The sequence below is a fragment of the Rhipicephalus microplus genome, unplaced genomic scaffold (genome assembly GCF_043290135.1).
Source record: "Rhipicephalus microplus isolate Deutch F79 unplaced genomic scaffold, USDA_Rmic scaffold_18, whole genome shotgun sequence".
Taxonomy (NCBI): domain Eukaryota; kingdom Metazoa; phylum Arthropoda; class Arachnida; order Ixodida; family Ixodidae; genus Rhipicephalus; species Rhipicephalus microplus.
Window position 1 is genome coordinate 11,126,609 of NW_027464591.1, and position 72,089 is coordinate 11,198,697.

General features: G+C 46.5%; 1 protein-coding gene across 2 annotated transcripts; it reads right to left on the bottom strand.

Moving 5' to 3' along the window:
- Nucleotides 1-16,302: 16,302 nt before the first annotated feature.
- On the bottom strand, nucleotides 16,303-54,599 carry LOC119185302 (uncharacterized). 2 transcript variants are annotated; one of them, XM_075883550.1, is made up of 5 exons: nucleotides 54,431-54,594; nucleotides 35,226-35,377; nucleotides 20,423-20,490; nucleotides 17,752-17,838; nucleotides 16,303-16,467 (listed from the first exon to the last, which is right to left on the bottom strand). In XM_075883550.1, the coding sequence occupies exons 1-5, from the start codon at nucleotides 54,539-54,541 to the stop codon at nucleotides 16,331-16,333; spliced, it is 555 nt and encodes a 184-aa protein (XP_075739665.1). In that variant the 5' UTR covers nucleotides 54,542-54,594; the 3' UTR covers nucleotides 16,303-16,330. The 2 variants fall into 2 exon arrangements, 1 of the variants encoding a protein (XP_075739665.1); XR_012888858.1 differs by lacking the exon at nucleotides 16,303-16,467 and adding an exon at nucleotides 18,275-18,478 and having other exon boundaries at nucleotides 54,431-54,599.
- Between the last annotated feature and the right edge of the window lie 17,490 nt (nucleotides 54,600-72,089).

Below are 72,089 nucleotides of genomic sequence, written 5' to 3' on the forward strand. Positions count from 1 at the left end.
GTTGTTGAACAATAAAAGATAGTGCTCAATGTACATGCCAATGGCTGCTGAGGGGGAATGAGAGACAGGAGAATTCGGCTTTAGTTAACGCGCACGCTGCGATTTTTTTATTGTTCAACAACGCACAGAAGACAAGAAAGGGTTGCTACGTTATACTCGCTAGGCGTAACCTCCTAGGTTCTAGAAATGCTTAGCGAGCGTTGGGCCGCAGTGCCATGAATACAGTGAACTAGTATATACCATGAACTCGAGGTGTTTAAAGGTGGAAAGTAGACACGAAGCACAAGCCGTAAGAAAGTGTGCGTTTGCCTCCTCTCGTTCAGCCCTTGGAATGTCCACTGGATGGTGGTGCTTCTATATGAGGAATATATGATGAAAACAAGCGAGATGGTGTTACTTCGAGTGTTGAATAGGTGGACGAACGGACACACAGACAGATGCATGGACAAACGCACGGATGGCTGCACGTATGGATGGACGCATGGACGGACGCAGGGGCGGATGCATGGACGAAAGCAGGGACGGACGCACGAACAGACGCACGGACGGATGGGCGGATGGACGCATGGGCGGCCACACAGACGCACGCATGGATGGACGGAAGCAAGAACGAATGGACGGACGGATGCTCCGCCACACTATGCATCATTCAGTCCGCGGATATGCTGCCATTTTTTTCGGACGCACGACTGTGTGCAGCATCACTTATGCTAGCCAAGTTTTTAAATGCGAAGCTTTTTTGGCAAATTTCGGTGACTGATGGCGTATCTATCTATCTATCTATCTATCTATCTATCTATCTATCTATCTATCTGTTTATCTATCTATCCATCTATCTATCTATCTATCTATTTATCTATCTGTCTATATATCTTTTTATCTATCTGTCTATCTATGTATCTATCTATCTATCTATCTATCTATCTAGCCGCCTACGACTTTTAGCTCTCGTGGCCGTTTCGATAATGGTATCGATATCAAACTTGGTAAGGCATCACATGATTGTAAGAAGAACATATTTGACGAGTTATAACATGAAAATCATGATATGTACGTCATGAATGTCATGATTTACATTTCATGGTCATGCAGCTCTTGCAGTGGTATCGTTCGCATGGCATGTTGACAAACTGGTATGGTATGACAAGATTGCATGGCGAACACAAGTGAAAGAGCATAACATGAAAATCATGACATGCGTGTCATGTTCTGGCTCGGTAGTCGTCTACTTGACGGGAAACGCAGACAATAATGTTGACGAATGTTGTTGCTCCCACCTGTTGTGAGGTACACAATATAGTTACAGTTTTGCATGCAAAATAATGATTGATATTTCGGGTTTAACGTCCCAAAATCACTATATGATTATGAGAGACGCTGTAGTGGAGGGCTCCGGAAATTTCTACCACCTGGGGTTCTTTAACGTGCACCAAAATCTGAGCACTCGAGCCTAAAACATTTCTGCCTCCATCGGAAATGCAGCCACCACAGCCGGGATTTGATCCCGCTACCTGTGGGTCAGCAGCCGAGTACCTTAGCCACTAGACAACCGCGGCGGGGCTGCGAAAAAATCACTAGCCTTTCTAATTTACGGGGAGTTGTGCATAGCTCATGTGCCAACTGTGAGAAGTGAAACAAGTGTCAGAACACGGTATTAAGACCTCCTAAATGGCTGCACAGTTGTGTAGGACGAAGTGTGAAGTGCCACGCCAAGCATCCAGATTAACCAAGCTATTCAATAGAACTGGATATTGCAATAAGATTCACGACTAACAGTTAGTGATCTGTAAGACAAAGTTCCCCTAGTTGACCGCACTAGAATTTGCGAAATTATATATCGTATGTCCAGATATCCCAAAGCTTGTTGAAGATGGGTTCCAAAAATGCTTACTGACCAATTCAACCTCCAAGTGGATGGACGTTTTTGCACTGCTACCGATAAGTCAGGGATGATTTGTTTTCGCACACTGTTTCACATGTGACGACGCTTGATAGTGTACACAATCACACAAACAACACAGTGGTGACACTACTCCTTTTCACATTGATTGATTGATTGATTGATTGATTGATTGATAGGTTGAGTTTAACGTCCCAAAGCCACTATATGATTATGAGAGACGCCGTAGGGGAGGGCTCCTAAAATTTGGACCACCTGTGGTTCTTTAACATGCACCCAAATCTAAGCACATGGCCCTGCAACATTCCTTTTCACAAATACCGAAAAAGTCAAGCAACTAATTAAGCGAACTGCAGTTAGATAATGATGGCCACCAATTTCCAAGTCCAAAAGGGCATTTTTAGTGTTTAATTTCATAAAATGTGGGCCATAGTTACAGCTGAAATATACTGTGAAACACTCAACAATGTGAAAAGTGGGATAAACAATGATCACGTCACAAATTTTCATCCAGAATCGTCCTCCTACATGACAGCAGACATCCTTGCACCCAAGTCAGAACCAATGGGAAGATAAAAATTTTGGTTAATAATACAAATTGCACGCCCTACTGGCCTAAACCAACAGCATGTTATTATTTCCCCTTCTTTCACTTGAAACAGGAGCTCGGGGTACGAATTGAAGAAAGCGAAAAATTCAAGATCACCGTTAGCAACAGGTTCAATTACCAGGCGGCACTTTTATATGCAGATTGACAAAAAAAATAGTGCGATGGTGCGAAAAGTGCTAAAAAGTTACCGGTGATTCTGTAGAAAAGTGAAGTAAGTTTTCGCTAATCTAATCCCACCAATAAAAATTTTTGTTAATGAATAGTTAGTTCTTGGGAACCAAACGGCCCTTACTCTTTGAATGACCCTCAAAATTTTTCTGCTTTGCATTGACAGATGAATAAATGAGCTTTCTTTTTGTGTCAATGGTGCATAGTCATCAAAGACACTGCTCAAACCATAGATGACGGCACAAGCTGAAATCACATTTTCATTCTTCACTACTTACTAACTGTATACCTCACTCTAAACATAGGTATCATACAAAACTAGTTCTTTTGGCTTCATATTCTAAAGCATTATCAAGGAAATAGCTGTTAGTACACCTTCAAATCATCATGTGCAAACACTGCCAACGCTGTTAAAAATAAACATCCTTTGACATGTGTAAGAATTTCTTATTTTGTGTGAGGTCTTTTACATAGAACAAATCTTAGTTCAGTAGAACGTCGTTATTTTAAATCGGTTAAGTAAAAGCGCATAGCCCTGCGTATTTCTATGGGGAAAATGTCTCGATAATTTGAACACATTAGTATCCACTTCGGTTAATTGAAACTGGGAGCCCCATATTTTTGTTGCTGCTCGCACAAGTCTTTCCCGTGGGATCACAATAGTTTGCAAAATCAAACCAAACAAAATTTGCTAGAGGTGGAAAACTACTGAACAGCAGCAATTCTCAGCAGATGAGATTTCAGATGCTGAACTGAAGCCCTTGTGCAAGGTATACGAAGGATGGTCCAAAGAGTCACAGTCGAAGAAATGCAAACGAATGCAAATACTGATTATTTCTCATTTCAATTGCGTTAACTCTGTCATGTAAACAAACATGTTTCGATGCACAAATATTTCCAGACGTTTCAACATTAGGGCTCACTGCTTGCGTGCATGTCGGTGCTTGGTTTTGGCGTATCATCAGCCTGATTAAACCCACTGCAGGACAAAGGCCTCTCCCATGATCGGCCAAACAACTTGGTCCTGTGCTTTCTGCTGACATGTTATACGTACAAACTTTTTAATATTATTGGCCCCGCTAACCTTCAGTCTTACTTCATGTGTTTTCCTTCTTTGTGAATACAGTCAGTTCCCCTAATGACGAGCGGTTATTCTGCCTGCGTACTACGTGCCCATTTCATGTCAATTTGTTCTTCTTGCTTTCAACTATGATATCCTTTACACCGGTTTGTTCCCTGACCTACTCTATTTTTTTTTTTGGCTCTTAAGGTTACACCTATCATTTCCTTTTCTATTGCTCGCTTCGTCGTCCTCAATTTAAGCTGAACCCTGTTTGTAAGCCTCCGAGTTTCTGCTCCATAGGTAAGGAACTGCAAGATGCAGCTGTTATATACTTTTCTCTTGAAGGTTGGTAAAAAATTAACATTCATGATTGGAGAATGCTTGCCGAATAACATCCACCTTATCCTGGTTCTTTTAGATAATTCACTCTCATGGTTCAGCTTTACGGTTGCCACCTCTGCAAGACATGTCTCGCTTAAAGAAGGGACGAGTTCTTGCACAGTTTCTTCTTTTAGAACTTTGACAGTGTCACTTTGAACATGCACGTGGTATTAGTAACTTTGTTTCAGCACTACTGTACCTCTACCTACTACTGCCTTCTAACAGTGTTCACATTCACAAAAATCTATACCTAATGTCAAAAAAGGCTGCTAAATATGCACTACTTAAGGCCCATTTGTTACCAAGTTTTATGCGATAGATACTCTACGCAATGTTTGACACGTAGAGTGAAGTACAGTATGTGCACCCCATCACATGCATTGTCCAAGAAATTTGAAGCCTGCACGTTTCCTGTTAACTGAGTAATTTATAAAGCAAGCACCTACAATCTGTGCACCCGATTTCGAACAGCCTAAACATACCGCACACCATCACTGATTTTCAGTATAAGGCTTCCATTTGTTCTTCTGCTATATTGGTGGCGCCTGGGGTTGTCACTATGGCAATTTTTGAGCTTCTTATGAATTGATGTTGGTAGCATGAAAATCAATGGTCTCTTTTTTGTCCAGTTTTCTGAGAAGAAAAAAACAGTCATGAAGAGGGTAATACAAATGATGAAACGAAAATAGGTTCAATAAATAAAGTGTCTTCAACCATACCTTGCGAGTATTTCGGCCCATGAGCTTGCTTTCAGTAACGACACATTCCCCGCTTACTTGAGGTAAGTTCAGCAATGAAGCATCCAAGCGTGCACTGATTTGACCAGTTCCTTGGAGGCTGGGGTTGGGTTGTAAGAGAAAAAAACAGTCCTGGTTACTTTGGTAGAAGCGTGAACGGATTTGTGATTCATGACTGAGAAGAATGTATTCGGGAACACTGCATATAAGAAAGGTATCGTGGACATAACACAGCTATTTTTTGTGCAATTGTCACAAAGCTAAAAAATTGCCCAACTGGATGGGCTATATGGCTCATGCAAATGTAATATCCCTGATCGTAAACTTACGAATAGTGTACAAACGCGTATACGTACTAAAGGTTCACTTGACTCTACCATGCGTTGAACTTATGAGCCTATATTGCCGCAGACTCATTTTGATCATAAACAGGCAAAACTTATGCTGTGATAATGTGATCTGTGTTAAAAAATATAGCAGCAAAGATAATTTCGGCGAATCTGGCAATGAAGTAAACAATCTCAAGCATTCACAACGTGTGCATCTCATTAGCTGTACAAGTCGAAAAGCCTTATGGAATGACAAAGACAGTACTACATGCAAAACAAAGGAGCCATGTTTAGACGCAAAGCAATGAATTCTCACTCACCGGCAAACAAGCTCACCTTTCGCATGACTATTCCTTTTACGTATGCAGTCTCCGAGTGATTTGCCGGCGTTGAATTCTCACGCTGGGGGCTGCGCAGCCGGGCGTCGATGAAGCACAGCAGCTGACATGTTTCACTACCTTTAGAGGCGTTCGCTTCGTCGTAGCGGTGCGTAAAGTCTCACACACAAACTTCCATTGATGTATCAAATCTGAATCAAAACGGAACTTCGTAATGCCGATCGATAAAAAAAGCAACACAGCTAACCGTGGTACAATTTGAACAAATTAACCGACAGAAACGCTATCCATGCCAATGGGTTGCAGCTTTTCGAGCATCAGGGTAGCCCCGCAGTAGTTGTCTAGTAGCTAAGGTACTCGGATACTGACCCACAGGTTGCGGGATCAAATCCCGGCTGCGGCGGCTGCATTTCCGATGAAGGCGGAAATGCTGTAGACCCGTGTGCTAAGATTTGGGTGCACGTTAAAGAACCCCGGGTAGTCGAAATTTCCGGAGTCCTCCACTATGGTGCCTCTTATACTCATATGGAGGTTTCGGGATGCTAACCCTCACATATCAATGAATCAATCGAGCATCGGGATAATCTTAATACATAAATTCGAACAGTCACCGCTCTTTTGATAATAATAAAAGAAAAACAAAAACATTTTCTTCAATTTTTATGAAAGACTACGTGGTAACTACTCTTTTAACAGTATTTTGATACATTCTGAAATGAAAATTTTTGCCGCGTTGAGCGCCCCTAACAGGGAAAATGCACACTAACTTATCCGACCGGTAAAAGAGGAGTTAGTAGTTCCACTATACGCGCACATCATGAAATCGCTGTGGTCAATTTTCTCGCCATCTACAGCCATCGCTAGAACTTGAGAGTTTTCGGGCACGTCTGTGGGTGACCAGCACTGGATAGGAGGCGCGTCAAAAAGAGCACCTGGCGGAAAGTCACAACAGAACTGAGCTGCTCGCGCCCAGACGATCGGCCACAGCGTACCGCTCGGAGAGCACGCGCATGCGCTGCTGCCGTGCTTAATTTTGGAACCAGCAGTCGAAATCCATTGCGCCAGTAATACTGCGCCGTGGTTTAGAAAAACAACTTTATCCGAAGGCTACTTTCACATAAAAAGCACTAAATAACGAAGAAAAACCTGGCAAAGCGGACGCCACCTATAATTATGGTATCGAAGGGACAGTGCTGTGCCGTGATACAACTCCCTCGTCCTCATTTTCTGGTTGCGTGCCGGGTTTTGCGCTAATATTAGCTTGTGCTGGCTGACATACCCCCATTGATAGGTCCGTGCTACGACGATACCAAGCTGCCAATATCTGCAGTAAAACAGCGCAAAAACAAAAGCATAGTAAATGGTAGAAGCGTCAATTTTTTTTTCGCATCGTTTGTAAGCCCTGTCCGCAGTATCAGTCCGCAGGGGGACGTACATCAGGCAAACCACTATGGCAGCCTAGCACGTGTGGTGTCTCACTGCTATTCTTAACGGCGCGGGATTGAATAGCGACCACGGCGGCCGCACATTGATAGGGGTGGAATATAGAAAGAACACCCGTGAACCAAAATATATATTTGAAGAACCCCAAGCAGTCAACATCCTGATACGCACACTACAGCGTTCCTCTAAATGATATCTTTTTTTTTTTGGCACATGAAAGCCTAGCAGTTAACGATGTTGAACAGACACCTTTGTTTTAAGCCGAGACAGGCAAGCGGAAAAACTGAAGCTGTGGCTTAGGCGAACTAAACGACGAGTGAAAATTGAATGCATTTGATCCTTCTCTGGCAAGGCCTAAATTTCGATGTTACATAGCCCGTGAGAAAAATGCTTACCGCACTGCCAGACTCCAGAAATCTAAGCTTCGAGTAGTCCGCTGCTTCGCTCGTCACTAGAATCTTGTCTTTTGCATAAATTAATTTAAACAGAGGCATCTCGGCACCGAATGTTCACCGCGAGAGTATTTTTTATAAAAGTTCAGGGGCGTTGGTGAACGTTGCCCCGCACAAGGTTTGGGGACAAGGCAGCTTTCCTTTACACGCAACTTTTTACAAAAAAAATTATTTCCTCGTTTCTCGAGCCCAGTGGGCTGTCCAAGCCGGAGGGTTCCTGGAATAAGGGATTCTCTCACATTCACTCAAAAGCTTCATTCAATAAATGTTTTTCTATCTCTCTCCCTACCTGCCTATCGTATCATTCCCTTCGCGCGGGGCATCACGTGAAGTTCGATGGTGGTGGTCAGATGAATGGATGCATAGAAACTTTGTTAGTTCTGAAGTGCACGACTCAACGCTTAGCGACCAGATCAAAAAAAAGTTTACATATGCCGCATGTTGCACAATACGCTCGTTCTGTTTCCGGAAAAACGCCGTTTAAACTCGACTGTTTTTTCCTGGTTTTCCTTGGTGGCTGTCTTCTCTACCGAATAAATATAGCAGACACGTGCCAGTCAGTTTAGAAACGAGCCCGGCAGCACTGAGGAGGAGAGCGAGAGCAGAATTTCGCTCGTTTTTTTTGCTTGGATGCAACACCGCCTCCTCTTTCTACGTCTTCCCTTTACTCTATACGCCCCCCCCCCCACCCTCTCTATTTCTCTATTGTTGCACTTGAATACGCAGTAGTACCGCAAACGCCCTTTTGTTTTGTTACGGCGATGCGCGCCAGCACCGCCTCTACCTGCTGCTACTCTTCCCTGCGGGAGCCACTGAGAAGTGCGTGTTCTGACCGCTAGGGTGGTCGTAGAAACTCCAGCGCTGGTTCCCTACTCCTGGGACGTGCGCGCGAAACATCCTGAGAGACTCCGCGCACGGCGCCACAGTCGACATCCGCTACCGGATGAGAAGAGTTAAACATCATTCCCCGCTCGCCAGCGCGGCAGACTGCGGAGGAGGGGAGTCATGTCGGGACATGAGAACGCAGAAAGTAGCGGCAAAGCCTGCGCAAAGGCGGCGGGCTAGCCTCAATTCCCACAACATACAAGATCAATGATGATAAAAAAGACTATTTCTCAAGAACGTTTAGGAAAAGTGTTTAATGACTCAGTCTACTTGGTACTCTAGTATGGGAGATCAGAAAGCCGTTTCAGAAAGACTTGCCATGTGTTGTGTTGTGTTGTGTTTAGAAAAAGTTGACGATTTAGATTACGAGGCACACTACTGTGGGTCAGCATAATGCCACCCCGTGGGCCTCACACTTTATGAGGTCGTGGCGACAAAAGTTCAGTTGCTCCACACAGTGTAGTAGCGGTAGAATAAATGTGTGTTTAGAAAAAGTGGTAACAATTTAGAGTACTTAGTACTGTACTAGGGTTGAGCATAAAGCCATCCCGTGTGCCTCACACTTGATTAGGCCCTGTTGGCAAAAATTACGCCTTGAACGAGTTCACAGCATTCTGATTTAACAGGATGTGTTAGAGAAAATCGTTAACGATTTCGAGTACTTGTTAGTCTATTATGGGAGAGCATAAAGCCGTCCCCTGGGCCTCGCACATGGTGAGGCCCTGTCGACAAAAATTTCGGCGTGAATAGGCACGGACACCGAAGCCTCCACGCCACTTGCTGCACCTACTGTCTGACGTCAATCAAATGCATTAACTTTTTACAGCTCCATCCATCCATCTGTGTGTCTGTCCGTTCATCCGCCCGTCCGTCCAACCGTCTGTCCATCTAGTGACCATTCTATGTACCGCCCTCTCGCATCTTTTCACCACATATTCATTATATACAAGTACCGGCATCTATCAGACATTCTAAGAATTAAACGATAGGTGGCTACTTACAACTACATACTTCGATGACGCACGAACCACGGCTTAAGATGCTTCTCCCTTAAAAGCACAAAAAAAATGAAATATTGCATCCTCGAGTATATATCGCGGGTAGTCACTGATACTGAAAGACTGGTCTCGCAGAAACGCAAGTTGTTCCCCATGATCTATTTTTGGGTTCCCTCCTTATGATGTTACGGTGTTTCTTACGGTTGAAAACGTGCACTCGCTGGGCACTCTGGGCACATCCATTCCTCCATCCGTGCATTCATCAATTCGTCTGTGCATCCATCTGTGCGTCCATTTATTGGTCCATCCGTCCGTCCATGCGACCATCCGTCCATGCATCTGTCTGTCTGAGTGTCCGTCTATCTAGTGAACACTCCAAGAATCGCCATCTCACATCTTTTCATCATATATGGATGGATGGATGAATACGGCTGTACCCTTTAGATCAGGCGGTGGCTAGCGCCACCATGCCGTAATACTTAATGAACCTAAACTAGATTTATTTTATTCCTATAAAAAGTGAGTTTGAGGATTCGTACTTTGCAGTGAAGGGTTTAGTTTTCACTCGTGCCTTGATTTTATCCACTAATCAGATACCCTCCTCCTAGTTAAGTCTACCCGCTTAAAGTCTATTTTGCCCTCCCGGTCCCTAAACCCCAGTGCTTTGAAAAACTCAGCGCCATCATCCTGAACTATAGGGTGAAGCCCTTTACAGAACATTATCAAGTGTTCGGCAGTTTCTTCTTCCTCTCTACACGCACTGCATACTGTGTCCTACCCCTTCGTATTTAGCCCGATATGTCTTGGTTCACAGTACTCACTTCCTGGCATCAAACAGTAGAGAACTACCCCGAGTATTATCATAGATCCTTTCCTTGGCAATTTCCTGCCTAAAGGTTCGATAGATCTCTAGTGCGGACTTCTTAATCATGTCAATTCTTCACATGTCAGTCACCGTTTCCTTCACTTTCTTCTTAACAGATAGTTCTTTTTGGTTTGGCCACATGCTGTTTTCTAAGTATTTACCAGTCAACTTCCTGGTTCGCTTCCTTCATTTTGTATCGACATTCTTCATGTACAAGTAGCTGAAAACCTTCCTAGCCCAACGCTCTTCACCCATTTCTCTCAATCGCTTCTGAAATTTTATCTTGCTGCTCGCTTCCCTGCCCTCAAATGATGTCCATCCCATATCACCTTGCACTTCCTGATTTGGTGTATTCGCGTGAACTCCTAAATCAAGCCTACATATTCCACATTGCTTAATTTCTAATCTTGCTTGAACTTCTGACCTCATGCACAACACCGCATTGCCGAACGTCGGCCCAGAAACCATGACCCCTTTCCATATTCCTCTCACAACATCATACCTATTGTAATTCCACAGTGCCCTGTTTTTCATTACCACTGCATTCCTGTTGCCTTTAGTCGACTCAAATATTTCGTGTTCCCTTAGGTACTCGGCCCCATTGCTTATCCATACGCCCAGATATTTGTATTTATCGGTTATCTCTAGCGTGACCTCTTGTATTCTGAGCTCACTACCTTCGTTATCATTAAAAATCATGAGTGCTGATTTTTCCTTACTGAATCTAAAATCTAGCCTATCTCCCTCATTACCGCATATGTCCAACAATCTCTGCAAATCTTCCTTGTTGTTGGCCATTAGCACTATGTCATATGCGTACATTAATGCTGGTAGTGCCTGGTCAATGAGTTTTCCTTGTTTGACTAAAGAGAGGTTGAAGCCTGGGCCACTTTCCTCTAATTTCGCTTCTAATCTTTGTAGGTACATCATGAATAATAAGGGTGACAGGGGACATCCCTGCCTAAGCCCCCGTTTTACCTCTGCAGTCTTTACCTCTGCAGATATCTTTTAAAAGATTAGTGACATGTTCCACGCCTTGTGCGTCCAGTATTCCCCACAATTTCTCTTGAAACACGCTATCGTACGCTCCCTTGATCTCCAAAAATGCTAGCCACAGGGGCCTGTGTTCCTTTTCTGCTATTTCTATGCACTGGGTCAGTGAGAACAGATTGTCTTCCAGCCTCCTGTGTTTCCGAAACCCATTCTGCAGTCCCCCCAGCACCCCCTCATCCTCTATTCATGCCTGCAGTCTTTCCTTTATAATCTGCATCGTCAGCCTGTAGACCACTGATGTAACTGTTATGGGACGGTAGTTGTTTATGTCAGCTTTGTCCCCCTTTCCTTTATTTATCATGCTCATCCTGCTAAGTTTCCATCCATCGTAAACTTCACCATCGATTATTAGTTTGCTCACAGCCTCTCTCAAAGCCTGTTTAGACTTCGGACCTAATGTTTTTATCAGCCTAATTGGAATGCCATCTGCGCCTGTTGATGTACTACTAGGAACCCTTTTCTCAGCCCTTTCCCACTCTTGTTGTGAAAATGGAGCCATTGCTCCACTTGATTCATCCTCGTCTATAGTGGTGCATAAAGCACTTCTTTGTTGAAATTTTCTGTCACCCCTGTTCTTATATATTCAATCGCTTCGTCCTCTTCTAGCCTAGCACCTTGGGCTGTAGTTATAAACCTCTGCTCTAGGCTAGTCTCATTTCGGAGGGAGTTTAGATGGTTCCGAAATTTTACAGCTGCCTTTCTATCTTTTTATGTACTTCTGCCAGCCACTGAGCTCCTTTTCGTCTAATCTTTTCATTAATGTGAAGGGATGCATCCCTTCTACAGCTCATAAAGGTTTCCAATTTTCTTTCAACATCATCTGTCGGTTCACCCCGCTGCTTAGCATGTCTGTGTTCCCTAGAAGCTTCCCGACGTTTTGCTATGGCTCTCTCAACTTCCTCATCCCACCAACTTTTGGGTTTGTGTCTTGTTTTCCGGGGTGACTTGTAACGCGTCTTAGCAAGCTCCAGCTCAAACAGTCTAATTAGATTCGTGTATGTCCACACTGTCTTATTATCCTCCGTGATTACTTTCTCAATTTGTTTAGTGGCTATTTCAATTAGCCTTTCTGAATTAAAATTTTGCTGTAGTTGCTCATCTTGTCTTCTTCCCACTTTCACTGCTCTTCCAAAACTTAGCTCGATACAATTGTGATCACTACCCAGACTTCTGGAGCCACCTTTATTTATGTGTATTCCCCAGAGCTTATCATACATCCTATGAGACATCAGTGCATAATCTATCGTCGACTGCAGCCTTCCTACCTCCCATGTTATTTGCCCTTCACACTTCTCGGTACTGTTGCAAATGATCAAATCAAGCCTTTCACACATATCCATGATCATTTTGCCTGTCGAGTTGGTATACCCATCTATATCTTCTATGTGCGCATTCATGTCTCCTAGTATAATTATCTCGCACTCTCTTCCTAACTCCTGAATGTCCTTTGATATACACTCTACCATTGCCTGGTTTTCCTCTATGGCCTTTGCTTCCGTCCACAAGTACACCAAACCAAGGAGTGTCATTTGTCCTGCCACTTTTTCTTTTAGCCATAAATGTTCCTTGCTCTCCTGCTTGACCCTTTGCCAGTCTGTACTTTTATGAATGAATGCCCCAATACTACCCCCCCTTTCTGCTGCCTTCTGTTCTATTACAATTGCACGCGTAGTCTAGATTGTTCGGAGGTTGTTCCATGTCCCTGAGATGTGTTTCTACAAAACCGTATACCATCGGCCTCTTTTCCCTTAGCTATTCTTCTATCTCTTCCCACTTCAGCCTGTTTCTACCACCCTGCATGTTAATATACCCTATGCCTGAATTGGATCGGCGCTCGTGGCTACGTCTATTTATGCCCCGGACTCTACCTATCTTAGATACTGGTGCCACTTTGGAATCGTATCTGTCCATACCACCTGTCGAAGAGTCTCCCTGGTTGTTTTCCTCGTTACTAGCTATCCTGCACCCCGAAGGGCTCGCTTGCCCCCCAAAAAAAGCTACTGCGCGTCCTGCAAGTCGCCAACCCACCTCATGACCTAGCCGCCCATCGAAGTGAATTCTGTCTCGTTGAAAACCCCCCCACCTATGCACCTCTCTGTTTATTTCCACCACCTCAAAACCTTTCTCTCGACTCATCCGCCATATCTCTTGGTTTGCGTTGACAACCGCTCTTTGCAGGTGGCTATCACGCACCAGTACCTCTGGTATCGTGCATATCACTACCTGTACCTTAATAGAAGTGGCGTGCATGTCATCGACGCGAAAAAGTAGAGCGAAAATGCTGTTGGCCCGCGTGATTTGATTTAGGTGCACATTAAATAACCCCAGGTGGTCGAAATTCTCAGAGCCCTCCCCTACGGCGTCTCTCATATTGAAATGATGGTTTTGGGATGTTCAACACAACATATCAATCAATTGTGTGTCCGCCTAAAGACAGCTACAGCGGACACTCAAAAGACGGCTCCGCTGAAACTGCGATGTGTGTTGCACGCAAGCCAGGCATTTTTTCATATTGATTTTGTCCCTACGGCTTCAGCCACTGGGGAGTACATTCGAGCGATACCTTGGCATATTGCTTTAGTGGATATGACTGTAAGCTTTACAACACAGTGCGTGGCGTAGATTTTGTTACAATGTGTGAAATTGCAATGTATGACAATGTCTAAAATAGTTATTATTAACAGCAGTGCCTTACTTATGATAAAATTAAGCTAAACGTATCACACGATGTGCGCCACAGGTGGGACAATTGCGAAATGATCTCGATAACGCGAAAGTGTCCAACTACAATTAATCACTGATAGCCAAACTAGCTGCAATCAAAAAGTAACTTTCCCTGCATCAATAAATGTGATGAAATGCTGTTTCTCCACTTCTGTTAGATATATAGAATGAAGAAGCACCAAGCGTTGCTATGGAAAATGACGCGAGTGATTCTGAAGTTCAGTTTTTTCGGTTGGTAAGGCTGGATAGGTAGTGCCATCTAGCGGGGCTCAGTAGAACCAAGCAAGCAGAATAATGGTTGTAGAGATTGCAGAAAATTGTTTAGTTAGAGTGTACTACACCTCTAGTACACTGAAGTTCAATGGCCATTGTTGCTACGGTGGCTCCAGCTACTTTCGCTCTGCTGCTACTGGTGTCGGTGGCCCCGTAGTGGAAGCGGCCAACGCTGGGCGTGCTTACAGTGGTACGTACGAAAAACCGCTTGCAGGAGCTGGTGATTTGAAGTGCACTAACACGGTGTGGACCAATAAAACGAGATTTTATTTCAAAATAATCACTTGCTTGGCACAAAACAAGCATAACGATATTTCTGGAGCGCTAATTCAACAATAATAGTCGGCACATTATTTGTCTTTAGTGTCCCTTTGAGCGGCCTAGCGAGAACCCAGGTGGTCGAAATTTTCGAACTCCTCCACTACGGTTTCCATCATAGTCACGTCGTGATTTTGGGATGTTAAACTTCACATATCGAATGAAAGAGGCCTAACGAGAAGGCAAGTTCCATCGTAAGAACCGACATACTACCTCCACGATTCGGCTGCCTGTGCCATTGGACGCTCTATAACATTACCACCCTTCACGTGTGAGAATCCCTGTACCTCTCTCACTGTGTTGCAGGGTGGCGGCGCACACATGCTTAGCGGAAACAAATATTTTTTTCCCACTCGGAAACACGTCGTCTCCTTCCCGACAAGAAATAAAATTATATTCGCGTGTCCGGCACACTAATACGATGTAACGCACACATCTTGAAACTGTTTCGCTACAAATGTGCCAATACCTTTTCCAAATGCATCTTAATAGTGAAATACAAGCATTCATAGCAATATTTATAGTACTATTGTATTACAGCGCCACTTTGTGGGAAGGAAATGCAGCAAAGGCTGTTAATGATCGTTACTGCGTGCCATAAAACTGCTTCAGTACACCGTTATTCTTTTGGAATATAAGATTTGGATTACCGGAAGCTGTAGCAAGTGGGTAGGGTTCATTGAGGCAGGAACTCTGGCGGGTGCACGCTAATGTAACAAAACACGCGCAGTAGAAATAGCAAACAGGATATATGCTATAGGTTGCAGTATCTCCGTGGTATACGCGCTAACACAATCAGGTCTGTAAAAAGTCATCAGAATTGTTGTCTGCTCGGAGACACTATGAAAAATTTGCTTTGTTGTGTGATTTCTGTTCTAAGAGGTCTCAGTACTACTTTGCAGTGAGCACACGTTGGCTGCTTCGATACAGATATGAACGAATTAGTTTGACCTCTTCAGCTTCATTAGAGTGTCTGTGAAGTTCAAACATGTTTTTTGGCATGGATTACACAGTGTGTAGGCGTTCGGCGATCAAAATATTTAAAATTCACACATTGTGGTGTCTCGTAGTTTGGATACGTAAAAAGGGAGCTCGTGTTCACGAGCACCTCTCCAGGAGACGCCAAAAGGTATAGAATGCGGGCGCACACTGTCCCAGTAAACGAAGAAAGACGGCTGTTCTTGTTTCAGCGGAATCAGTTAAGCGTAGCTTAAGTGCGTGTTCGTTGACTTCCTTAAATTTGTTCCCATATCCGGAAACCTGCCACTTTTTTATGGGAATAGGTATGTCCGCGTAAGCCTTAGTTCGTATAGCAGCGTGATGTGCAGCTATCGCATTCATTGCTTCGGCCTTGACCTGGAACTGTCACATACTTTCTTATCGCACGTCTCTCCTCTTTTTCAAATCATTGCGATCTTTTCAATTGTTAAATAAACTATTTCGTGTTGCAGCCATTCAGTCAGTATCTGCTGCGTCTACAGAGCTTCTCCACCTTTTTGCGGTTACTGAGAAAGACTTGCTGTTGGTCTAACCAAATAGTTCTGTGCGGGATTCATAAAGCTATGACCACGTACCATAATATCGGCAAAAAAAAATAATAAGGGGTCGCAAAAGTCGAGTCACCTTGCACTTTTATTTTTACTTTTTCAGCCATTTTGCGCTCACTATATAGTCCTAAAGACAGTGCACATTCATATGGGTTACGTCTGGGCATTTCTCCAGAAAAACATCGACGGTAGAAACTGACGGAAAGAAGGCAACAATCTTAGTTGCGGCAAGTATGGCAGATTTATTTAGTTAAAATTTTCGAAGGCACCACAGGACTCTTTGTCATAAGCCAGCTTTGCATCGTCGCAGTTGTCTTCGTATTGATCTTGGCAATCTTGTGGGATGTCGTTGACGACATTCCAGGTGACCCACAGGACGCATTCTGCGCCAGGAGAGATGTTGTCAGTGCACGTGAACAAACAAAGGAGCGAGAAGAGCCTTAGCTCAGTTACAACAAATCTAACACTTCAAAACCATGAGTTTTGTACAACACTTTGTATGGTCAATTTAAATGCATAACACAGCTAACACTTGCCCCTACTCCGAAACCGTATACTTCCTACTTTCAAAAAAAAAAAAAACACGCTTTGCGCAGAGCTTGCACCACGGCTGTCTTTGCTCGTTTGCGTCGGCTTTCCGAGAAGTGACCTGCTTTTATGTGCCCTAAAAATTGTTTACCTCTTTTCAAATAAAGTTTGAACTTCATTGTAACGTGTTATAGTATATTCAGGTTGGAAATACGTCTTCATTTATTTCAACGATTCCGTAATTCTGCTGTGCTATTACCGCGGAAGACCGCAATATCGGAATGAAACATGTCATGCTAATTCGGAAGTCCTTCCGGGGGAGTCAGGATGTCCAAAGTAAATTCATGGGACAAAAGGTCTACTAACAGATATCAAAGCACTGCTAATCTTGATAGTTGCTGCATTCTTAGATGAAGATGTCCCGGAGAACTCGTGCGTTAGATGTGTTGGATGAGAATGTGAATTTCGAATAATTTTACAACTACGTTCCTATTCATAAAGACTCCCCACTGAATGGGCACCCGGGTTTGGTCAAGTAGCATTTATTATTTGTCTTCTCTTCTTGCTGCACTTATCAATTATGAGGCAAAGAAGTACTTCGCTTCTGACTCTACATAGTGAGATGGCTGTCGGGTGCGACTGCCACGTATTAACTGATATATATACACCTGCAAAGTTTGCATAGTTAAATTAGTCTACATAAAAACATCATTTTGTTCTGCTAAGACACTCTGACTGGCATTCTGGAGATAAAAAAGGTTAATTGAGTACAACCAGAACAAGGGTATAAGGAAGAGAGGTGCAGGCAGGCCCCAATTCGTCATTGTGCATGTATTTCAAGTTTTTAAATCGTCTGTGGATAGACAAGTTATCCATCAGCTCTATCCAGAAACTTCATTCAGGGAATACCGGGAGAGCTATTGAAACAATTTTTATCTTAAAATGTTGCTGAGTGCAAGAACGTGGTTCTCAGTAGTGATAATCGAGTCACTGCATTACACTTGCATTATCTTTACACTCAGGGGTTTTTCTGTTATACGGTGTTATTTTAATGATTCCTAAATGAAGCTTTGTTACTATTAATTGGTGGAAACGTGGACGTAAGCTGTTCGTTCTCTAAAGGCCTCGCTCTTTTTTACCTTCACTGTCATGGTAAGGCATTTCCATGACGACGCAGCTCTTGTAGTCTGTGTAGTCGTAAGTGCCCTCTTGAACAGGTTCATCGGCTGAAAAGTAAGAGAAAAAGTTTCTACTAAATCTGGCAGGAGAAATATTGATGACAGCTTGAATATGCGTTGACGAAAGCAGCAGTTGGCGTGTACATCACGAAACTTTTTTTGCTTGGGCTTAACCGTGCCCGGAGAGTGGAAGGTTCGAGTCGTAAGCACTTCAAGCTGTACATTGATAGCGGCGAGAACAGTGCCGGCCACCTTGTGCTCTGATCTGCTACTAAGAGCATCGGCATTTACACACTAAGCATCGAATATTGGAGCCTTATATACCGCTGGTACTCTCGTAAGCACTCGAATAAACACTACTACTCTCGTCCAGCGCGTACACTTAATAGCATTATTTTTAAAATGTCCAAGCTCCTCAAACATAGTGGGACCATTAGTACCTATAGCATTCCCGACAGTCTTTGCAGATGAAACCTAAACTCACCTGCCATGCCAGCAAGAAGAACGGAAGCTTTTATATGTCTTTCATGAGGAGCCTGAAGTCACTTCTATTATTGAACGTACTTTCTTGAAGAAGTTCCATTTGAGCCGACGTCTCCTCCCACAATACGCTTGGACCGTTGCTCTCTCTTTATTAAAGCTTCCTTCCTCAACAAGCCATGGAGGTCATGCTTCCTGTGACCAGGCGCTGTCAGAGAGTGCTAGAAAATGTATCACTTAGTTGCCTAATATATCATAACCACGTGATTGAACACAACCGCAAGAGCTGCTTATGTAACAAAGGAACGCCGCGGGAGGTACTGGCTGCTGTACCGATAACTAAAAGAGAACTGGTGAGGGACGGGCCATACGTTCGAGGCTCACGTTTGAGGCGTTGAATTGTATAATGCCTTGCTTCCGACATCCGTATCCAGTTTATTAAAGGCCCATGCATTAAAGCGGAAATAATGCCCTGAACGTTCCATGAAGTTATCTGTATTTGGTGTTTATGTCACTCAATAATCACCACCTTGCGCCAAAAGCTCAATAGATGATTCAGGAGACACCATACTGCTACCAACTTTGCCCGGCTTATGAATTTGTTTTAGTGGGTGTATTTTACTGAGACATTGAAAAATTCTCCGCTTTACCGTAAAGACGAAGCAATGAACGCGATAGCAACAAACTGACGTGCAGAATGGAAAGCAGATCGAAACGTGCCCTGCGTTTCTGACGCACAAATAGCGCACGAAACGTACTCACAGGTACGTATGCACGCGAATAAGCGTATCATGAGTTACTTTGCTTTGTGTGAAAAACGCACGCTTTTCGCAAATGGAGACTGCAATGATTGCAGTGACCTTTTTGCGCCCGATAATTACAACAGATTCGTTCCTGGTACATGCAGAGGCCAGCAAAGACGTACGATCCTCCCCTCCTCGCCACCCCGATATAAGAACGCGCGAGGGAGCGTCGGTTTCCTTCTCTTAGCCAAGCAATGTACGCGTAGAAGATTAAAGTGGGCGTCACCACGCAATGTGGCGACGCACACTCATTGCGCCATCGGGCTGGTAATGCTGAAAAACGTAATTATCCCCGAGATGCTCGTGAGCAGCGGCAAGTGGTATATATATATATAAAACAATGGCACCGTATCTACATGTTTCACTGCAAATGTCGTCGAAAGACAATAGTCTTGCGTGGGGAGAGAGTGAACAAAACGTTTATTTACTGTTCTGGGTGACGAAATCGGTGAATCGTATTCTGAAAGCGCTGCGTTAGAGACTCTCTCGATCCGTGCAGCGAAGGCAAACGAGCGCATCGAGGCACGTTAGGCACAAGCGTCATCTGACAGTTATCTTCCAAAACGAAGGAAAGTGTGAGCGCCCGCGGAGAAAGATGCGCGCCTGTCTCGGAGGCGATAAGGAGTAGAACGCGAAGCGACGGGCAGGTGCCACCACCCTGTCGTCTTAGCAAAGCGTTGGAAACGCTTGCCTATTTGAGCATCGCGTTGCATTGTCAGCGCAGCGTGCTAAATGCTACGGTCCTTAGAATTACTTGTGTGTGCCTTCTCCAGTATAAAGGCACACATACAAAACATCGATGTGTTGTTATGGTACCTCATATATGCGCAGTAAGTGTTTTAATTTAACATCACACATGTATGAACGCTGAAACTTGAGCAATATTGGTGGACGCTGCGGATGGGATTGACCGTTAAAGGGACCGTTTGGTGCCTTTAAGCGGATCCAAGATTTAAGCGGATCCAAGACAAACAGACAAATGTACAGACAGGAACATACAGGATGGACATAGAGGCAGAAAGACCGACCATAACTTTGGCGTCGAAGGTCCCCAAGAAAGATATCGTCTTTAATAGCTTCCCGTATTGGTGGTGAAGGACGTGCTCTGGGGTGGCTGAGTGGTTAAAGCCTCGCTTTGACGACGCAGAGGTCTCACGTGCGATTCCGCACGTCGGAGTGAATTTCTGGGTTTTTGTTTTTCTTTCTTGCATTTTCATATATACAGATACGGTTTTATATACGGTAAGTGACTGCGACACCAAAGCCGGCGGCAAAATCTAGCTCAGAGTGTCCTTCTAATTGCTATCACAATAACATTGATCCTTTGAAGTGAGTGAACAAGTACTTACTGTCTTGATTTTTGACGAGAAACTGGTTAGGTTTACGTCCTGGACGAACTTCATACGAGATGTTTTGACTGAAATTCGAATAAAACATTCATAATAAGTATAATGACGTGCCTTATTGTTTTATAGGCTACCTTAGATCATTTAGTGCAGTCCTATATGACAAAATAGTTCTTAAACTTGAAAATACGACCCGCCGTGGTGGTCTAGTGGTTGACGCACTCGGTTGCTGATCCGCAGATTGTGGTATCGAATCCCGGCCGGGGCGGCTGTATTTTCGAGGGAGGCAAAAGTGATCTAGGCCTGTGAGCTGATATTTGGATGCGCGTTAAAGAACTCCAGGTTGCCTAAATTCACAGAGCCCTCCACTACAGCGTCCCTCATAATCATATCGTGGTTTTGGGACGTTAATCTCCAGCGATTATTATTATAACTATAAATACAGTAAAGTTTGTGATATCCACTTTTTGTATATCTCTATGGTTTTCTGGCCTGAAAGAATTCATGGAGATGCCTGGTTAAAAAACAGTCTGCCCTCCAGCCGCAGGGCAGAATCCTCAGCTATCTTCCTATTTTAGTATATATAAAAAATATCTATTCTTTTCTTGGGCTCCTAACAACTGGTTTTTACTGAAGGTCGGTATCAAGACCCACCAACACTTGTTTCCAGAGTCCTCTATTTGTACCGCGATAGCCCGGAATCTAGAGGACACGATGGATTTTGGCACACCTACAATAAATTGGTCAAGAGATTTACATGGCCTCACATGAAGAAAGACGTCAGTCAGTACGTTCGTTCCTGCCATGTGTGTCAAGTACACAAAGATAAACAGCCTACGGATGCTTTTTACTACCTCGCCACTCGAACGTACCTTTAGAAGTAGTTCATCTGAATTTCGCCGAACTAAATGAGAAATGGGAACGAGTAAAGAAAACGAAAGCTTTTTTTTTGGCCATAGATGAATGCACGAGGATGGTTGCCACACCGGCAGGAAATAAGATGCAAATAGCGTCATAACCCTCCTCGAAAGAGACATGTTTAAGACTACGTGGTCAATCGTATGCGATAACAGGCCTGCGTTCAAGAGCGAAAAGTTGGCAAGATGGGTTCGGGATCACAATATATCGATCGATTTCTGTTTCCATACTATTTCGCAGCGAGTGGGCTGGCAGAACGTGCCATACGGGCCCTGAAACAGTACATCAAGATGTACAATAGTTTTCCTGGAGGATGGAAATGTTCTTTAAATGCCACCGTGAAACATCATAATCGATCCTATACAAGTAGCTTGGCGTGCAGTCCACAATACGCTTTTTCAGGAGAAACCCCTATTCTGCAGGCAGACCGTGAGTTGGGACTCCTAGAAAACGTCAAGATCGTCAAGGAGAAGCAAGAAAAATTACAGGAGGAGAGACACTGAAAACGAATGAAAAAGAATTTCGACCAGAGGCACCGAGCAGACATGTCAGATATTCTGGTCACTGACCTCGTACTAGTGAGAAAAGGAATCAAAGTTGAAAGCACCAATTTTACGGTCTCTACTATGTGACCAAGTGAGCCCAAAGAACCTAATTTTGAAAACTGTCTGGTACACTGGTGAACGTGGATCAGTTGGATGTGCTTCAATTGGAAATGTCTTCAAATATTTCCCCAGGAGAGTATAAAATAAAGAAACCGGGAAAGATGAAAGCTGTATGAGCCTTGGGACAGGAGAAGAAGCACGAGAGCCGGGGGTCAGGAAAGAAGAGAAGGGTGAAGTTAATGAAGTTAGGGATAAAGCCAAGGTGGACGCTAGTTCCATACTGAGGCTATAATGCTTTTCCGTTCTTTAAGTAGGAACACTACATTATATATATATATATATATATATATATATATATATATATATATATATATATATATATATATATATATATATATATATATATATATATATATATATATATATATATATATATATATATGTATATATAAATATATATATATTTATATATATATATATATATATACATATATATAAATTTTAAGAATTCATTGGACGTCATCTTCTTTATCTGTCAATAACCATCATCAGTCTTCGCTCCGTTCCTCTTCATCATCGGCGCCATCTTGCTGTTGCTTGAATAAAGCGTCAGCTGAACCGTTGTATTTCAAGTTATGGAAGGTGCTTCCCGATCTCTTCGACCTCTCTCAATCCAAAGCCAACTCCTGCAGCTCCGTTCGGGACGTCGCTTACGCCAGCAGAGCACCATGGCACAAGAGCAAGCTCAACCGAACCACCCACTGGCGCAACCACCAGCCGCCAACCCTAGCCCGGTCAACAACCCCCCTAGGGAGCCTCCAATCTTCTCCGGTCTGCCTGGTGAAGATGTCGAAGACTGGCTCGACAACTGTGACCTTGTAGGTGTCTACAACAACTGGAACGAGGCATCAAAATTAGCTCGCGTCCAGTTTTACGTCTCTCAGGTTGCCAAGACAGGGTTCCTGAATCATGAGAGCAACTTCCGCGATTGGTCTTCCTTAAAAGACCAGCTCCAACGAATTTTCGGCACACCAACCGTCCGTTCAGAGGTTGCTCGCAAGAAACTGCCAGAACGCGTTAAACATTGCGGTAAGTCCTACACTTCCTGTATTGAGGATGTGCTTGCACTTTGCCACCGTATCGACGACACCATGCCAGAAGGTGACCGTGTCCGCCACCTTCTGAAGGGTATCGGACCTATCGCTTTCAACGCCCTCGTCGCGCACAACTCTTCGACGGTTTCCGACGTCGTCTCTGTATGCCAGCGACTTGATACCTTGCAGTCAATCCACCTGCAACCGGACTTCTCTGAGAACCCCCTGGCAAACAGTATGGAGCTCTGATCCATCATTCGAGCCATAGTTCGTGAGGAATTTCAAGCCTACAGTTTACCTCCTTCTAAGAACGTTCCCGCTCAACCCGCCTCTAGCAATCTGCGTGTCATTATTAGGGTAAAAATGTCAGCGTTTGAAAGCACCCACCGTGCTCCACCATGCCCCCAACCCGTTTCGTATGCACAGATCGCTTCAATGCAACCCTCGCCGTCTCAAGTACAACCAGCTGTGCCTGATCATGAACATCTCGCACCTCTAGTTTCCCGTCCATCAAACCCAACCAACCATTCTTCCTGGCGGGCCCCATGGCCTATTTGCTACTGCTGTGGAATTCGAGGACAAATTTCCCGGGTATGTCAACGTCGGCAGCAAGATGAACGTCGTGGTTATGCCACTTTTGAACGAGACGACACATGTGCTCGAGGTTACTACCGTTATGCCGACAGTCGTTCCAACCACCGATCACCGTCTCCTGTGCGCATTTCCAACACGACCAACAATACACGTGCATCCAGACCACGCTCCACTTCACCACTCCGACGCTCTGTTTCACCACTTCGCCCTGTTTCTCAACTGGCTGCCCAGCGATCGGAAAACTAAACAGTGCAGTTTTTGGAGGGAAAACTGCATCGCGGCGAAATGACCCAAGTCCTCCTAAACGACCGTCAAACACGTTATTGGAAACTGTGCAAGGTGTGTGCGTGTTGGCTTTGGTGGACACAAAGCAACTACTTCAGTTATGCGTGCCGACTTGTGTTCTCGATTGCGGAAAGTGAAGACACCCTACCTTGGATCATCTTTGATTGGGGCCAATGGAGCAATAATTACACCATCGGCCCAATGTACAGCACGTGTCTTCATTGATGGTATTCATCATCACATCACCTTCGTCGTCTTATTTTATGTGCTCATGAACTAATTTTAGGTTGGGACTTTCTCTCATCAGCATCTGCATTAATTTTTTGCCTTCAACGTGTAGTCTAAATGACCGAGACCGATCACTGCAGCGAACGCGTCGACGAAAAACCATTGCGTTTCTTCACAGCTTCCGAATCCATACTGCTCCCGGGTCAGGAGCAACTCTTCACCATCACTTCTTCGAGAATTGCGAATGGTGACGTCCTTATCACCCTTTCCAGCATCTGTCTAGATCGTGGCGTTGTAGTCCCCTCCAGCCCGGTGCTGTTCAAAGACAGTGCTGCGATAATCCTTGGCCTGAACCCTACCCCAGAGCCTGGCCTCCTACCCCAAGGTTCTGCAGTGTCATGTTATGTGGATACCCAACCGGTATCTTTGGTCTCTCTTGACGCCTTGACAGCTCAGCCACAACAGGCCCAGTCTGTTACTTCCTCCTCCTTTGCTCCCGGGAAAAATCCTGACCTTTCTGCTTCTCAACGTGAGGCGTTGCAAAATTTGCTAACGAAACACCAGGCGTCTTTCGACGCCAATGCTTCGGCACTAGGACAGACCACAGTTGCGCATCATCGCATCGACACTGACGGTCAGACTGTTGTACGCCGTCGTCCCTACCGAATCTCCTCAGCCGAGCGCAAAATCATCGAGAAGAATGTGACCGATATGCTAAAAAGAAACATCATACGACCCTCTACCAGTTCTTAGTCATCACCCGTTGTGCTGGTACAAAGGAAGGATGAATCAGTACGATTTTGTGTTGAGATTACCGCGCGCTCAACAAGATTACCCGAAAGGATGTATATCGGATACCCCGTATAGATGATGCACTTGACTCATTGCAAGGCGCCCAATACATCTCCACCCTTGACCTTCAGTGCGGGTATTGGCAAATACCAATGGACGAAGCAGACAAAGAAAAGACCGCCTTTTCTACGCTGGACGGTCTTTGCGAGTTTAACGTAATGCCATTCGGCCTATGTAATGCTCCCGCGACATTTGAAAGGATGATTGACATTGTTCTACCTGGCCTCAAGTGGAAAACTTGTCTATGTTACCTCGATAATATCGTCGTGTTTTCTTCCACTTTTGCTGATCACCTGCAACGCCTGGATGAAGTGCTCACATGTCTCTCTAATGCTAGACTTCAACTAAACACAAAGAAGTGCCATTTTGGCAACACAGCTATAAAAGTTCTAAGACATCTCGTTAGTAAAGATGGCATCCAGCCCGATCCTGACAAAATTTCCGCAGTCTTTAACTTTCCGCGACCCTTTCGCTCCAAAGAACTACTCAGTTTCCTTGGACTCGCATCGTACTTTCGCCGCTTCATTCGCAACTTTGCCACTATTGCCGCTCCTCTCCACAAGCTCCTTGCCAGTACCGGTTTCTTCGATTTGAATGATCAATGCGAAGCCTCATTTCAAGAACTCACGCAGGCACTGACATCCCCACCAGTGCTTGGTTATTTCGATGACAGGGCACCTACGATATTACACACTGACGCTAGTGGACAAGGAATCGGCGCCGTACTCCTCCAGCGCGACCTTGGCTTTCGCAATAAAGTTGTCGCGTATGCAAGCCGCACTCTGACCTCTGCAGAGAAGAGGTACTCGATAACCGAACAAGAGTGCTTGGCTGTTGTCTGGTTCATCCAAAACTTTCGTCCATACCTACATGGTCGACATTTTACTGTTGTGACAGACCACCATGCTCTTTGCTGGTTGTCCACAATCATAAACTTGGCCGCTGGATTCTTCGATTAAGACCAATGACTTTGACGTCATCTACAAGACTGGAAGACAACATCAAGATGCCTACGCTTTGTCACGATGCCCTTTGCCGCAGTTTTCGGTGCACGTCACATCCCCTTGTCAAATTGGCTATACGGAGGACGCCTCGTCGATATCAGCTATTTCTTTCCTACCTTCATCCACCCGTCCGTCAGTACTTACTACTCACGAGCGAGCCGATTCTTACTGCACTGACATCATCGGTCGGCTTACCGGCGCTTCGTTTTCCCCTAATGCCAGGCTCCGGAAACAACTCCGACTATTCAAGTTGGAGGACGATGTGCTATATCGATACATTTTCCACCCGGAAGGCCACCGATGGGTTGCCGTCGCACCACGCGCACTACGCACTGAAGTTGTTCGCGCTTCTCACGACGACCCGACGTCAGGACACTTGGGTTACTACAAAGCATACGAGCGCATCCGCAGTCGATTCTTCTGGCCAGGTCTTTTCACGACGGTAGCTAAATATATTGCCTCGTGCGCACTTTGCCAACACCGCAAGCGGCCCACAACTGCTCCAGTCGGGACCCTACAGCCACTTCCTTGTCCATCAGAGCCGTTCTCTGTCATCGGACATGACCTCTTCGGGCCCCTTCCAACTACATTAGATGGCAAGAGATGGATCGTCACCGCCGTTGATCACTTGACCCGATACGCTGAGACATCATCGATCACTTCAGGAACTGCTTCGGAAGTAGCAACTTTCTTCTTGAATGCTATTTACCTACGTCACCGAGCCCCTCGTGTTCTTTTGAGCACCGGGGCAAGGCGTTTCTTTCAAGCACGCTCAGTGAAGTTCTTCAAGCATCAAAAACAGCTCACAAAACAACATCTAACTATCACCCGCAAACCAATGGCTTAACGGAAAGATTTCATAGCACGCTGTGTGACACGCTGTCCATGTATATCCGACCAGACCATCGCAATTGGGATGCCATACTTCCCTTTGTCACGTATGCATATAATACGTCAGTTCAACGAACCACAGGCTATTCTCCATTTTTCCTAGTATACGGACGCCAACCGACATCACCACTCGACGTTTCATTCTTTTCTGTCTCCGTCAACTCTTCACCATTCGTTTGCGACCAGTTTCTGTCCCGTGTTCCTCGATGCCGTCGTCTTGCCCGTGTAAACACCGAAGCTAGCCAAGAAGATCGCAAACATCGTTACGATGCCACTCACCGCGTCGTTCTCTACCGCCCTGGCGACGATGTACTTCTGTGGACTCCTGCGCGAACGCCTGGCTTACGCGAGAAACTTGAGTCACGCTATCTTGGACCCTACAAAGTTTTAGAACAGACCTCACCGGTGAACTACCATGTCACACCTGTTCATGTTCCCACTGACCAACGCTGCCGCGGGACAGAGATTGTGCACGTTTCGCGTCTCAAGCCCTATCGTTTGCGTTCCCCAGTGTAATCCGCGGCCAGGCTGGCCGCTTCCGTCGACGGGGGAAATTAAAGTAAGAATTCATTGGACGTTATCTTCCTCATCTGTCAATAACCATCATCAGTCTTCGCTCCGTTCCTCTTCATCATCGGTGTCATCTTGCTGTTGCTTGAATAAGGCGTCAGCTGAACCGTTGTATTTCAATATATATATATATATATATATATATATATATATATATATTTCAAGCACATTTATCGTACTTCATCATTCCCACTTCTACATAACCATCATCATCGTGATTGGGCTTTTCGGAGCTAACACGAGGAAGATCCATACCTGACAGCCTTCAGTTGTCGAACTAATTTTTTTTTTATTATCGCGCTGCACCCGCCACGCGGCACTATGCCAACTTCGTCCTCCTTGACGAGCGCCGCATTCTGGGGTGCGACAGCCGCCCCCTCCCCCGTAGAGCGAGAGTCATAGGAGTCACCAGAGGAGTCGCCCAGTGGACAAGCTTGGATGTGGGCATCCTAACGGAAGATTGAAATCCCGTGGCCGCGAGAGCGGCGATATACGCAGGTTTCAGTCGATCAGCAGCCACGACGTCTGCACGGCCATTGGTGTCCAGCGTGAACGTCTTAGGTGTACGATGAAGTACGCGGAATGTGCCATCATAGGCCGGTGTGAGTGGTGACCGTATTTTGTCACGCCGAATGAAGACGTGACTGCAGTCATGCAAATCGTGGCTGACGAAGACAGAATGAGGGGGTCGGTCGGCAGGGATTATAGGAGCAAGGTCTTGAAACGTGGTGCACAGCTCTCGAATGTACGTGGAGGCATTGTGAGTGGAAGGTGGCCATAATGGCTCGAATAATTCTCCTGGAAGATGCAGGAAAACGCCATCGACTACTAGTTCAGCTGATGAGCAGCCGAGATCCACTTTCAATGCTCATCGGATGCCCAGAAGTAAGAGGGGGGGGGGGTCGAGTCAGCGTTCCCTTGGCTGTTGAGCAGTGAGGGCAGCTTTCAGTTGTCGATGAAGCCGTTCCACAATACCATTGGCGGAAGGATGATAGGCAGTTGTGTGGATTTGTCAAATGCCCAGGATATTGGCAAGTGCGGTGAAAAGGGTCGATTGAAATTGACGACCGCGATCAGTGGTGACGACAGAAGGGCCTCCAAAGCGCGAAACCCGGCCATTTGTGAAAGCCTTGGCAACTGTTGGTGCTCTAACGTCGGAAATTGGAAACGCTTCCGGTCACCTGGTGAAGCGATCCTCACATGTCAGCAGGTAACAGGCTTCTTGCAATGACGGAAGAGGGCCGACGATGTCGAGATGGACGTGGGAAGAAAACCTTGCTTCTGGAGGCCGAAAGAGGGATGTTACCGTGACTGTGTGATGGTGAACTTCGACCCGCTGACACTCAAAGCAGGTTTGCGCCCATCGTTGGCCATCAGCATTGATGCTTGGCCAAAGGAAACGAGATGTGACTAGCTTCTGGGTCGCACGAATACCAGGATGACTCAAGTTGTGCAATTGATCAAAAATTGCACGACTAAAAGCTGAAGGCACGAAGGGCTGATGGACACCATTAGACATTTCGCACGTTATTATTAATGATGTAGAAAATGGAAGCGGGTACTCAGTGAACGATAGAGACGTGGACGAAAAGCAAAGACGATGCAGCTCATGATCGTTCCTTTGGACAGCTGCTAGCTCTTCCTAGTGGTGGCTGGGACGACAAGGCATCGATGCGGGATAGTGAATCAGAAGCAGCATTTTCCTGCCCATATACGTGTCTGAGATCCACAATGAACTTGGAAATAAAGCACAGTTGACAGACCTCCCGTGCAGTATAACTGCTGTGATTTCGATGGAAGGCAAACGTCCGGTGCTTGTGGTCTGTAACGACGTAAAAGTCCCGGCCCTCCAATAAATGACGAAAATGTTTGATGGCGAGGTATACCGCGAGGAGTTTTCAGGCAAATGTACTGTATTTCGCCTCAGAAGGCTTCAGTTTTTGCGAGAAAAAACCAAGGGGCTGCACACCGGATATGTACATGCTGCTCAAGAACGGCGCCAACTGCCACACATGATTCATTGGTGATGAATTGTGGCATCAGGAACGGGATGTATGAGCATGGTGGCGTCTGCCAGAGCCTTCTTGGCAGTGTCGAAGGCAGATGCAGTGTCCTCGGTCCACTCCAGTGGCGCAGCCGGGTCTTTCTTTTTAGCCAATAGGTCGGTCAAGGGCTTTAGGAATGTTGCAAATTTTGGAAGAAAGCGGCGATGGAAGTTTAGTAAGCCCGAAAATTCTCGGAGTCTTTTTAGTGGAGTCGGAGGTGGAAAGTCTTGAATAGCTTTCACTTTGCTGGCCAGTGGTCGCATAACCTTTGGAGTAACAAGGTGGCCTAGGAGCTCTAGTGTAGCGACGCCGAAGAGGCATTTATTGGGATTATTGCGAGGCCGTGATCATCCAGGCAGTGGAACATGATGCGCAGGTGGGCTTCATGCTCAGGGCCAAATGAGCTTGCTACAAGGAGGTCATCAAGGTAGGCAAATACGAAATCAAGACCTCGCGTGACTTCGTTGATAGTGCGCTGAAAGGTCTGTGCTGAGTTGAGCAATCCAAAAAGCATCCTCACATATTCAAACAGACCGAATGGGGTAGTGATGGCCGTCTTCGGACTATCAGCTGGTTCTACAGGAATCTGATGGTAAGCCTTCACTAAGTCAATCTTATAGAAGATTGTGCACCCGGCCGAATTGGACGTGAAATTCTGTATGTGAGGAAGTGCATAGTAGTCTGGTAACGTGTGGGCATTGAGAGCGCGGTTAGCCTCACATGGTCTCCAGTCACCAAGATCTTTCTTCGGCACTATGTGGAGTGACGGCGCCCAGTTGCTGGAGGAAGGCCGCACAATGCTGAGTTCCAGCATGTGCTCAAATTCACGGCGGGCGATGGCGAGGCGTTCTCCAGGTAGTCGACGGGGTCGTGTAAAAACGGAAGGTCCAGTGGTCACAATGTGGTGAGTGATGAAATGCGCCACCGGTGACTCTCTGGCGTGCGGCTTCGTGATGCTGGGAAAATCGGAGAGTATTTTTGCATACGGCGAAGCAGGTGTGAGAGCTCGCACTCCCGTTGGCGAGGAAGTACAGAGTACACTTTGATGGAGAGGTGGGTGTTGAGATCTATGAGGCGATGAGTAGGCATGTCCACAGCAAGATTGAAAAAACTGAGGAAGTCAGCTCCAAGAACAGCTTGCGAGACGTCAGCGAGGATGAAAATTCAGCGGAACGTACGGCATAGTCCAAGATAAAGTGTAATAGAGCAATGGCCGTATGTGCGAATGGCAGAATTGTTGATCACTTGCAGTGGGCAGGTCTGTTTGTTGCGACGGCGATCTGCACACGTGGCCGGGATGATGCTAATCGGGGCTCCTGTTTCCACTAGGAAACAAGCGCCAGTGATCTTGCTAGAGACATAGAAAAGGCGGCATGATTTTCGACCAGTACCACTTGCCGCCGTTACTGGCCGGTCGTCGCATTCCCCCGACCAGGAACATGGGTGAGTGGACTTGCGAGCAGAGCCACCGAATTGGCGATGGTACCAGCCAACGGTTGAGAATGAGACGTCCCGCGGCGTGTCGGTTGGCTGAAATTCAGGAGAACGTGGGGGCGTCGGGGAGCGACCGTGTGTTTAGAACCTGGGTGACGGTCGACGATGCGCAGGTACAAAGTCATCGAGGTGCCTGACAAGGGCGTCCAAACGGTTCTCGATGCTCGCGAGTGCCGGGTCTGCAGCGGTGGCCGGTGGCGGTGTGGTAACGGCGTTGAGGATATATGTGCCCGCGAGTAGGCCGCCACTCGGTCAGCCATTTCAGCGAGTGTGTCTACTGGGACATCTGCGGCTACAAGTACCGGGACCATGCGCTAGAGGAACACTCACGTAACACCTTCTCCTCTTGGGGGGCGGAGGGGCCGCCAAGAAGCTGGCGCATGCGTCGCAGGAGCTGTGATGGGTGACGGTCACCGAGCTCTGTAGCCGTGATGAGCTGTTGGAGTCTGCTGTGTTCGGACTCAGACATGCGGGAAATGATAGCTGTCTTCAACGTGTCGTAGAGATGGCTCGGGTGTGGCGACGCTAAAATATCAGCTAAGTCGTCGACTACATCCGGAGGTAAGCAGGACACCAGATGCCAGTACCTGGCCTGTCTGCTGGTGATTTGCCGTAGACGGAAGTGTGCCTTGACCTGCAGAAATCATGTGCAGAGGCTGTTAGGCCAAAATGGTGGCAGGTTGACATGGTGAACCGCAGTGACTGCAGCACTGCTAGGTCTGGCGTCTTCTTGGGCATCAAACCGGTAGGATTGGTGGAAGAGCAGGCGAGACCCATGTGGGGTGATCGGGGTTGTGTGTTCTTTGTTGGGTCACCATTAACTGCCGGAGCTCACACGAGAAAGATCCAGCCCTGACAGCGTTCAGTTTTTGAACTGATTTTTTTATTATAATTGCGCTGCATCCGCCGCGCGGCCCAATGCCAACTTCTTCTTTTTTGACGAGCGCCGAGTTCTGGGGCGTGACAGGCTCTTTCGTTGCTGTTCTGAGCCAAGGCAATCATCCCGGAATAAACGCTTCTGCTGGTTGTGCATAGTGAAGTCTTCCTGCATCACAGAGAGTGGTGAGGGTGCCGGAAAAAGATCCCAAGGCCCTCCTTCGTTCATGCCTCACCTGGAGCAACAATCCGGTTGCCGATTGCGCTCGTCCACCCCCACAGCTATGCCGACAACGGAACCAATACCTAGCCCTAACCCTTTCACACTAATGCCTACGGCCACCCTCCCTTCGTCCACTGTCACCAGCCTTAATCGCGAACCACCTATGTTCGCAGGCCTCCACGGTGATGACGTCGAGGACTGGCTCGACCTTTACAACCGTGTGAGTTCAGCCAATTGGTGGACCGAAGCGGAGATATTGAGTTATCTCCCATTCTATCTCACCAGCGTAACCAAAACGTGGTATTTCAACGACGAAACTGAGTTTGTTGAATGGTCGACCTTTACCACGAAGCTTCGAAAGATCTTCAGATGCTCGTCAGGTCGTTCCAAAACCACACAACAGAAGCTGGCAACGCAGGTTCAACATCCACACGAGACATACGCTTCGTATATCGAGGATGTTTTGGCTCTCTGTCACCGTGCGAAGAGCAATACGACGGAAGCCGAGCGCGTTCGCCACATCCTCAAAGGAATCGGCACGATTGCATTCAACGCCTTGGCTGTAAACAGTCCCACTACAGTTTAAAGCATGAGCCAACACCTTGATCAGTTGCAGTCGCTCCGCCTTCAACAAGACAGCGATCCCCGCCTTATGCCTCCATCCACACGATCATCTGTGAAGAACTTCGAGACCTGGAATAGCTGCGGTTCACTGCCGTCTCAACTCCATCCGCACTGTTCGACTTGCGGAATCTTGTGAAGCAGGAGTTAGTGGCCAGGACAACACCGAGAGTGCTGGTCGCTCCATCAGCATGCTCGCTGCCCACATACGCTGATGTGGCCTCCATGATGACTCCGACAGCTTCGGTTGATCAACCACTGACGCCCACATATGCATATATAGCAGCTATTCTGCATTCCGCGACCACATTCGGGCCTGCTGCAATTACTTGTGGCCATTCGGCTTCTGTGCGATGCGGCGTACCTGCTCCAACTTCTTATCCTCAGTTGCGTTCGTACTGTCCTGTTTGTTTTTACTGCGGTATCCGAGGCCACATATCACGTTACTGCTGTCGCCGCCAGCAGGATGAACGACGAGGCTACGCTGAGTTCGAGTGAGACCGCTATTGACAGCCGGAATATTATGTTCCAGAGTCCTACTCCTTCACGCAGTACAAGTCTCCGTTTCCTCCAGCGTCCCCACGTCAACATCAGGACTACCGCTCCTCCATACGATGCTCTCCATCACCCTACTGACGCTCGGCATCGCCGATTCGCTCCCTTTCCCGCACTGTTGATTAACAGTCACAAAACTAAGGGTAGCAGTTTTTGGAGGGAAAACTGCGTCCAGTCGATGATCAAAACTACCTCCTGGTTTGTCGGCTAACGTGTTGTTAGTGACTACTAGAGGTGTTCCTGTGCAAGCGTTCGTTGATTCCGGTGCCGCTATTTCTGTTACACGTAGTGTCTTGTGCTCGTTGCTGCGCAAAGTAAGAACACCATTTGTAGGACCTGTGTCGCGTGGCACAAATAACGCACTCATCGAACCTGATGGACAGTGTACGGCTGGCGTTTTCATGGACGGCTTACGTGCCCACATCGAAATGATTGCGCAACGCACGTACGTTCATGAACTTATCCTGGGTTGGGGCTTCCTGCATTCCGCCTCCGCTGTCATAACAAGTAAAGAACACGTCGTTCACATCGGGGATACATCGGAAGCATCTCTGTCAGATCCGCCTTCATTGGTATTCAACTGAAGACGCTGAAGTCACTGAAGGCGCTGAAGGCTGTGTTTTGCACCCTGATCATGAACACGTGGTAGCTGTTGCATCTAGCCAAGTAGATGATGGTGACGCCCTAGTTGTCCCTGCTCCGCGCTGCACCCATTGTGGAATTCTCGACATCTCTTGTCTGCTCCGGTTGCCTCATGACCACGCTCTTCTGCCCATTTGCAACACAACTGCAGAATCAATTATGTTACCCAAGGGGATGTCTGTAGCGAAGATGGACGCCTCTCCACTGACCTCCATCGCAGCACTTTGCCCGTCTCCATCGTCACTGCCCACGTCAGGTGCGAGTTATTCCTCCTTCCCCGCACTAATCTAACACATCTGCCCTAATCTAACACTTCCACAGTCCACAGCGTTACTGGCGCTTTTAGCTAAGCATAAGGCCTGCTTCGACAGCGGTGTCATCACACTTAGCCAGACTCCCGTGGTTGTACAGCACATTGAAACGAATGGTTCTGGTGTTATACGCCGTCGGCCCTACCGTGTCTCGCAATCAGAAACGAAACTCTTTGAAGACCAAGTTGACGATATGCTATCACGCAAGATATGCTATCACGCAACAGGAGATGGCATAGGGCTAATCTAGTCGGCCAGAGATGCGCTGTCCTCGTCGTAGGGGACCGGCGGTAGGAGGTGGCGTAGGACCAACCTAGTCGGCCAGAGCAACGCTGTTGTTGGAAATCACGAGGGCACAACCGGTCAGCACGGAATCTAGCGAACCCCCGTGTTGTACTCCAACAAGAGTTCGGGACGAGTAACGGCAACAGAAACTACAGTGAATTCATGGTGTGCTCCACTTGAAAGGACGCGTTAACATCGGTCTAAGAGTACTACGCGGTAGAAAACATGGACGGGAAAAAGTCTGCACTTGTCCTTGTCTTTTTCTCATCCGTGTTTCCTACCGCGCAGTACTCTTAGATCATGTTTCACCAACTGGCCCAATCGTTCACTTTGGTTAACATCGGGCAAGGTACCTGTGATGAACGGAACTTTAAGTCGACCCATCCGCTGCTTCGCCTGCTACTCATAGTTATATTTAGTGGGATATTGCGTAGTTTTTTACCTACGTCATATATATTACACAATGTTAAATGGGTGCTGCTTAGCAGACAAGGTGCCGTTTTTGCGGTAGTTTATGCTTATTTATACAACATAGCTGAGAATCTCGTGAACTACCTTTAGACGACCTTATACGTCATTCGGAGCAGAAGGGCCAAGTATGATATAGTCACTAGCCGATATAAGATGATTTCCGATGTCATACCATCGTACTTACCCAAGCTTTTAATGCATTATTAAGCGAATCGAAGTTGCAAAATACAACAATCACTCACGCTTTGTGGCCATTTAAACCTTTAAGAAACCAGACGTAGGTAGCGGTTGACGAATGCTTGTCGTAGTATGTGCGTGCACCACTCAAACAATCGAGATCCCCGTCCTTGTCTATATCAAAGATGGCGACGATGCTGTCAAAACTATCAAACACCTGAAAAGATACACCAAGGGGTTTTGTTAAGGGCAGGGTGTCAACCTTTCACCTTCATGACGAAAAGTAGAGATTACGTTATTTCATTTTGACAGTGAAAGCAGTTTAGAGGTCACAACAACAACACATTTTGGTGGTGTAGTGGTCCGCCACCGCGGCCACTTTCCGTAACTGCCGTAGCGCACAATGAGATAAATATATCAAGAACCGAAAGGCAATCAAACTTAACCACTTTGCCAAAGCAGGCCCCAACCCTTTCGCAAAAAAGCGCTATACGGGGTTCATGTCGTGCAAGGAATCGTCTTAACAGATGCAACAAGACACGACATAAAAGAATAACACCGGGCGTCACACAATGTGAGTGGCCCAAATAATGTAATCCTCCAATGGCTCACGACTTTTGTAATAGGTGCACTGGCGTAAGCGCTTGTGCACGTACACACGCGCTAACTTTCAAGAAAGAATTATCTGGACAGACGAGATGGATTGCAACGGCGTCACTGAAGCCGGCATGTTGTAATAAAAACACAGTGGGGTGCGATGTTTGTGAGGTCATGTTACTGTTATCAGTGGAGCAGGTGCTGTTTGTACGAGTGAACTCCCCCTAACTGTTGATGTTACAAAATTTCGTCCTCTAAAATAGCCCAGAGCAGTTGTTTTTCAGAATAATTAATTCGAGAGGAACGGACTCCATTGCAAACCTACGTATTGACTTGCATTTTTGGACGTGTTTTGCTTAAAAAGTAACTGCTCAATAAGTTGGGCCTTGTGAAAAAAAGATGACAACATATAACCTTCCTTTCGTAGGTCAATGTAGCTTTCATTTCCCTGGTTCACTAAATATAAATATTAAATTACAAAGATAATTACCCTGCTGTTTCTGACTCACGTAAAAGAAGCGTTATGATATGCATGTATTTATTATTGAAAAGAGACAGGACTACACCATAAAAAGTATATGTGTATACACAGTATCAATTCAATACACCGTTTGCTTGTTTGTACGTTTGTTGTTGTTGTTGTTGTTGTCGTAGTTGTTGTTGTCGTCGTCGTCGTCGTCGTTGTTGTTGTTGTTGTTGTTGTTGTTGTTGTTGTTGTTGTTGTTTTTGTTGTGCGCGTCCGTGAGAGAAACACAGTTATGATTCTTTAGAGTTTTTTTTTTATTTCTCTGGGCAAAATTACAAAATTTATTGATCTTGGGTGCTAGGCACACATAACTTTCTTCAAGTCACATGGTTTTTTTAAGTTATCTGTTTCTTGGTTTACGCTGTCTTAACGTATAAGAAGCTGTATTTTATGTTATCGATTTCATTGTCAAGCTCTTCAAACTCGCTTCGTTATACATATCCTCCTCCACATCCTTCCCTTCACAGAGCAGATGCGGCCGCTTCGCAGCAACTGCAGACCAATTCATTTCCTTTCCTATATATGCTAAATCGCTTTCATCCAGCTCAGCAACCCTCCTACTGCCCTTTTTGTGGATCTGTACCGGCAGTGTACCACTCTACGTGGGAATGCTGTGCTCCACGGGGTATTCCTCTCATTCACAAACCTATTCCTTCCTCTTGGGAGTCTACAATGCTCCGATTACACCGGTAGGAACAGTAGCAGCTGTTCCAGCGGCCTCGCAGTGTCGCGCAAAGCAGTAGAGCTCTGGACTAGAGGCCCCACCCAACCGTGGCTTCCCCTATATGCACTCGTTATAAAAAGTTTATTCTCTCTTGGTAAATTATTCGTAATGTCATCCTAAATTATAATATGTGCACTAAGCAGTCACATACAAATATTATTGCACAAACAACCAATTATTGATGAAGATCAAATATTTTAGCGATATCTATATGGCCAATATGTACCATGTTTCAGACAGAAATTTTTAGTGGACACACTGTCTCGCTTACTCTTAGCATTTTTGTGCATTTCAACATTTTGAATATCCACCAATTATATAAATTACCCACATAAGTTTGTTTTTAACAATTTCCACGCAAATTAGCAAGCATTCGATAGATATGTCAGAGGATGGAGTAGGTGTGCTTTAATTAGAAGCCGTGAGCACAAGTCAGCGGGGTATCAAGTAAAAATGAAAAGCACTGCTTTGGAACGACTTGTAATAATAATGCCGTACAACAAAAGACGTGGCACGACACGATGTAATGCTGTAGTTTCAAATAAGGGTCAACTTCTTTGGGTGATTTTGCGTTCTTTTTTTTGCTAGAGAAGGCTATGTGGTTGAAATGAAAAGAAAAACAGTAACCTGTTTCTCTCAGCGTTGGTGACAGCTGCCGCAATGCTGAGGTGCTAGTCAATGGTAACACAAACTAAGTTCAATTTAAATTATTAAATGACCCCTGTTGTAGTCTTGAAGTTGTTAAGAGTTCAACAATATAGTAATATGGCATGGTGCTCTTTCAAGTTGCGCTCTTCATAATGGAGTTAAGAAAACTGCTGGTGACATAAAAATATCCCCGTAGGCTGATGTCTTGGCAAAGCTCGTTGTACAAGCAGGTTACGGGAAAGCATGCTTCCTTTCCTAGTACGTCCATCACGTCAGGAGCTGTGAAGGCAGATGTTAAAGAATAGGCCTGTGGCAAGAGCCAATAGCGGAAGTTACCAAGAGTCCATTTCACCTTATGAAATTCTGAGGAACATGACGAAAACTTTAAGAATAGAGCCAAACAACGAGGCGCGTTCCAGATAACTAGGAGAAACTTGAAAGGTAGCTTGGCGGCTATTTCGGAGAAATGATTCGTAGTGACAATAATGGACAAACGATGTAATGATGGGGATGACTCGCAGTTTCCACAGTAACCGGCAATATGCCAACACGGTGACATTTAAAATGGATGTGGCTATGTCCAATCTGGTTGCGTTCAGCTAAGAGTTAAAGTGCTCGTAGTGGATGCACAGTGATTTGCGACCTCGTTCCGCTAGATGGCTTGTATGCAGAGAACGTCTGCTTCTTCACAGTCATCGACGCTGAGATTCGTGGAGACACTCTAGCAGGAGCCATTGCTTGCTTCTAGCGAACACTTTTCACCAACGTAGGCGAAAGGTCATACTGAGAATGAAACCCAGCTAGTCGAAATCTCCTGAGCCCTCAACGACGTCATCTTTCATAATCATGTGCTGGTTTTGTGACGTTAAACCCCACATATCCATCAATCAAGGTCATAAGGAGGGTGTACACCGCTTGAAGGCACGGCGACGGTATTGGGAATCAATCAATCGATCATTCAATTATTCAAACAAACAACAAAAGTATATTAGGTGCGAAGCAGCTTTTTGACTAGCCTGTGTAACGCTGTCCCAGAGTCCATACCACTCCCATCGCCGCAGGTGTCGGAGTGGTGCCAAGCAGCTCACGCCCACTTAGCAGTGCGTGGTGACCTCTATCCCTCGCCTGCCACGCGCTCGCCGCGTGTCAGCTCTTTCTCGCTTCACCCTCTCCACCTCGCGCGACACTACCCTCTCCACCTCTCGCAATACAACTAGTATCAGAAGGACGCACTTTCAGCGCTATCTGACCAGAAAGGGTAGCCACGTTAAAATTGCTGAGCACAACCACCTTGGTTTTAGCAATGTTTAGCGAGGATCGAACCGCAGTGCCATGAATATAGTGAACTAGTGTAGAGCCATGAACTAGAGGCGGTGATAGGTGGGAAGTAGACACGAAGCGCAGGCCGTAAGAGAGTGTGCGAGTGCCACCTCTCGTTTACTTCTTGGAATGTCCGCTGGATGGCGGTAGTTTTGTGTGCTGAATATATCATGGAAAGATACGAGATGGTGGTACTTGGAGTTTTCACTAGATGGACGGACAGATGCACGGACGGATGCATGGATGAATGGACGCAGGATGGACGCATGGACACACATGCGAATGCACGGACGGATGGATGCACGGACAGTCACATATACGGACGCACGGAAGGATGGAAGCAAGAACGAACAGACGGATGGACGCTTCGCCCCACTCATCATCATGCACTCCGTGGATATGCTGTGATACTTTTTCCGAAACGAAAAATTTCATATGCGAGGGTTCTTTATACCAGTAGTATGAAGTAGCTATAGTGGTCGTTTCAATGCAGTATAGAATAAAATAAGTAGAGGTCCACAAAGAGAGAAGAAAAACGAAAATTAACATATAAATAGATTCATGCTCAGCTATACAATTACCCTTCTAATACATTGGTACTTATTAGTTCGCAACTTATATAGCTGAAACACATGCTCATTAAACAATAAAAAGCAGAGAATATGAATCAGCTCGAACAAGTTCTAAAGTACGCATAGGTTTACATGTGTTTAAAAGGTGATAAAAAAAGTATTGCACACTAAGTTGAAATTGCGTGCAGTTTTATTTTAAATGGAGATCACATTTCATGTTTCAGCTCCATTAAACACTGGTGGTATTTTGTCAAAAATTTTATGACATCTAAATAAATAAAAGTTACTGTTTGAAGAATCTCGCATAATGCATATGGGAATAGAAAAAAACAATGAACAAGTGGTGAGTTTCTAATAGCTGTATTACTGATTGAAGCAGCAAATTTGTAGACTGTAAACAAGGGTACTCAAGAATGTCCAGTGATTGCATACATGACAGTCGCTGGTGAGAGAGTGGACGTGGCGGGAAAGAATGCAGGCTAGTTATCGTTCATTACAGCCGTTTTCGTATTCCTCTAAACACTGACACTCCTTTATCATGGCATCACAAGCAGGAAATGTCTGCGTACCACTAAACTGAACTCGTCATCTGCCAATTTAACAATCTAGACTTACCAGTTCTTTGCCCTCAATCTCGCACTACAGTAGATGCGTTAACCACATGTGCTACGTTGGCAGTTTGACGGCAAGGGAATATTAAATCTAGATTGTTGGATAGTTATCAGACCGCGCATAATAATACACTAATTGCATTTACATCTACGAGCCCATAAGGACCGGCAATATCAGTACCGAACATAACGTCTATTAAGTGAACCAGCAGGAATTTTTCCATCAGACAGTGGCCACTATGAAACTACGACATAATATACACATCTGGTGTCTTGAAATAGCACTGGTGCGTGTTCTGGTGATGAAAAACATGACGAAGGTGCGGTGTTGTACCAGGTGGTGCTACGTAACTGTAGCTGTAAGAGGCCGTTTGCACAGTCAGTAACAAAACTCGTTTATGTATTGTCCAAACTAAAAATAATATTGATAAAACCCTTGATATGTTGCTCAAAAAGTGCAAATCGCATAGATGTTGCGCGCCGGGCTATGGTGACATGAGTAGTATACATTGCAAGGATGACGAAAAATCTGTTCCGCAACTCGAGCACTCCGGGATAGAGTACCAAAGTTTTATAAGTTTTTCGGGTGCAGCCAAGCTCGGGGCTCAAACAGGAATGTGACACCCAGTGTCGAGAAGTCTTAATATCTTATATTTTTACAGGCATCATTTGGTGTGGTGCACTCTCCCATAGTAGAGTACTAAGTATTCTAAATCGTTAACTACTTTTTCTAAACACATATCTTACATCAATCACCCTCCACGTCCAGTACACATCATCGCCTCGGTGTTATATGTCTAGAGCGTTTTGTGAATGAGTGGTGCATGTGACGTTAGTTACTTCAGCGCACTGCAGCGCCTTGATCGAGAGGTTACTGGAAGCGGTGTGAGTGCTGAATAGCTCATCCGGCCACCTCTCGTTGACAGCCTAAGCCATGGCCAAAAAATTGGCAGATCCCACGTACAGTGAAAATCAATTATATGTGAAGCACGAAAGAGAACTGTTGATATGTCACCTTCAAATCGGCGCAACGTTACGAGGTGGAGGTGAATGATGCCGTATATATGACTTCCGTGTCATGATTATTATGTTTAAGTGTCGTTTACCTTCGTAATCTATTCACGTCACGTGATACCAAATTTAGTATATTTTGAGCTAGCAAAACGGCCGCGAGCACGCTATGAGCGTGGTATGTTGTCGTGTTCTTATATGACACGTGTGTCAGGATTATCATGCTTGCCCCAGTCATGTTTCCACATCCATTGACTTCACGTAACACCAAATTTGGTATATGTGGAGCTAGCAAAACGGGCGCGATTGCATCATGAAGAGTCCAATATACTCCAATGAAGCGTTTACGCACACGCACGCTGGGCACAGCGACGCTACGTTATGAAAACGCGAGCACTCTATAGTCTGACGCCAGGCGCGACCAGCGCCCGTCGGCGTGGCCCGACAAAAACCGGCGCGAAATGCGCAAGCTGCATTTCGCGCCGATTGGTTACCCAGACAACACTGCGTCTCCCTGTTTTCGTGACGGAGGGACGCCGGACGCGCTGAAACGCACATGCGTCAAAGCAACGCAGCGCGGCGCGCGCCTGCGAGTATATTACAGCACCGGCGCCTGGCGTGGCAACGCCGCAACGAAATGAACGCCGGCGAGCACGCGCACCGCGTCCCGTCAAAATGTATTGGTGCCTTGACTGTGGCATGTAGTCATGTTCTCACATGACACGCATCTCATGATTATCTGTTTGTGTCATTTACCTATGTCGTCCGTTCACGTCGCGTAATACCGACTTTTGTACATGTGAAGCTTGCAAAACGGCTGCGAGCGCTTCATGAGTGTAGCATGCAGTCATGTTGTTTCATGACATGTGTCTTGTGTTTACCCTGTTTCCACTGGTATCACACCTTCGTCATGCATTCACGTCCCGTAATACCAGATTTGGTATAACTGAAGGTAGTGATACGGCCACAAGCGCGTCATGAGCGCGACCTGCAGTCATGTTATTACATGACACGCATCTCATGATAATCATGTTTGCACAAGTCACATACCTTCGTAATCCATTCATGTACTGTAATACCAAATGTGGTTTATGTGACGCCAGCGAAACGGCCGTGAGCGCATCATGAGTGTGGCATGTAGTCCTGTTGTTACAAAAGACACATTTCTTGATTTTCATGTTAGAGTCTGTCGCTTGTGTTCGCCATGAAATCATGTCATACCATACCAGTTTTGCAACATGCCATGTGAACGAAACCGGTGGAAGAGCTGCAGGACCACGAAATGGAAACCATGACATTCATTACATACATGTCATCATATTGTCACGGGGTCGTGACGTGGCCGAAGACAGGAGACTTCGTGTCGGGATTTAACTGTTTATTTGGGCGAACCTGTGTCCGGTAAACAGAAAGTCTAATTACAGCAGCAGTCTCGCACAGATAGCAGTCTCAGACTGATAGCGGCGAACGGAGCGTCGGCCTTCGATCAAGTACTGACAAGCGGCGAAGCGCGTCGGCATTTCTACTCCCGCCGTCGAATGTTCTAGCGCTACCGCTGGTGGCGGCGTACGTTCCAGAACAATCTGTACCATTCGCACAGTGGGCGTGATCTTATCGAAATGATCTACTACAGTCCGGAACCCTCTCGAAAACTGCAGGCGCGGTTTGCGCTGAGAATCATGTGGTGTTTTGGGCCGATATCAAAAACTTGGGAAATGGAACGTGGCATTGCCCCCTCTGAAAAAGGCATCGTCTCGATGCTTTAACTCAAAATGAAGGTACAATAATAATGCAAGAAAGTACAAGGAATAAATTACGATACAACAATAATACAAAAAGCACTGTTTCAGTTTGTTAACGCACATGAAACGGCTTGAGGCGTGCGACATGGACGACTTCAGGTCGCGATCGGCGTCGTTGAGAGTTCGTGATGCCGTCGGGGACAACCTCGTAATCAAGTGGGCCGAGACGTCGATCCACCCTGTATGGTCCGAAGTACCGTCGCAGAAGCTTTTCACTTAGTCCACGTCGGCGTATCGGCGTCCACACCCAAACACGTTCACCGGGCTGGTATTCCACGAAGCGTCGTCGAAGGTTGTAACGGTGGCTGTCGGTCGTCTGTTGATTCTTGATACGGAGCCGCGCAAGTTGTCGGGCTTCTTCGGCGCGACGAAGGTACTCGCTCACATCGAGGTTTTCTTCGTCGGTGACGTTGGGTAACATGGCATCGAGCGTCGTTGCCGGGCTCCTTCCGTAGACCAATTTGTATGGAGATATCTGCGTCGTCTCCTGCACCGCCGTGTTGTATGCGAAGGTCACATACGGAAGAATGGCGTCCCACGTCTTGTGTTCGACATCGACGTACATTGACAGCATGTCGGCGATCGTCTTGTTAAGCCGCTCGGTGAGGCCGTTGGTCTGTGGGTGGTACGCTGTCGTCCGGCGGTGGTTTGTTTGGCTGTATGCCAAGATCGCTTGAGTTAAGTCGGCAGTGAATGCCGTTCCTCTGTCGGTGATAAAGACCTCCGGGGCGCCGTGACGTAGGACGATATTTTCGACGAAGAACTTAGCTACCTCGGATGCACTGCCTTTTGGCAGGGCTTTTGTCTCGGCGTAGCGGGTGAGGTAGTCGGTAGCTACCACGATCCACTTGTTTCCGAAAGCCGACGTCGGTAAAGGCCCCAGTAGGTCCATTGCCACTATCCCTCAAGAGGAAGGTATATAACAGCTGTATCTTGCCGGTACTTAGCTACGGAGCAGAAACCTGGAGACTTACAAAGAGGGTTCAGCTTAAATTGAGGACGACGCAGCGAGCAATGGAAAGAAAAATGGTAGGTGTAACCTTAAGAGACAAGAAGAGAGCAGAGTGGATTAGGGAACAAACGGGGGATAAGGATATCATAGTTGAAATCAAGAAGAAGAAATGGACATGGGCAGGGCATGTAGCGCGTAGACAGGATAACCGCTGGTCATTAAGGGTAACTGACTGGATTCCCAGAGAAGGGAAGCGGGTTAGGGGGAGACAGAAGGTTAGGTGGGCAGATGAGATTAAGAAGTTTGCGGGTATAAATTGGAAGCAGCAAGCACAGGACCGGGTTTACTGGCGGAACATGGGAGAGGCCTTTGTCCTGCAGTGGACGTAGTCAGGCTGATGATGATGATGAGGTCCATACCAATCTGCTGGAAAGGTCGGCAAGGTGGATCAATTGGCTGCAGAAGTCCCGCTGGCCTTGTCGGCGGTGTCTTGCGTCGCTGACAGTCCCGGCATGTCCTCACATAACGAGTGACGTCGGTGGTAAGACGTGGCCAGTAGTACCTTTCTTGTATCCTCGCGAGCGTACGAGAAACACCGAGGTGCCCTGCCGTCGGATCGTCGTGCAGGGCCTGCAGGAGTTCTGGTCGCAGAGCTGAAGGCACCAAAAGGAGGTACTTAGCTCGAAGCGGTGAAAAGTTTTTCTTTTGTAGAAGACCGTTTCGTAGAAAGAACGACGCAAAGCGCGCTTGAATACCTTCGGGACTTCGGCGGTCCTGCCTTCGAGGTATTCTATTAGGACCTTAAGTTCCGGGTCAGCCCGCTGTCGTTCAGCGAAGTCGTCGGCAGTTATCGTTCCCAAGAAGTACTCGTCATCCGGGTCGTCGGGTAGCGGTTGGTCGACAGGCGCACGAGAGAGACAGTCGGCGTCAGAGTGTTTTTTGCCGGACTCGTAAATGACAGTAATGTCATACTCTTGAAGTCTCAGGCTCCATCGTGCGAAGCGACCTGAAGGGTCCTTCAAGGTGGCTAGCCAACACAAGGCGTGGCGGTCGCTCACAACTTTGAAGGGCCTGCCGTAGAGGTAGGGGCGAAATTTCGACGTAGCCCAGATGATGGCGAGGCACTCCTTTTCTGTTGTGGAATAATTTGCTTCTGCTTTGGTTAGCGATCGGCTGGCGTAACTAATAACCCTTTCAAGTCCGTCAGCCTTCTGCACAAGAACGGCGCCAAGACCTACGCTGCTTGCGTCAGTATGTATTTCTGTCTCGGCGAATTCGTCGAAATGGGCAAGTAACGGAGGCGTCTGGAGGCGATTTTTCAGCTCCTAGAAAGCGTGTTCCTGTGGCGTTTCCCACTTGAACTCCACGTCGGCCTTAGTAAGGTTGGTGAAAGGATCGGCGATGCGGGCGAAGTTTTCCACGAATCGCCTATAATATGCGCACAGGCCCAGAAATCGGCGCACGGCTTTCTTGTCAGTGGGCGGCGGGAAGTCGGCGATGGCGGCTCTTTTCCGTCTCTCGGGACGAACTCCAGACTTGTTGATAACGTGCCCCAGAAACAAGATCTCTTCATACGCAAATCTGCACTTTTCTGGCTTCAGTGTGAGTCCGGAAGTCTTGATGGCTTGAAGTACAGCTTCAAGGCGCCGAAGATGCTCGTCGAAACTCGAGGAAAACACGACGACGTCGTCCAAGTACACAAGGCAAGTCTGCCACTTCAATCCTGCCAGTACTGTATCCATAACGCGTTGAAAAGTTGCAGGCGCTGAGTAAAGGCCGAAGGGCATCACCTTAAACTTGAAGAGGCCGTCCGGTGTTATAAACGCCGTCTTCTCTCGGTCTCTTTCGTCGACTTCGATTTGCCATTAGCCAGTCTTGAAGTCCATTGACGAAAAGTACTTGGCGTTATGGAGCCGATCAAGTGCGTCGTCTATTCGTGGGAGAGGATACACGTCCTTTCTCGTGATTTTGTTCAGGCGGCGATAATCGACGCAAGAACGTAGGGTCCCATCCTTTTTCTTCACTAACACTACGGGGGATGCCCATGGGCTCTTGGACGGCTGGATAATGTCATCCCGCAGCATTTCATCAACTTGTCTCTTCATGGCCTCACGTTCTTGAGTCGTAACCCTGTACGGACTCTGACGGAGTGGTCTGGCATTTTCTTCGGTTATGATGCGATGTTTCGTGATTGGGGTCTGCCGAATTTTCGATGACGACGAAAAGCAATCTTCGTATTGCAGGAGGAGTGCCTTGAGCTGTTCTTGCTTATCGTTCGGAAGTCTGGGATTGATGTCGAAAGCTATGGCAGGGGCTTGGTTCCTCTGAGCAGGTTCCGCAGAATCGGCGAGGGCGAAAGCACTGGTGGCTTCGACAATTTCTTCGATGTATGCGACCGTTGTTCCTTTGTTCACATGTTTGTACTCATTGCTGAAATTCGTGAGCATAACCGTTGTTTTGCCTCCCCGCAGCTCTGCAATTCCTCTTGCGACGCAAATATTTCGGGTGACCAACAGATGCTGACTGCCTTCAACGACGCCTTCCAAGTCAGGAGATTTAGTAGCGCCGACTGAAATAATGACGCTTGAGCGAGGCGGAATGGTGACTTGTTCTTCCAGCACATTCAAGGCATGGTGTCCTGACGGCGTGCGCGGCGGTAGTGCTCCTTCTGTGAATAACGTTATCGACTTCGTTTTTAGGTTGATGACAGCACCATGGAGGCATAAGAAGTCCATGCCAAGGATGACATCTCTCGAGCAACGCTGTAGGACTACGAAGTCTGTAGGATAAATACGGCCGTTAATGGTGACTCTCGCTGTGCAGATTCCTGCAGGCGTTACGAGATGACCTCCGGCTGTGCGGATTTCAGGGCCTTTCCAAGCTGTCCTAACTTTCTTTAACTTCGCGGCGAACGACCCGCTGATGACAGAATAGTCGGCTCCAGTATCGACGAGAGCGGTCACACTGTGGCCGTCGATAAGAACGTCGAGGTCGCTAGTTCGCCGTCTCGCATTACAGTTAGGGCGTGGCGTCGGGTCACGGCTGCGTCGGCTTGTTCCGCTGCTTCCATGTTGCGTCGTCAGGCCACCTTCGGTAAGTGAGCTTTCGCCGTCAGGGCTTTGGCTGGTTGGCGGTGTGTTCGGAAAGCTCCGTCGCGGCAGCGTCGTCGTCGGAGGATCTTCGGTAGTTCGTCACACAGCAACCGCACCTCCACCGGTTGCTGCCCTTAGCTTCCCGGATACGGGCTAGGAGACCAGCCCCGCGTTGGGCCAGAGTACTCTCGGTGGTGCGTTGACGTGCTGCGGCTGGGCGACGGCGAACGCGAAGGGCTTGGTGGTGTCCACCGAGTTCCAGGTAGTCGGCGATGTCACGTGGTCGTTCTCCTGGCTGTGGGCGTGGTGCATTGACGGCGAAGCCGCGCAGTCCTATCTGTCAGTACTGGCAACGGCGGTATGTGTGTCCGGCCTCGCCGCAGTGGTAGCAGAGCGGGCGATGGTCAGGGGTGCGCCAGACGTCAGTCTTCCTCGGTGCACTGCGCTGGGCCGTTGGCGAACGGTATGACGTCGGTGGGGGTGGTGGCGGCGGTGGCGTCTGTCGACGGAAGTACGATGGGGTGGCGTTTTGGCGTGGACGGGGAGGAGCGTTGTGGCGCAGTGCAGCGGCGTAGCTCATAGCTTCCGGCTCGGGCAGCGGTGCGTGGGGAATTTGAAGCGATTGCCGAACTTCTTCTTGCACAATGTCGGCGATTGAATTCACTTGAGGCTGCGCCGAAGGGAACAGCTTGTGCAGCTCTTCCCGCACGATCGCTCGGATCGTTTCACGCAGGTTGTCGGAGTCACTGGCTTGAGCAGCAGCGCATTCTGGAGTCAGGCGACGATTATACTGTCTGGTGCGCATGTCCAGGGTTTTTTCGATGGTGGTCGCCTCGGATACAAATTCTTGGACCGTGTTCGGTGGATTCCTCATTAGTCCAGCGAAGATGTCTTGTTTGACCCCTCACATGAGGAAACGAACTTTCTTCTCTTCAGGCATGTCTGGGTCAGCGTGACGAAATAGGCGGGTCATCTCCTCTGTAAAAATTCCAACCTTTTCATTTGGTAGCTGAACCCGGGTCTCTAATAAAGCAGCGGCCCTCTCTTTGCGAGCGACGCTCGCGAACGTTTGCAGGAATGCACCACAGAAAACATCCCACGTTCGGAGCGTGGACTCCCGATTTTTAAGCCAGGTCCTTGCGGTGTCTTCCAAATAGAAGAACACACGACGCAGCTTTTCGTCATGGTCCCAGTGGTTGAGGGTGGCCACACGGTCGTATGTTTCTAGCCAGGACTCCGGGTCTTCGAACGATGACCCATGGAAAATTGGTGGTTCCCTGGGTTGATGCATGACCATCGTGGGCTGGAACGCTGCGGTTGTCATTGTCGCTGCAGTCGCGGTCATGGCCTTGGTCTTCCGCGCCTTGTCGTGTAGAAGCCCGTACTCCGGTGGTAGCCCTTGCTGTCGGCGGCTTGTTCCCTGCTCCTGGTTGGCGTCAGTGTCTTCTCCGCGACGTGGGCTGGTTTCGCGGCTTGATGGGGGCGTCCGGTACATGAACGAAGCAGCACCTCCACCAGATGTCACGGGGTCGTGACGTGGCCGAAGACAGGAGACTTCGTGTCGGGACTTAACTGTTTATTTGGGCGAACCTGTGCCCGGTAAACAGAAAGTCTAATTACAGCAGCAGTCTCGCACAGATAGCAGTCTCAGACTGATAGCAGCGAACGGAGCGTCGGCCTTCGATCAACTACTGACAAGCGGCGAAGCGCGTCGGCATTTATACTCCCGCCGTCGAATGTTCTAGCGCTACCGCTGGCGGCGACGTACGTTCCAGAACAATCTGTACCATTCGCACAGTGGGCGTGATCTTATCGAAATGATCTACTACAGTCCGGAACCCTCTCAAAAACTGCAGGCGCGGTTTGCGCTGAGAATCGTGTGGTGTTTTGGGCCGATAACAAAAACTTGGGAAATGGAACGTGGCAATATTATTTAGCTTTAGGGGCGAAGCTCTTTGTAGCGGCATCCATTCGTCTCTCGTAGCTGTTGTATTGCGTAACAAGTATAACATTTTGACCTCCAAGGTGGTGTCGGTGAGAGATTTCTTCTGTGCTTTGTTGAACAAGAAAAAAATGGTGCTCAATGTACATGCTAATGGCTGCTAATGGGGAATGAGAGACAGGAGCATTCGACTTTTAGTTAACGAACATGCTGCGATCCCCATTAGCAGCCATTGGCATGTACAATGAGCGCTATCTGACAAGAAAGGGTTCGTACGTTATACTCGCTGGCTGTAACCTCCTTAGTTTCAGAAAAGTTTAGCGAGCGTTGAGCCGCAGTGCCATGAATACAATGAACAAGTATATACCATGAACTCAAGGTGGTTAAAGGTGGGAAGTAGATACGAAGTGCAAGCAGTAAGGAAGTAAAAGCCGAGTTATTATGTCTCTCATTTCCCATTAGCAGCTATTGGCATGTACACTGAGCACTATCTGGCTGGAAAAGGTTCCTACGTTATATTCGCTGCGCGTAACGTCTTTCGTTTTAGAAAGGTTTAGCGAGCGTTGGGCAGCAGTGCCATGAATACAGTGAATTAGTATATACCATGAACTCGAGGTGGTTAAAGGTGGGAAGTAGACCTGAAGTGCAAGCCGTAAGAAAGTGTGCGTGTGCCACTTCTCGTTTAGTCCTTGGAATGCCCGCTGGATGGCGGTGCTTCTATATGGGGAAAATATGATGAAAAGATGCGAGATGGTGGTACTTGGAGTGTTGAATAGATGGACGGACGGACACACAGACAGATGTATGAATGGACGCATGAACGGACGCAGGGGGGGATGCATGGACGAACGCAGGGACGGACGCACGAACAGACGCACGCACGGACGGGCGGATGTACGCATGGTTGGTCACAAAGATGGACGCATGGACGAACGGAAGCAAGAACGAATGGACGGACGAAGGCTTCGCCCCACTCTCCATCATTCATTCCGTAGATATGCTGCCAATTTTTTTACGTTATGACTAGCCAAATATGTTCTTTATACAGTCATGTTATACCATACCAAGTTTGGTATCGATACCATTATCAAAACAGCCAGGAGAGCTAAATGTCGTAGGCGGATAGATAGATAGATAGATAGATAGATAGATAGATAGATAGATAGATAGATAGATAGATAGATAGATAGATAGATAGATAGATAGATAGATAGATAGATAGATAGATAGATAGATAGATAGATAGATAGATAGATAGATAGACAGACAGACAGACAGACAGACAGACAGACAGATAGATAGATAGATAGATATGTAGATAGATAGATAGATAGATAGATAGATAGATAGATAGATAGATAGATAGATAGATAGATAGATAGATAGATAGATAGATAGATAGATAGATAGATAGATAGATAGATAGATAGATAGATAGATAGATAGATAGATAGATAGATAGATAGATAGATAGATAGATAGATAGATAGATAGATAGATAGATAGATAGATAGATAGATGATAGATAGATCCGCTCAAAGTCACCAAAGTTTGCTAAAAAATGCTTCGCATTTAAATGTGAGAGCATCTGCAGTGAATGGTCATGCTGCAGATAACGGACCTCAATGGCAGGGTTCTAAGTGGTTGGATGCCACAAGATTGATTTTGGGAGAAGTTGAAAAAAATGGCAGCATATCCACGGAGTGAATGATGGAGAGTGGGGCGAAGAATTCGTCCGTCCATTCGTTCTTGCTACGATCCGTCCATGCGTCCGTCAGTGTGACCGTCCATGCGTCCATCAGCCCGTCCCTTCGTGCGTCTGTTCGTGTGTCCGTCCCTGCGTTCGTCCATGCAGCCGCCCCTGCGTCCGTTCATGCGTCCATCCACGCATCTGTCTATGTGTCCGTTCGTCCATCTATTCAACACTCCAAGTACCACCATCTCGCATCTTTTCATCATATATTCCCCATATAGAGGCACCGTCATCCAGCGGACATTCCAAGGACTAAACGAGAGGTGGCACACGCACACTTTTTTACGGCTTGCGCTTCGGGTCTACTTCCCACCTTTAACCACCTCGAGTTCATGGTATATACTAATTCACTGTATTCATGGCACTGCGGCCGAACGCTCGCTAAACCTTTCGAAAACCAAGGAAGTTACGCCCAGCGAGTATGACGTAGCAAACTTTTTCAGTCAGATAGTGCTCAATGTACATGCCAATGACTGCTAATGAGAAATGAGAGGCGGAGAATTCGGCTTTTTCTTTCTTACGGCTTGCGCTTCGCATCTACTTCCCATTTTTAACCACCTCGAGTTCATAATTGGTATATACAAGTTCCTTGTATTCATGGCACTGTGGCTCAACGCTCACTAAACCTTTCTAAAGCTAAGGAGGTCACACTTAGCGAGTATAACGTAGCAACGCTTTCTTGTCAGATAGTGCTCAGTGTACATGCCAATGGCTGCTAATGGTCATCGCAGCCTGCGCGTTAACTAAAAGCCGAATGCTCCTGTCTCTCATTCCCCATTAGTAGCCATTTACATGTACATTGAGCACTATTTTTATTGTTCAACAACGCACAGAAGAAGTCTTTCGCCGGCCCCACCTTGGAGGTCAAAATGTTATACTTGTTACATACTACGGGGGACGAACGGATGCCGCTATAAGGAGCTTCGCCCCTAAAATATTTATGGCATAATGCCCTTCATCCGACACACAACAGCTTCCGTGGTCTGACTAAAATCTGTTATCGACCCTGTTGAGTGGCCCTTTAACAACAAAGTGAACAGTGTCATGCTAGACGCATACGCATGAAGAGGATTTGGGTTCTAAGCTGTTTCACGGTCTTGTTACTTTCCATCGGAATATAAAAAAGAACAAAAGCATTGGTTCAACAGGACAAGATGGCAGCGCCCATATCCCTCAGAAGAAGCAGTCTATATATATATTGCTTCACCTAAGTCACGTCAATTTCGTGGCGCCACAACTAGAAACCCTGCAAGGCGCGCACCTATAGGTGTGCGCCTTATAGACATTATGTCAGCTGCAACTCGTCTTGCTTCTTTCGTGGGACCACATGATAAAATGGGGCGTGACCATTCCAGATGACGGCGTGATGGCGCTATTAGCATTGTGGATTGGCGGGCTTTGAGCGGTTTCAAATCGCGCTGTTTACGTGGCATACTAATAAATATTACAGATTTATCTCTCCAATATATTATCAACAGCTAATCTTCACTACTGTGTTGATAACTACGCGTTGATGCAGAAAACGCGACATGCGTAATGTGGATGTCATTTTCCGCTCTAGTAATTCTAGTAAGCAACTATTCGATCTTTTGTATGCGGTGCTGCGGAGATTTCTCGCGGCGGTAATTGCATTGATAGTTCCGGTAGGCATAACAACAATTATTTTGAGAGGTCCAATATGATTTCTCCTAGTTGATTAACTTTGGTTCAATGTTCCTCTCAGATTTTATTCAATGAGTTATTATCGAAGTCCATGTTATACGCCATCATAAGCGTGGATAACACTTGAAAACCCACCGCCTGGCATAATGCTTTACCAGGCATGGTTTCCACCTACATCATCATCATCAGCCTGACTACGTCCACTGCTGGACAAAGGCCTCTCCCATGTTCCACCAGTAAACTCGGTCCTGTGCTTGCTGCTGCCAATTCATACCCGCACACTTCTTAACCTCATCTGCCCACCTAACCTTCTGTCGCCACCTAACCCGCTTGCCTCTTCTGGGAATCCAGTTAGTTACCCTTAATTACCACCGGTTATCTTGTCTACGCGCTACATGTCACGCCCATGTCCATTTCTTATTCTTGATTTCAACTATAATATCCTTGACCCCCGCTTATTCCCTAATCCGCTCTGCTCTTTTCTTGTCTCTTAAGGTTACACCTACCAATTTCTTTCCATTGCTCACTGCATCATCCTGAATTTAAACTGAACCCTCATTGTAAGTCTCCAGGTTTCTGCTCCGTAGCTAAGTACCGGCAAGATACAGCTGTTATATACCTTCCTCTTTAGGGATAGTAGCAATCTACCTGTCATGATTTGAGAGTGTTTGCCAAATGTGCTCTACCCCATTCTTATTCTTCTATTTACTTTAATCTCGTTGTTCGGCTACACGGTTATTACCTGCCCTAAGTAGACATAGTATTTTACAACTTCCAGAGCACTATTACCTGTCTCGAAGCGCTTTTCTCTTACGAGGTTGTTGTACATTACTTTCGTCTTCTGAAGATTATTTTAAGGCCCATCTTTTGGTCTCCTTTTCTAACTCCGTAATCATTAGTTGCGATTCATTCCTGAGTTACTCAGCAATGCGATGTCTTGGGCGAAGAGCAGGTTACTAAGGTACTCTCTAATAACTCTTATTTCTAACTGCTCCCATTCTAGCCCTCTGAAAACCTCCTGTGCTCACGCAGTAAATAGCATTGGGGAGGTTGTACCCCCTGCCTTACACCCTTCTTGATTGGTAATCTGTTGCTATTTTATGAAGCACTATGGTAGCAGTTGATCCCCTGTAGATTTCTTTAGGGATGTTTATTTATGCTTCATCGACGCCCTAATTCCGCAATGTCTGCATGACTGCTGATATTTCTACCTAATCAAACGCCTTCTCGTAATCTATGAAGGCTACGTATAGTGGTTGGCTATATTCTGAGCATTTCTTCATTACCTGATTGATAGTATGAATGTGGTCGATTGTTGAGTAGCCTGTCCGAAATCCTGCTTCTGCCTTTGTTTGGTAGAATTCTAATGTTTTCTTAACTCTGTTATCAATTACCTTTGTAAATAGCTTGTATACTACAGTGAGCAAGCTGATCGGCCTGTAATTCTTCAAGTCCTTGTCATCTCCTTTCTTATGTATTAGGATGATGTTAGCATTCTTTCCAGACTCTGGCACTTTTCCCGTCAGAAGACATCTCGTAAACAGAGTGGCTAGTTTTTCTAACACAATCTGTCCTCCCTCTTTCAGCAGATCTGATGTTAGCTGATTCTCACCAGCAGCTCTGCCTCTTTGCATGCTCTCCAAGGCATTTCTGACTTCTTCTATCATTACTGGTGGAGTGTCATCTGGGTTACTGCTAGTTCGACCTACGCAGCTTCCAAACACTTCAATTTGGGGCTATGGTGAATCATACCCCTACAACACGGCTCCTCCGTTTGAAGGCATAGTTCTCCCTACATTAAACTTTATTGCTGAGTATCTTCATCTTTGAGCGACGCTACCTTCCCTTGCCATTGTAAATCCTTAAATACGCATTATAGCTAGCGAAGCCACGCAATCCTTATATGCGAAATGTATTACAATTTTTCAGAGTGACCGACCTTAACCAGCCTATAGCCTCTTAAACATACTATCCTTTATGAACCCTTAGCTTGTTCAGCACCAAATTTTGTCACGGAAAAAAATTTTATAAGAAAACCTAATGCCAGTGGTGGCTCACCTTTGCTGCATCCGGTATTTCGCGCTGAAGCTGATGCTTAGCTTTACCCACAACAAGAGGCAAAGCAAGAACTACAAGAACGACGCTCGCTACCTCCAAAACTCGCAACATGCTTAGAGCTAGATTAGTGTTCGAATTTGAAAAACTTCTGTCCTCAATAGGTGCGCAACACCCGTTACACTGTCTGCTGCGGTGCCGCACATTGCGTCTAAATAGCTTTGTGAGACACCCGAACTATTTGTCAATCACTGTTGTGTAACATACCACAAAAATCAATTTGTTCTTGTCAAAGCTGCTTCATTTCCACCTATTTGACAGCAAAAAAATGGTAAACTGCATAAGAGAACTTATTTTTTGCAAGTAATGATGAACATCAGTTTATTCTAAAGTTTTCATGACTGTCAAACCAAAACAACTGTTCACGAAGAGTCCCCTTAGAAAAACTGTGCCTCAAATGACAATTTTTCCAGGATATCGCTATATATAGCACAAGTGTCACATGACCAACTTTCATTATTGTGGTTCTCTCACTTTGAATGGGAAAGCCTACTGTCATAAACGCCTACGTACTCAATCACGTGGCTGTTTCAACAGCAGGCCTGACGGGCAACGCAAGTTTCATACTACCCACAATTGCCCGCACAGCGTGAATTTGGCTAAGCAGAAAAGCAATGCGTTTGGTTCTATGAGAATGTCTCATACACTTTAATATTTCAAGCAGCCGCGCACCATCCACTCCTAAACTTCATGACCCCAGCACCCCGAGATCCTTGTTCCCCTCAGATTCTTCACCAATCCCGTCGTCTTAAAGAATACGAAATGGGTCGAAAAAGGTACCGGAAGTAGCATGGAAGGCTATAAATGCATGACTCACTTCACGGACAGGTTGTGGCACCAATAACACGAACTGCTCTCTTGGTTACGTAACGATAGCAATTATATTTTGATTGGATATCTGGATGAGCCCGGAATAAAGGCAGCTGTGATGCGCAGGTAGATATACACAAAAAAGCAGTAGATGAAGAGAAAGAATATAAGAAAATTAAGGCAGCTTCGTGCTAGGCGTGCCAAGCCTGAGGGAGGCGTGGAACTGAGTAGACTCCTTTCTTTCTGGTTGCTTGTCTTTTTCTGCTTTTCCGTTTTTACTGTCTCTTTTTTTTCTGCCTTTATTTATTGTATTTCTTCCCGCCTGTTTCTTTTTTTCTTGCTCTTTCAGTTTGCTATTCCAATTTCATCCCTGTCTTCTTTATTTTTTTTTATTTTCTATTTTTATACGTTGTTTTGCCTGCCTATTTAATGATAATAAGTGACCACCTTTTCTTCTATCTATCTATATATCTATTCTATCTATCTATTTATCTATCTATATATCTATCTGTCTGTCTGTCTGTCTGTCTGTCTGTCTGTCTGTCTGTCTGTCTGTCTGTCTGTCTGTCTGTCTGTCTGTCTGTCTGTCTGTCTGTCTGTCTGTCTGTCTAGCCAGATACCTATACGTCTGAATGCACTCGTGATCACCTCCTTGACTTGGTGTATAGACCGAAATTGCTGTGGGACGGTAAGAGGTTTTCGCAAATACGACGCCGTAGTCATTTGAGTCAGGTGAAATCTTCAAAATGCGGGCAGATGGGCTTCTCGGCTTAGCTGCATACTTATTTCACTGCATACTAGTTATATGTATGTAAACAAACATAATATGAAGTTATGCTCACGTGCTCTGATCAAAAGTTGCTGTAACGAGTATATATTGTGCTTGTTGAATAAAGGTCAGTTGATATTCTACGCTGATCCTTGTGAACCTTTCGTTTGTTTTTTCGTGTTGTGTGTGAAACAGTTTTAGTGTGAAAATTTTGTAACATACATCGTCAAACCCTCTTCTCGAAACACATGTGGCAGATAATTGTTTAGCCTGGGCTCTGGTGTGTGGGTGATTGACAGTAATGTACTTAGGAACGGGAAAACATCAATCTGTCAAGATCAGAAAACATTGAGAAAGAACCACACCAGGAGCGCTGACCCCATGAATAGAAAAAAATGAAAATAACGATTAACAGGAATGTAAACCTAGCATTCAGCGGGGCCGGCAGCAAGATGTTCTACCAAAGAGACACGTCCCGTTTTGTTCTTATAAAGCCGTAATATCTGTGAAACATCAATAGTGGCACGATTTCAGGCGATCTCATTTTATAACAAAGCAATAAACATTACATAAGTACTCGTGCGAAACAGGATTTTGACTGGGTTGATGACAATTGTGGTTCTAGCGTGGACTCCAATTCCATATCAGTTCATAGCAAACAATACATTTGTGTTATTATTCAGCAATCTATATTCAAAGCTTGCTAGACCCCGGGGGAATATGCTAACAAAATTTCAGTACAATATTCGTGTTGCCACACTGGAAGGAACACATCGTTTGCACTTTAGTGGTGTCTTCACTTCTACCTGACTGCTGACTTTCCGTCAGGCCTTAAGTTACCCTTTAAACGCCAGTGCAGTCAAGGTTCTGCAAAGTCCACTATGGACACGCAACTCCTACACGAAGAGACGTCGATCTACCTCGTAACACTTGGCTCAAAAAAAGAAAGACAGCATAAAAAAATGCCGCCATATCCACGAAGTGAATGATGATGAGTGGGCGAAGCTCCGGAGGTAAACCTGGTAAACCATGAATCCTCCGTGCATTTTGCCCAGTCGATTTTATTGCAACGCTCCCCCTAGCGTACGTCGCCGCACTATATCGAACGATGACACGCGCCATATGTGGCATCATTCCTATTTTATAACACCTCGCATCTTTTATAATCAACTACACGTACCGCCGTCTAGTTTATAACATCTTGCATCTTTTGGACGGACGGACGGGCGGACGGACGGATAGACGGATGGACGGACGGGCGGATGGACGGACGGACGGATGGATGGACGGATGGACGGACGGACGGACGGATGGACGGACGGACGGGCGGACGGATGGACGGACGGACGGACGGACGGATGGATGGACGGATGGATGGACGGACGGACAGATGGACGGATGTATGGTTGGACGGATGGATGGATGGATGGACGGACGGACGGACGGACGGACGGACGGACGGACGGACGGACGGACGGACGGACGGATGGATGGATGGATGGATGGATGGATGGATGGATGGATGGATGGATGGATGGATGGATGGACGGACGGATGGACAGATGGACGGATGGATATGGCTGTACCCTTTAGATCGGGCGGTGGCTAGCGTAATACTTAGAACTGAACGAGAGGTGCCTACATACAGGGGACGCACAGCCCACGCCTTAAGGAGCTTCGCTCCTAAAAATTACTCGCTATCTGCTTCACAAGAAACCAATTGCCACAAGACTAACGATGAAGCTCGGAGACCGAAAGAAAAGATCTAAGCTGGAATACGAGATACCCAGATAGCTTTAGACAGCTCGTTTCATAACATTTCCGATGTCTGCGTCGGGCTCATTGATTGTGAGAGCAAAATCAGCATTGTTCGGAAGTGAGCATTATAGGTAGATGTAATTAAGTAAATTATCAAATTATGCACGCAGTTTGCACGAGTTCGGTAAGACTAGAACAATCATCAGAGCTAATGTTAGACCTAGGTTCTCGTAGGTTTTTGCAGGGATGTTTGAGTAGTGTTACAAGAGCTACCTGGTACCTAGTCACGTCAAGTTTTTGCTAGAAATGGCGCTTTTACACTAGAACTAAATATTTCTAGGCTTGACAACGACCGTATAACGTGGTTTTGGCTGGAACGTGTCACAAAACAAGCTGTTACTTGGTTTTCTCCAGACCGATTCACGTGACTATTTTTTACGTGATATTGAAGTGACCACTTACGTGTGGTTACGTCATTTTTACTTATGTTATCAGTTGTTTCATGATTATAGTCATGGTTTTTAGCAGCAAGTGACGTGACCAGTTCGCATGATGTTACAATATTTTATTCTCGTGACCTAACGTTACGTGATGTAGCGAGTTTATAAACCTGTATTGGTTTTCGCATAATGTCAGTCACGTGACAAGTTGCGTGGTTTATTATGGGAACGTGGCATGTGACCAGCTGGTGCTAGCTGTCACGTTATTTTGATCACCTTACCAGTCATTGCATGATGTCACGTGATTTTTATTCGCGCGAATAATGCAAGATATTACAATGATTTGGGTTGCAGGACTAAACCTTACGTGATGTTGCGAGTTTCTTCACGTGTATCGATTTTACAGGATTTCAGTCGCGGGACGAGTTGCGTGATTTATGATGGGAACGTAGCATGTGGCCAGCTGGGGCCAGCTGTGACGTTATATTGATCACCTTACTAGTCATTGCATGATGTTACGTTATCTTTAGTCACGTGAATAATGCGAGATACTACAATGATTTGGGTTGCAGGACTAAATGTTACGTGATTTACTGTGAATAACTGTTACGTTATAGATTGTTATCTTTAATCATGCCAGTACTTGCATCCATTTACGAAATTTTATCAAGTGACTTGGTAATTGTTCTTACGTGTTCCTTTGTCATGTGACGACATGTTACGGCATTATGGGTCACCTGACGAGTTTTTGCATAATCTTACGAGGTTTTAGTGACGTGAATAGTCGTTACTTGATTATTTGTGCGTTTAGTTTCATCACTAGTTGCTACACTACGAGATGCTGCATTGATTTTAGTCCCTTGACCAAAAAGCATTTGAATTTGATCGTGTCCCTAGACATTACATGATTTTTACTCGCGTGAGGAATATCCCGATGCTACCTGATTTTAGTAATGTGACTACTAGATGTTGTGTGGCTTTGCTTGATGTTTTGTCACATAACTAGTTGTTACGGAATGTTACGTGATTTCTCGGCACGTGAATTCTCATTGACTGATCGTTGTAGAACAAGTCATTTGTTTTTTTTACATTAGTCAGTTACTTGTTTTTCAACAATGCCTCTACCTCAACATACGGTATTCTGTCGAACTCTCGACATCGTTAACTGATGTTACATGAATGTGGTCTTGTGACTAGTTGTTGCGGGCGATTACGTAATTCGTTGTGAAGACGGGCTCGCCAGTCATAGTTATTGCATTACACGACCAGTCAAAATTACGCGTATTGTGGAAGCGAAGCTGGTGACGAAGAGAACAAAGAAAGCGCATGCCGGTGCATGGGGCTGACAGTTTCGGCTCGCACTTTTCGGTGGCGAGAAGCTTCAACAGCTCTGCGTTCGAAGCCGGTTCGAGTGGGCATTGAACACACATGGGCATTCAGCTTTCAAATTAGATGTCATGCTACAGAGCCACAGAACTGCTTGCTTCTGAAAAAAAAAAGGGGGGGGGGGGGGTGAAGCTTGCACTAAGCCGGGGAAGGTTTGAAACAGTGAAATTGAATTATTCGTAAGACTAATCTGCATGCTTCTTGGTCACTTCAAGGCCCGAGCTAGTTAATGCATATCTTTCCAAGTGGCGTCTAGGTTGTAGCTAGGCTTTAGCTAGGCTGTGATAGGTTATTTTTTCGTGGATTCCCAGCGTAGGCAGGTTCAATTAAACCACAGACAGCCACATGTATACATGCCACGAATGTCCAAACTTCAGAAGCAGAAACCCGCGCTCAAACCAAGCTTTCACCCGCCTCAAATCTACAAGCACGTCGCCGATGGCGTAGGCTTTCCAAGACTTTGAGGTTTTCGGCTTGCCGCTGCCGCTTCGCAGCCATGTGATAGGCTTTTGCATTCAATGAAAAGGAATGGCTACTAGGGCTACTTGGTTAAATTGCATTATAATAAGGGTTGCAGCACTCAAGTTGTTCCTCTTTACCTTCCGTTTCTCACATTTCATTCTTTTTTTTGTCAGCACGTTCGTGCTTGCACTGCAACCCTTATACTAATGATGGCTTCATCTTTAGGGGACTAGTGGTGAGTCGTGGAATGTGCCCAATTTTAGGGGCGAAGCTCTTTATGGCGTGGCTTGTGCGTCCCTCGTAGTACGTAGCTACCAGTCGCACATACCCGAAATAGCGGTCCTTACATGGTCTGCTAGATGGGGGCACTTGTATATGATGAATACATGATAAAAAGATGTGAGATGGCTGTGCTTGGAGTTTTCACTAGACATATGGACGGACGAACAGACTGACACACGCATGGACGGACAGACAGAGGGATGGCCGCAAAAAGAGATGGACGGACAGACAGACGAATGAACAAATGGACGGATGCACCAAGGATCACACAGATAGGCGGACGCAAGAACAAATAGGCAGACAGACTGACGAACGCTGCGCCCCACCAGTCATCATTCACTCCGTGGATATGCTGTGATTTTTTTGCGGCACATGTTCCTCAGTGAAAATAAAAGTTTTCTGCTAGGCTGCATTGGCACCTACCTGTTCATTATGCGGCTAACTATTCTGTTTTTTAATAGACTGGCGATAAGTATTGGACCCAATTTCTGCGGCAGACACCCGTTTATAATGACAATGACTTCCTGGTAGGCCACACTGGCATATACCTGTTTATGATTTTTTATATTTTTTGGTAGACCGCATAAAGTGCAGCTACCTCAAAAAACTTCGTGGTTGCAAAAACCTTTAAGAGTGTTATGTTATGCGAGGAGTCTCCTTAACGCATGTAATGTTACAAAAACATAGAATGCGGCAAGGCGCCAAGACATGCGAATAGCAGAACCAGTGAGGGCTTTAAATGCTCACCTGTTAAAAAGCTGTGACATATCTTAATATGATCGTCAGAGAAGGCGCTAACAGAGAGACCACCTGTGTAGGTTGGTGTGTAGCCCTATGGACGTGTAGCGCTTTCTATATTGATTCACCAAAGGAAAAATTATGACGCAGCGGAAACTTTGGAGCTATATACTTGCGGTCGACAGTGTAGCATCGTGCGAAGTTGTGAAAGTTACTAAATCATATGTTCCTTCATTGACACATGGGTGACGTTTCCAATGAGAAACAAAGCGAGGCGACTTAATAAACCAATCAGAACATGGCCCTATCATGCTATGCCACTCTGATCTTGCTGCGCTAAGTAGAACGGTATAGTAGGACTGTAGAACACCTTTCACAGGTGAATATATCATTAACGTGACTTATGCGTATACCGGTCATGCAGCAATTTGCATCCGCACAAAAGGTCATGGTTGCTATTTCCAATTAACTCACCGAAGTCAGAAAGCACCAAACAGGACAAAACACCTTACCATACATTGATTTGAGCTCTCTTAAATGGCATGTATTTGAAACTCACTTGATTATCTGAAGTTTCATCAAATGAAGCTGTGAGGGTACACCTCTCCAACTTCATTCATAGACATAGAAGTATCGATGGGGGTTGCGAGGGGGGATTCTCTTTCCAATACCTAAGGTCAAAGAGGGGGCGGGCTCAGCAGGTGCCCTCCCTTCTTACCAATTTTTAATGTGGTTGGCATATTCCACTCATGAATCATCAAGAAGATACTTTTACGCAACTGTAACATAAGTAAATAACGGAGTTTTATAATCTGCAACCCGCTTCTGCAAGAAACGATGTATTGTGTGCCCCGCCCCAATTCAAGGTAGGTTCTGTGCGATGGGAGCTATCTTTGCACCACTGACGAATTTCGTCTTGTAACTTTTCCGAGGCGTTTGCCGTTGACCAGAGGTTTTACGACTTGAGACTACTCTTTCTTTTTTTTTCATTTAGTTGTATCAACGATGGAGGCAGGGGGCGTCGGGCACTGGTAAAACTCAATGAAACTGGAATAAATGCTCAACTGGCCAGTCAATTGTGCAGTTCCCTCTTAAGAATTGCAGGACTGGTTTACTTTGATGGGTTTTCTCATTTACAGTGTGGCTGTCTTTTATCTAACAAAGCACATTATTGCATTCAGAAACACATCATTGATTCTGAAACAAAGGAAAACGAAAAAAACTGTGACGCCAGAAAGCCAGATGATTTACTTTACGGACATCACTATCCCAGATACGCTGTTAGGCATTCTTAAACTAGGCCCCAGGTTTTGCATGTAATAGTACTTCAAGCCATTTCAAAAGATTGATATTGTTAGACCCAGGTAAATTCACGCTGAGCAGCCTGAATAGCTTATATGCGCTTATAAGGGCATTTGTGTGCCTTGTAGCATAAATGCCAGGAAAGCCACATTACAAATCGCAGAGGTTATCTTATTCAGCCACTCACGCAATCCTTGATATATAATAAGGTTAAATAATTGGCAGCTGATCGAGAAGGCTTTTTGTACTTTTAAACAAGAAGCAATTGTCACAAGATAGTTCAGCCGCGCTGGCGAAAATCTTTAAAGGGGTGGTCATCGATTCTAAGAAAGTGAAAAAAAAGCTAAGAAGTTCTTACGGGACATGAACCTAGACCTGCTATCTAGGGGCGTAGATACAAGAAAAAAAAAGCAGTGCAGATTTTTCCTTCATACGAAAACCGACACTGTCTGAACCACATTTCCCCACAATCACCTCGGAAGTGAACACTTGGTGGCTCGTGGATTTAGGGTACTTGCAAGAACACCTCCCAAGGCATCGCCTAAACGACCCATTCAGAGTGAAGAATTCAGATGATGTGATTCCACACTTACGCACAAGTGAGCTTCGATGTTGCACCACCCTTCGCACTGATTCAACCAATCTACCTCACACACTTCCACGAAAATGTCCGCAACGGTGGAACAGTGGTCATGTTGCTTGGCTGTTGATTCAAAGGTCGAGGGTTCAATCCCGGCTGCAAAGGTCACCTTTCCATGGAGGCGAACTGGTAGAGTCCCCTGTACTGTGCGATGTCTATGAACGTTAAAGCACACAAGATGGTCGAAGTTTCCGAAGACCTCCCAGACGGTGTCCGTCATAATCGTATCGAAAATGTAAACGCAACACCCAACATATTATTACGTGGCAGCTGTGCCGAACTTGGCCGTCCTGACCTGCAATAAGCACGTCCGCAGCTTTCTCGGACTCTACTCTTATTTTCGACGTTTTGTGAACAGCTTTGTGGAAGTCGCAGATCCTCTCACAGACTCAATAAAAAAATCACAGCATATCGACGGAGTGAATGATTATGAGCGAAGTGAAGCATCCATCCATCCATCCGTCCATGTGTCAGTCCGTCTGTGCATGCCTTCAAGCGTCCGATCGTGTTTGATAATGCTGACGTCACGCGGGTAACACCGACGAGACGCGAGCCAAGGAATTCAAACGCAAGCGTCTTCAACGCACCCGCCTTTTTGCTTCGCCCATGCCCCACCAACGATCCACCACGTACGGTGACTATCCAGGAGACTGAGAGAGGCACTTGTGCGTACCCAGGCACAGCCTGTGCTGCAGCCAATTGGAGAGTAGCGGTAAAGTGTCAAGTATAATATTCTCACTCAACTGCAGTTTGCGTGTACTTCTATGAGACAGTGCCATCTATTATACTGTTCTTGAGGTACTGCCTTCTTTTCTTTCTCGTCTCTTCTTCTCTTGGTGACGCTTGACACATGACAACATTAGACTAAAAGGAGCTTCACCCCTAAAAAGATGTCTCATTCTGCCGTGGCGCTGTGCTGGCTATGGCATTCTCTACATTCAAATAGCTACATGCATGTTGGCATTTCGTGAGACGATGCGCGTGTGTGTCTGACGAAGAGGAGGAAGAGTGGTCTCCGCTCAGTGTCTAGTCAACCGGTGCTGCTGGTTTGAAATATATTTGATCCGCAGCCTCGTCGATAGGACGTCTCTTCTTTTCCGTAACAGATTTGGTGGAGGTAGAACGTTCCTCGTCCTAACCATGAAGCTTCGCAGTGGCCGCACCGTCCAGCCTCCAGCCATGACTTCGAATGGTAACAACCCGTCACTGCCTTCAGCTGGAGCGCCATCTACTACGTACCTAGCGATGTCCCACCCCCGTGATTCCAGTACGTTCTCCGCCTAGCTGGGCCTTGACGTCGACTACTGGCTCCGCATGTACGAGCGCGTTAGCCTGTCTCACCGATGGGACCCTACCATGATGCTCGCCAACGTAATCTTGTACTTGGATGGCACCCCGCGTGTATGGTTAGACGCTCATGAGGTTAAGCTCACCAGCTGGGACATCGTCAAAGAACGACTACGCAACAATTTTGGGGACCCGTCTGGTCGACAAATGGCCGCACGACAAGAACTCGCCACCCGTGTACAGTCATCAATCTAGTCGTATGTCTCGTACATACAGGACGTGCTCGCGTTGTGCCGCAAAGTGGGCAAGCAAATGAGCGAGAGCGACAAGGTGGGCTACATACCCAAGGGCATCAGGGACGACGCTTTCAACTTGCTCGTGTACAACAACGTCACGACCGTCGATCTCATAATTAAGGAATGCCGCCGCTTCGAAATGGCAACAAACCGCCAAGTTCTGCCTCAATTTTCGCGGCTCCCAAATACGGCTGTCACGTCAACCTGTACCAATCTCGGTGCTACAGCACCCTTGCACGAGAATGTTACACGCATCATTCGGCGCGAGCTTGAAGCGGCCCATCCGGCGCCATTTCATCCACTTCCATTCGAACAGGGCACCGTGCAAACACTTCCGGCGGTGTCAGTTATTCAGGCAGTCTTCCGGCAAGAAATTCCTAACCTTGGTTTTCCTGTCGCCTGCTCCGTCTCCCGACCAGGCTACAGACCGATGCCAACGAATGCATCAGCCATGACCAAAACTTTCTGCCCCGATCCCGGAATCTGACGGAATGGAGAACAGCACACGACAAGCCAATCTGCTTCCGCTGTCACCGAGTTGGCTATGCCTCCCGCTTGGACGCCCCCCCCCCCCCATTGGAGCCAATTTTCTTCTCCTCGGCCATACGCGGATTCCCGTCGGTATTCGCCCATCCGTGAGTATTCTGCTCACAGGCGCTCTACCACTTGTTCACCGTGAACGCAACGCCGCCGTTCTCTGTCACCCCAATCCCACCGCTATCCATCGCCGACTAACTATGGATCTCTTCAGACGGAAAACAAGGTTATGCAGCTCCTGGGGGTAGTGCTGCATCAAGTGTGACTGACCCAAATCCTCCGTTGACGCTCCCTGTTAATAAGAACTTGTGGCAGTACATGTGAACGGGAACGGTCTTTCCTTGACGGCTTTAGTTGACACTGGAGCCCAGGTGTGTATAATAAGTGCTCGTATCTGTCACCGCCTCGAAAAAGTGCTCACGCCTGCTGCAACACAAGCCGTTCGTGTCGCCGATGGTGGAACTGTGGCCGTCATCGGAATGTGTACCGCTCGTATGAGCCTTGCCGGCCGCCATGTTCCTGTTTCATTTATCGTGCTCGACAATTGCCCTCATGACCTCATCTTCGGGAAGGACTTCTTATCGACGCATTCTGCCCTGATCGACTGTTCCGCCATAACTCTCTGTTTAGAACTTCCTCTTCTTCTAGATTCTCGCTCCGAGCTGCCGAAAAGCCTTTGTACCACAGACTTCAGTCGGATACCGCCAAAAGCCCTCAAATTTATTGAATCGGCAACAAGTTCGCCCGTTGTTGACAGTGATTATGTCACCATGTCTATTCTTGATGTTCTCTTGGCACACGACATCAGTGTGTCATACTCTGTCTTAAACACGGCCTCTTACCAAACATGTCTGCTCATTATCAATTTCAGTTTCCCGCAGCAAGTACTACCACACGGATTTTAAGTCGCCACGCTTCGCCCCTAATACACGTCCATGACACCACTTTGCGGCAGACGCGTGCTCCGATCTTCCATGTCACCCACAGAATGCCACATCCCTCGATGCGGCCTTGCGCCCCATGATCGCCCTGAAGCACAAACCTGAGCAATCTGACACCCTATTCCGCCTTCTCGCTTCCTACCGTGACATATTTGACATCGACAGCAGTCCACTTGGTCAGACTTCTCTCGTGAAGCACCACATCAATACTGCTGATTCTCCACCTATTCAATGCTGACTATACGGAGTGTCTGCCACACAACGTAAAGTAATTCTAGAAGAAGTCAACAAGATGCTAGCCAAAGGAATTATTGAACCTTCCTCGAGCCCTTGGGCATCTCCTGTTGTGCTCGTTAAAAAGAATTAAAGATGACATGTGGCACTTCTGCATTGATTACCGCCATCTTAATTAAGTCATGAAACGGGACATATATCTTTTCGCCCCGAATTCATGACGCCCTCGATTGTCTTCACGGCGCATGATACTTTTCTTCCATTGACCTATGCTCTGGCTATTGGCAGATGGTGGTGGACTAGAAAGACCAAGAAAAGACTCCGTTTGTAGCACCCGACGGCATATACCAATTCAAGGTGATGCCGTTTCGGCTATGCAAAGCCCCAGCCACGTTTGAGCGTATGATGGACTCACTATTACAAGGGTTCAAGTGGTCAACATGCTTGTGCTACCTGGATGATGTCCTTGTATATTCTCCTACATTTGAGAGACACCTCCAGCGTTTGTCACTGGTTTTCGACATCTTCCGCACGACTGGCCTTCATTTAAACTCGTCGAAATGTCACTTCGGCCGCCAGCAGATTACGGTGTTGGGCCCCCTTCTCGGCGCATCAGGTGTGCAGCCTCACCCGACAAAATTCGCGGCGTCACGAGCTTTCCTGTACTCCAGTCTGTCAAGGACGTCCGGAGCTTTGTGGGACTTTGTTCCTATTTTAGAAGGTTCGTGAAAGATTTTGCAACGATCGCTCGACAACTCACCGACCTTCTGAAGAAAGACGTGATTTTTACGTGGGGTTCAGCTTAAGCTGCCGCTTTTTCTCACCTAATCATCCTCCTCACGACAACACCTATTTTGGCCCACTTTGACCCGTTCTCTCCGACAGAAGTCTGAACCGATAAGAGTGGTCATGGGATTGAACCCGACCTAGCCCAACGCCAGCGGGGACACGACCAAGCTATCGCCTACGTTAGACGCCTTCTCACAGCTGCCGAGCACAACTATTCAATAACAAAGCGTGAATTCCTTGCTCTTGTTTGGGCAGTAACGAAGTTTCGCCCATATTTATATCGCACGAATTTCTCTGTAATAACGGACCACCATGCGCTGTGTTCGCTTTCGTCACTGAAGGATCCTACTGGCCGGCTTGAGCGTTGGGCTTTGAGACTACAAGAATATACCTACACAGTCACGTACAAGTCGGGACGCCTACATCAGAACGCAGACTGCCTCTCCCGCTACCCTGTCGATAAATTGAGCACCGTCCCTTACACTGACACCGATACTTGTGTCTTCTCTGTTCCGCAACCTGCCTCAGTTACGAGCAACGCCGTGATTCATCCTTCCGTGCTATAATCTAACATCTCGAATCACCATTTTTTGACAGGTCCCATCGCTCATTCATCCTCCACGATGGTGTCCCATACCGCCAGAACTTCTACCCAGATGGATTAGCCCAGCTGATCATCATTCCAAAACTCCTCCGCTCGACAGTTCTCCACGAACTACATGACCTTCCAACTGCCCGTCACCTTGGTGTGTCACGCACTTACGACTGGATTCGCCGACGCTTCTTCTCGCCAGGGCTTTCACGCTCAGTCGGAAGATACGTTGCGGCTTGTGATAAATATCAGCGCCGCAAAACACTATCAACGCTTCCCGCCGGGCACCTTCAACCACTTGATCTATCGCCAGAACCTTTCTTCCGCGTTGGCTTAGACCTCCTGGGCCCTTCTCATTTGTCTTCATCAGGCAACAGGTGGATAGCTGTAGCCATGGACTACGCCACGCGCTACGCCATCACACGAGCACTTCCAACAAGCTGCGCCACAGATGTTACTGACTTCCTCCTCAAGGACGTGATCTTGCAACATGTAGCTACACCCCAGCTGCTTACAAACCGTGGCCACACCTTTCTCTCAAAGGTCATAGCCGATATCCTTCAGTCATGTGAAACAAGGCAAAAGCTGACTACGTCCTACCACCCGCAGACAAATGAACTCACGGAGCGTCTGAATGGAACACTTGCAGACACGCTTGCGAAATATGTTTTTTCCAGCCACTCTGACTGGGGCCTTGCTTTGCCATACGTGACATTTGCACATAATTCTTCTCGCCATGACACTGTTGCTTACTCCCCATTTTTTCTGTTCTTCAGCCGAAAAGCTACATTACCCCTAGATACAGTCATTCCGTCTACCACGACACCGACCAGCTTGACGCTATCAGTCGGGCTGCCCACACACGCGAAATCGCCCGCACTCGCTTTCTGGTCTCTCAAGAGAACCAGCAGCGTTTGTACGATCAACGGCACCACGATGTGCACTTCTTACCCGGCTCATTGGTGCTGCTGTGGTCCCCAATCCGTCAAGTCGGCTTGCGGAAAAACTTCTTTCCCGCTACACAGGTCCATATCGAGTCCTTCATGCGGTTACGCCTGAGACATACGAAATCGCCTCTGCTGCCTCATCGCCTTCCACTGCCCCACAGACCACCGATATCATACTTGTGGCACGCTTTAAGCCTTACCACTCTCCCGCTGACGTTGACGTCTAGATGCGCCGAGACGGCGCATCTGCCACCAGGGATTATGCTACATGCATGTTGACTTTTTGTGGGACGATGAGCACGTGTGCCGGACGAAGAGGACAAAGAGTGGTCTCCGCTCAGTGTCTGGTCAACCAGTGCTGCTGATTTAAAATATAGTTCATCCACAGCCTCGTCTATACGCCGTCTCTTCTCTTCCATAACAATATTGTTGCTAACACCACTTATCCTGTCCAGTTTTGATTCGCGCTGACACCAGTGGTAACGAACGTGGTAGTGCGTTGGTCAAGCATCAATTTGAGTGAGCCCGTGTTATCGCCTATGGCAGCCGTCCCCTTTTCGCAACCGAACGGAACTTCTCAGTCAACTAAAGAGAATTCAATTGGTCGTAATTGGGTGGTAGGAGTTAAGCGGTCAAGATTTCAGCGTCACAGCCATGAACTTTGCTGCCTTTGAAGGATCCTGCTGGGTGTTTTCGTCGCTGGGCACCACAGCTCCAAGATTATGACTAATTAGTGTCTAAGAAAGCTGGCCGATTACATCAAGACATAGATTGCTCGACCCGCAGTCCAGTCTACTTTCCTGAGGCTTTTGAGGTAGTGCCAACAAGTGTGCTCTTCCTCTCCAGTTTGAGCAGCATAGGTGATGAACAGCACGCGTGTCCTGTCTTATGCGACATTCAATTCATTTACACAATAGTTAGTGCTTAAGGGCGGCATTACGAATAATTACAATGTCAACACAAATGAACGTGAACTGCGCCTTGTGGTACCGGCTAACATATTTGTGAACATTATGAACCATCTCCATGCAGTCACTGCATGGAGACGTTCCCACGGACAACCCAACTTGGTGTTTTAGGGGCGAAGCTCTTTATAGCGGCACCCGTTTGTCCTTCGTAGCCGTTGTAGTAGTGTGTAACAGCTCTAACATTTTGACCTCCAAGGTGGTGCTGGTGAGAGGTTTCTTCTTTGCGTTGTTGAATAATAAAAGATAGTGCTCAATGTACATGCCAATGGCTGCTGAGAGGGAATGAGAGACAGGAAAATTCGGCTTTTAGTTATTGCGCACGCTGCCAATTTTTTATTGTTCAACAACGCACAGAAGACAAGAAAGGGTTGCTACGTTATATTCGCTGGGCGCAACCTCCTCCTTTTTAGAAAGGTTTAGCGAGCGTTGGGCCGCAGTGCCATGAAAACAGTGAACTAGTATATACCATGAAGCTAGGTGGTTAAAGGTGGGAAGTAGACCCGAAGCGCAAGCCGTAAGAAAGTGTGCGTTTGCCTCCTCTCGTTCAGTCCTTGGAATGTCCACTGGATGGTGGTGCTTCTATATGAGGAATATATGATGAAAACAAGCAAGATGGTGGTACTTGGAGTGTTGAATAGGCGGACGAACGGACACACAAACAGATGCATGGACGGACGCACGGATGGCTGCACGGATGGATGGACGCATAGACGGACGCAGGAGCGGATGCATGGACGAAAGCAGGGACGGACGCACGAACAGACGCACGCACGGATGGGCGGATGGAGGCATGGGCGGCCACACAGACGCACGCATGGATGGACGAAAGCAAGAACGAATGGATGGACGGATGCTTCGCCCCACTATTCATCATTCAGTCCGCGAATATGCTGCCATTTTTTTCGGACACACGACTCTGTGCGGCATCGCTTATGCTAGCCAAGTTTTTAAATGCGAAGAATTTCTTGGCGAACTTCGGCGACTTTGGGCGTACCTATCTATCTATCTATATATCTATTTATCTATCTATCTATGTATCTATCTATCTATCTATCTAATCTATCTATCTATCTAGCCACCTACGACTTTTAGCTCTCGTGGCCGTTTCGATAATGGTATCGATATCAAACTTGGTATCGCATCACATGACTGTAAGAAAACAAATTTGACTAGTTATGACATGAAAATCATGATATGTATGTCATGAATGTCATGATTTACATTTCATGGTCGCGCAGCTCTTGCAGTGGTATCGTTCGCATGGCATGTTGAAAAACTGGTATGGTATGGCAAGATTGCGTGGCGAACACAAGTGAAAGAGCTTAACATGAAAATCATGACATGTGTGTCATGTTCTGGCTCGGTAGTCGTCTGCTTGACGGGGAACGCAGACCATTATATGGACGAATGTTGTTGCTCCCACCTGTTGTGAGGTACACAATATAGTTACAGTTTGGCATGCAAAATAATGATTGATATTTTGGGTTTAACGTCCCAAAATCACCATATAGTTATGAGAGACGCCGTAGTGGAGGACTCCAAAAATTTCGACCACCTGGGGTTCTTCAACATGCACCCAAATCTGAGCACTCGAGCCTACAACATTTCAGCCTCCATCGGAAATGCAGCCACCGCAGCCGGGATTTGATCCCGCGACCTGCGGGTCAGCAGCCGAGTACCTTAGGCACTAGACCACCGCGGTGGGGCTGCGAAAGAATCACTAGCCTTTCTAATTTACGGGGAGTTGTGCATAGCTCATGTGCCAACTGTGAGAAGTGGGGTTCCAAAAATGCTTACTGACCAATTCAAACTCCAAAGAACGGCAAGTGGATGGACGTTTTTGAACTGCTACCGATAAGTCAGGGATGATTTGTTTTCGCACACTGTTTCACACGTGACGACGCTTGATAGTGTACACAATCGCACAAACAACACAGTGGTGCCACTACTCCTTTTCACATTTATTGATTGATTGATGGGTGGAGTTAATGTCCCAAAACCACTATATGATTATCAGAGATGCCGTTGTGGAGGGCTCCGAAAATTTGGACCACCTGTGGTTCTTTAACATGCACCCAAATCTAAGCACATGGCCCTGCAACATTCCTTTTCACTAATACCGAAAAAGTCAAGCAACTAATTTAGTGAACTCTAGTTAGATAATGATGGCCACCATTTTCAAAGTCCAAAAGGGCATTTTTAGTGTTTAATTTCATAAAATGTGGGCCATAGTTACAGCTGAAATATACTGTGAAACACTCAACAATGTGAAAAGTAGGATAAACATTGATGACGTCACAAATTTTCATCCAGAATCGTCCTCCTACATGACAGCACACATCCTTGCACCCTAGTCAGAACCAATGGGAAGATAACAATTTTTGGTTAATAGTACAGATTGCACGCCCTACTGTCCTGAGCCAA

Excerpts from the sequence above, each read along its gene's own strand:
- LOC119185302 (XM_075883550.1), bottom strand. The coding sequence starts at position 54,541 with ATGTTGCGAGTTTTGGAGGTAGCGAGCGTCGTTCTTGTAGTTCTTGCT. Across the intron at positions 20,491-35,225 it reads GGTTTAAATGGCCACAAAGC|TCAAAACATCTCGTATGAAG; the intron begins GTGAGTGATTGT and ends TTCGAATTTCAG. Across the intron at positions 16,468-17,751 it reads GCCTTACCATGACAGTGAAG|AATGCGTCCTGTGGGTCACC; the intron begins GTAAAAAAGAGC and ends CTCCTGGCGCAG.